Source organism: Cannabis sativa, chromosome 1, assembly GCF_029168945.1.
Source record: "Cannabis sativa cultivar Pink pepper isolate KNU-18-1 chromosome 1, ASM2916894v1, whole genome shotgun sequence".
Lineage (NCBI taxonomy): Eukaryota > Viridiplantae > Streptophyta > Magnoliopsida > Rosales > Cannabaceae > Cannabis > Cannabis sativa.
This window is the reverse complement of record NC_083601.1, coordinates 75,501,892-75,573,980: the sequence shown is the minus strand read 5'-3', so window position 1 is coordinate 75,573,980 and position 72,089 is coordinate 75,501,892. Positions and strand designations below refer to the sequence as shown.

At 35.4% G+C, this 72,089-nt stretch overlaps 4 protein-coding genes and 2 pseudogenes across 6 annotated transcripts; 3 read left to right on the top strand and 3 right to left on the bottom strand.

Moving 5' to 3' along the window:
* Positions 1 to 24,168: 24,168 nt before the first annotated feature.
* On the bottom strand, positions 24,169 to 27,005 carry LOC133028926 (scarecrow-like protein 14). 3 transcript variants are annotated; one of them, XM_061108801.1, is made up of 2 exons: positions 26,742 to 27,005; positions 24,169 to 26,070 (listed from the first exon to the last, which is right to left on the bottom strand). In XM_061108801.1, the coding sequence occupies exons 1-2, from the start codon at positions 26,771 to 26,773 to the stop codon at positions 24,585 to 24,587; spliced, it is 1,518 nt and encodes a 505-aa protein (XP_060964784.1). In that variant the 5' UTR covers positions 26,774 to 27,005; the 3' UTR covers positions 24,169 to 24,584. The 3 variants fall into 3 exon arrangements, with proteins under 3 accessions (XP_060964784.1, XP_060964783.1, XP_060964782.1); XM_061108800.1 differs by having other exon boundaries at positions 24,169 to 26,386; positions 26,742 to 27,004; XM_061108799.1 differs by having other exon boundaries at positions 24,169 to 27,005.
* A 13,094-nt stretch (positions 27,006 to 40,099) lies between these two features.
* LOC115720384 (protein neprosin-like) lies at positions 40,100 to 42,197 on the top strand. The gene is made up of 8 exons (XM_061101910.1): positions 40,100 to 40,245; positions 40,353 to 40,532; positions 40,608 to 40,700; positions 40,799 to 41,008; positions 41,103 to 41,258; positions 41,381 to 41,434; positions 41,520 to 41,657; positions 41,800 to 42,197. The coding sequence occupies exons 2-8, from the start codon at positions 40,374 to 40,376 to the stop codon at positions 42,163 to 42,165; spliced, it is 1,176 nt and encodes a 391-aa protein (XP_060957893.1). The 5' UTR covers positions 40,100 to 40,245; positions 40,353 to 40,373; the 3' UTR covers positions 42,166 to 42,197.
* Positions 42,198 to 45,370: 3,173 nt separating this feature from the next.
* LOC133035846 (TATA box-binding protein-associated factor RNA polymerase I subunit B-like) lies at positions 45,371 to 55,037 on the bottom strand (annotated as a pseudogene).
* Positions 49,798 to 53,181, top strand: LOC133035842 (TATA box-binding protein-associated factor RNA polymerase I subunit B-like; annotated as a pseudogene).
* LOC133035840 (zinc finger BED domain-containing protein DAYSLEEPER-like) lies at positions 52,536 to 53,191 on the bottom strand. The gene is made up of 2 exons (XM_061112228.1): positions 52,595 to 53,191; positions 52,536 to 52,553 (listed from the first exon to the last, which is right to left on the bottom strand). The coding sequence occupies exons 1-2, from the start codon at positions 53,189 to 53,191 to the stop codon at positions 52,536 to 52,538; spliced, it is 615 nt and encodes a 204-aa protein (XP_060968211.1).
* Positions 55,038 to 69,160: 14,123 nt separating the features above from the next.
* LOC133033730 (germin-like protein subfamily 1 member 17) lies at positions 69,161 to 70,155 on the top strand. Its single transcript, XM_061108797.1, has 2 exons — positions 69,161 to 69,378; positions 69,500 to 70,155. The coding sequence occupies exons 1-2, from the start codon at positions 69,255 to 69,257 to the stop codon at positions 70,054 to 70,056; spliced, it is 681 nt and encodes a 226-aa protein (XP_060964780.1). The 5' UTR covers positions 69,161 to 69,254; the 3' UTR covers positions 70,057 to 70,155.
* Positions 70,156 to 72,089: the final 1,934 nt, after the last annotated feature.

Here is a 72,089-nt window from a genome sequence, read left to right as displayed (position 1 = left end):
TAATTAATAAATATTATAAATGACAATTTTATTTGATAATAATTAAATAAATATTCTTGGCATTTATAGGGTTGAAAGTGCAAAAAGTGGTATTTGTGAAAAATAGATAAAATAGCTGAGAAAGATAGCGAAAACCAAACTATGTGGCCGACCACTAGGTGCAAATTTTACTCTATTTTTATCAATTTTTTATTCCAAATAATTCAACCCTAACACTAGTAAAAATTAGTATAAAAGGAAGGCTATGGTCTCATTATCTAACTAATGCCTCTTAAGCCAAAAACCTAGTTTCTCTCTAGGTTCATGAGACCTCTTCCTTCTTCTTCTTCTTCTCATATTTTCGAAATACTATAGCCTCTCTTCACAAACAATTTCAAGCCTTAGTGATTGAGTGCATGCCCACACGTATGAAGTAATTCCTTAATCATAGTGTGTAAGACTGTGAAGAATCCAAACACAAAGAAGGAGTTTCAGGCTCAGATCTTGGTGATACTCTGTAACAGAAAGGATACAAGGGTTAGAAATCTGAGCAGAATGAGTCATTTAATTCTGCTGCAACCAATGTAAGGTTTCTCATACCTTTTATGTATTTATTTTATATCGTTTTAGAAGTTCATGTTTAGGATACTAAAAAGATACTTGTTAGTAAATCTTGATCTTGGTAAAATATATTCCAACATATATATATTCAACTTGTAAAATCTTTTATTGGTATATCAGATAAAATTGACAAAAATAATACTTGTGGTATTTTCAAATTTGTGTCTAATAGTTTATTCATTAAATTTGAAAATATAGTTTCCTTTTCTTGTGTGAAAAGGCTTTTCAAAATCAAATCCTATTCCTATTTGACTTATTGTGAATTAAATATGAGTTTTTCTTTTATAGAATATTTGATTTTATCCTTTGCTTTTTAAGGAAATTCTTATTCATATTTTATTTCTTTTGATCTGATTTCTTGACCAAGAAACCGTGTATAACTATGGGTATTAATGTTGTCAAAGTTGCCTTATTTGTTTATGGAAACATTGTTGAAAAACTGTCCAGGTTTACTGTACCTGTTTAAACGGATTGACTGTCTATTTAAGCAAATTTTGACTTTTCTTTTCGTGAAGATTTTCATTTACTGACCTGATCATTTCTTGGTTGCTTGACCACGATCTAGAGGGTTTCTAACATGTATAAATACACCATTAAGTCGTTGGTATTGGTTGGCTCTCTTGGTGTATCAATTCTAAATTACTTTTAAAAGTTAGAGAGTGTTTTCTTTTTTGTTGAAGAATTTGAGTCCAACAAGTTCTTACTATTCTATTATTGTGTTACTCTATATTGTTTCTTGTTAAAATTGTGCAGATTGAACACTTTGGATATTGTTAATTAAGCTTCGGGAGAAGTCTTTTTCGTGAGTCACCTTTTGGGAGGAAAAGTGCATGTGAGTCACTCTTCGGGAGGAAGATTGCAAGTTAGTCACTCTTCGGGAGGAAGATTGCAAGTTAGTCACTATTCGGGAGGAAGATTGCAAGTGAGTCACTCTTTGAGAGGAAGATTTCAAGTTAGACACTCTTCGGGAAGAAAATTGCATGTGAGACAGTCTTCGGGATGAAGTGTGAAAGTGCTACGAATTGAAGGGAGTTCAAGGTCTCGACACTTCAAAAATTTAATTAAAAGAATAAATTACAACAGTTGCTGCAAATTCAAAGAGGGAGTCTTTATTTGTATAAGTCAATTTGGTTTTGTAAACAGTTGAGATTCATCTAATAAATTTTATTCTCTAGGTGTGGCCCTGTGGACTAGGAGCAATTCGAAAGAGTTGTTGATACCACGTATAAAATGTTGTGTATCATTTTAATTTTCTGCATTTTTACGTTCTACAGTATATTTTTATTCTGTCAGATTCTGTGTATGATAGTACAGAGATAAATTCTATTTAAACAATTTTACTACATTTCTACATTATTTAAATTATTTGATAATTTCACTTGGTAATTATTAAAAATGAAATTTTAATTGGTATCTGAGCGGTTCACTAAACTCTTAGTGAAATCTTATACTTAATTTCCGTTTAATTTCTTTGCAGAAGGAAGTTCAGTATCTCGTCCTCTGCTACTCAATGACACAAACTATCCATACTAGAAAGTGAGGATGAGAGCTTTCATTAAAGCTCAAGATGCAAAAGCATGGAAAGAAATTTTGTCTGGATGGTCTCCTCCCTCAAAGAACAACAATGATGGTAGCACAAAGATAAAATCTTAACTTTTATGGAATACTAAAGAAGAGAAGTTATCTAGTTATAACAATAAAGCTCTTCATGCTATCTTGAATGGTGTTGGTAAATATTTCATCAAACTTGTTTCTACTTGTATATCTGCTAAAGATGCATGGACTATTCTTCAAACTCAGTTTGAAGGAACTGAAGATGTTAAAAGATTTAGATTTATCATGTTACAAACTAGGTTTGATGATCTAAGAATGACTGAGTCTAAAACACTATTTGAATTATATGAAAGGTTATCTGACATTTCTAATGAATATTTAGCCCTTGGTGAGAAACTTGATGATTCTGTTTTAGTGAGAAAGATAGTTCGAGTACTTTCTGACCGGTTCAATGTTAAACTCACGGCTATGGAAGAGGTAAAGGATTTCAGTACTATAAAAGTTGAAGAATTGATGGGGTCTCTTCGTACTTTTGATTTAAACCTTTGAATTAAATCAAAAGATTCATTCAAAGGAGAAACCGATTACATCCAAGGAAAAAAAAAAGACTATTGCTTTTAAAAGTACTGAAAAGGAAGCATCAGATGATGAAGATGGTGATAATGACATGGCTTTACTTGCCAAGAATTTTCAAAAATACTTGAAGAAAATTCGAAATAAGAAGTCTAATGTTAAGACTTTAAGAGGTATTTCTTCTTCTCTTAAACTTTTTCAATCTAACAGAAAAAATATTCAGTGTAGGGAGTGTGAGGGATTTGGTCATATTCAGTTATAATGTGAAAATACCTTGAAGAAGAATAAAAAATATATGATAGCTTCTTGGAGTGATAATGACTCGGAGAGTAGTGAAGATGAGGAAGGTAATGTTGCTTTAACTTCTATTATGCAAAATTCTATATCTAAAGGTAAAAAATGTTTGTGTTTGGATAATACTTCCAAAGATGAAGAAAATTCACATAGTGATGAATCTAAATTGATTGATGAATCTTTAAGGGAGTCTTACAAGGAGATGTATGATTCGTGGTTGAAACTTTATTCTAAAAACCGATCCTTGGTAAGCAAAAATAAAAAATTGTCATTTGAAATCAAACAACTTTCTGAGTTAAATGAAAATTTGGAGAAGAAATAATTTCAAAAAATGATGAAATTAGTAAGCTGTCAAAAGATTTAAATGCACTCGAGAAAAATGTAAGAATGCTTAGTCCTGGTTCGTCTGTTTTTGAGGAGATACAAAATTCAGGTTAAGGAAATCATGTAGGACTTGGAGCGTCAAAGTCTCAAATCTCAAAGAAAACCGTTTTTGTTTATGGTGGTATTTCGCCTGCAGAAATTTCTATTCCAACTTCTCACAAAGCTGTTGCATCAACTGGCTCTGTTGTGTTAACAGATCAGTTACAGCCAGCAGGAAAAATTAATGGTAAGCTTGAAAAGTTCATTCCAACTTGTCATTTTTGTGGCAGAAAAGGTCATATTCGACCTAAGTTTTTTACTCTAAAGAACTTTGCCAAAAAAAGAATTTTTTGAAAGATTCAAATATTTTGAAAAATCAAAGAGAGTATGAAAGGGAAAATATTCAAAAATCATGGGTTAAAAAAATAAATGCTTTGCTGATTTTAGTTTAGAATATGATAGAAGAGGTGCTTCACGTTTTTGGTATTTTGACAGTGAGTGGTTGAGACATATGACACGTAATAGGTTTATTCTTACATACATACGACCTATGCATTGTAGATCTGTAACCTTTAGAAATGGAGTTGAATTTAATGTTCTCGAAATAAGTACTTTTAACTTTGAAGGATTACCTAAGATCAAAAGGGTGCTTCTCGTGGAAGGACTTAAAGCTAATTTGATTAGCATAAGTCAAATATGTGATCAAGGTTACACCATTAACTTTGATAAAGACAATTAATTTGTTTTGAACAAAAATGGTGAGAATGTGCTTGAAGGTTTTAGATCTAATGATAATTGCTATACCATGTTGCCTTCAATTATGTATTAATCTGTTATGAATAACAATACTGATGAGTGGCATGCTAAACTTGGTCATATAAATTTCAAAATTTTGAAAAAATTATCGCATGCAGGTATTGTTGTGGTTTACCTAAACTAGGTAAAGAATCTGATGGTAAGTGCAAGTCTTGTCAACTTAGAAAGTAATTAAAAACCACACACAAAAGTATTTTTGACATAAACGCTTCAAAAGTTTTAGAATAGCTTCATATGGATCTTATGGGTCCAATTCAAATTGAAAGTTTAAATGGAAAAAAGGTATATCTTTGTATGTGTGGATAATTTTTCTAGATTTACCTGGGTAGATTTCTTGAGAGAAAAATTGGATACCTTTAATGCTTTTAAAACTCTTTGTTTAAAATTGAAAGTTGAAAAGGAGTGACATATTAGAAAAATTGTGCGCATAAGAAGTGATCATGGTAAAAAATTTGAAAACTCTGTGATGATGATTTTTGTAAGTCTGTAGGTATTTCTCATGAGTTTTCAGCACCCAAAACTTCTTAGTAGAATGGAGTAATTGAAAGAAAAAATCGCACCCTTTAAGAAATGGCTAGAGTGATGCTAAATAGGAAGAAAGTTACCAAAAAATTATTGGCTGAGGCAATTAACACTACTTGCTATATCATTAATCGTGTTTTTCTTCATCCAGGTACTTCAAAAACATCTTATGAAATTTAGAAAGGTAAAAACAAAGTGTGGCTTATTTTCATATTTTTGGTTGTGCTTGTTTCATTTTGAGAGATAGAGAACATCTTGGTAAGTTTGATGCCAAAAGTGATGAGGGTATTTTATTGGATACTTCACTAACAGTAGGGCTTATCATGTGTACAACATGAGAACTCAAACTGTGATGGAGTCTGCTAATGCTATCATTGATGATTCTAAGGATTTTTCTGAGTTTTCTTCTGAAGAAAAAATTGATAGGTTCATTGATGAACCTGCTGAAAATTAAGAAAACAACACTTTCATCGACTCTTCTGTTACAACAACTGAGGTGTCTGTTCCAACATATCAGGAATATGATGAAATAGATACTGAGAAGACAAAAAAGAAGTTTCCAAATATCATCTCAGATGAAGTCCAAAAAGAGCCCTCAAGTAAAGTTAATTTGAATCATCCAACAAATTAAATTCTTGGAAATCCAAAAGATGGCTTGGTAACAAGAAGAAGGTTTAGTAGTGTTGCTCAATTTGTTTGTTTTTTTCATCTTTGATTGAACCTAAAAATGTGAAAGAAGCCTTAACTGATAAATTTTGGATTAAAGCTATGCAGGAAGAATTAGAGCAATTTTTTAGAAACAAAGTGTGGATTCTTGTTCCTAGACCATTGTATATCCTTATTATTGGTACAAAATGGATTTAGAAGAACAAAACTGATGAGTTTTGCACAGTTGTTTGGAATAAAGCAAGACTTGTGGCACAAGGGTATACACAAGTGAAAGGAATAGACTTTGATGAAACCTTTGCTCCTGTTGCTAGACTTGAATCAATTAGATTATTATTGTCTATTGCGTGTTTGATTGGTTTCATGTTATTCCAAATGGATGTCAAATTAACATTTCTCAATGGAATCTTGAATGAGGACGTCTATGTTGAACAATCGAAGGGATTTGAGGATCCTCATGCACCTGATCATGTTTACAAATTGGAGAAAGCTCTTTGTGGTTTGAAACAAGCCCCAAGGGCTTGGTATAAGAGACTAACTCAGTTTCTAGTTTCTCATGGTTACAAGAGGGGAGGAGTAGATAAAACTTTATTTATCAAAAATAATAAATCTAACATAATCAATTCTCAGATCTATGTAGATGATATTGTTTTTGGTTCTACTTCTAACAATGAGGTGCAGGTTTTTGTGAAACAAATGAGAGAGGAATTTGAGATGAGTATGATATTGAACTATTTTTTGGGGTTACAAGTCAAGCAGTTAGATGATGGCATATTTGTTTCTCAAAGCAAATATGCTATGAATTTGGTGAAAAATTTTGGACTTGAAAGTTCAAAGATTGCCAAAACTCTAATGGGAACAACTATAAAGTTGTCCAAAGATGAGAACGGTGTTAAAGTTGATCCTACACTGTATAGAAGCATGCTTGGTAGTCTTCTTTATATTACTGCTAGTAGGCGTGACATGAGTTATAGTGTTGGTGGGTGTGCCAGGTACCAAGGAAATCCCATAGTCTCACGCAACAACTGTTAAAAGAATTATTCGTTATGTTCATGGGACTGTTGATTATGGTCTTTAGTATTTAAAGAAAACTAATGTTAATCTTGTGTGTTTTAGTGATGCTGATTGGGCAGGTAATACTGACGACAGGAAAAGCACCAGTGGAGGTTGTTTCTACTTAGAAACAATTTAGTTTCATGGCACAGCAAAAACAAAATTCAATCTCTTTCTCTCAACTGCTAAGGCCGAAGACATTGTTGCTGGAAGTTGTTGTGCTCAGCTTTTGTGGATGAAGCAAATGATGATGGATTATGAGTTTGATCTTGACACTTTAACTATCTTTTGTGATAATACCAGTGAAATCAATATTTCAATAAACCTTGTGCAACATTCACGAACTAAACATATTGACTTTCGTCATCATTTCATAAGAGAATTAGTTGAAAATAAAGTTCTTGTTCTGGAATACATTGAAACACATGAACAAATTGCTGACATTTTCACTAAGGCTCTTGATTCAGTTCGCTTTGATTTCCTCCGAAAATCTTTGGGGGTTTGTTCTATTTAATTATCATAAGTTTATTTGTTGCTTGATCAAACGTGTTTATTTCTAGTTTAAGAAATCTGGAAATCTTTTAAAAATTGTGTTTTGTGTTTCGAAAGATAAATTAACTTGTGTTTTTGTGACTGTAGAAGTATTTTCTTGAGAGAAAAATAATCAATTCCTCCTAGACATATTCGAGTCAATCAATCAATGGTTAATGTTTGAACATCATTACTGTAGCATTGTTTCAAGCTCCGATGTAAGAATAGAGCTAGCTCCATCAGTGTTTGAAAGCCGTCTGTTGAGTAAGTTGGTACTGTAATTCACTGTTATGAAGAGAATATACTACCATAGAAAAGGGCTACCACTGGTGTTGTGTGACAACACCTTCATAGGTTACAATTTTTACATTTAGAAAAAGACTTTCTTGTCAAATGTGCAATGTTCCCTTGCATACACTATCACACACATATGCTTGAAACTTTGCAAGAAAAATACTACACAGTTTATTAAAAAAAAAATGTGTGTGAGACTCTTACATATTGATCGATTTTCTTAAAGAATATGAGTTTGTGATTGAATTGTGCTTGTTTCTCTCAAAAATTCTTTCTATTGTTTTTTTAAAAAAGCACAAGTTTTTTTATCTCTATCATACACTAACATATATTTTCATTTGACTTGTTTTATGTCATTTTCAGGATAATGCACATTGATCATATGTATTTTTTTTTGGATTTTGTCATTCTTGTCTATTTTTTTAAAAATAAAATAATAATAAAAATATATGGTTTTTAAAGTGGGCCAAATTAATTGAAGCATTTGGTGAAAATTGATATTTTATTTATTTGTTCTAAAATATACTTGGTCATCAAATTTTTATTTTTGTCAACTTATCCTTGTATAGTATGTTTGATATTTGTCATCATTTAGTTGTCCTTGTTGCCATTTTTATCTTGTCTTTCTTTTTTTTTTTTTAAAAAAAAAAAAAGAAAAAAGAGAAAGTGTCTTAGGCTGATCGTGTAGGGTTTAAATGGATCCTATTTTTGTGGTTTCTTTATTACACTTTTTCGAAAAGAATAATTTTTTTAAAAAAATTGTTTTCCTTTTTAGTTGCAAATCTTTTTTAAAATAAATAAAAGGGTAATTTCTTGGCTGAACGTGTGTATTGGTGGTGTTGTTTTTGGTTTCCTTTTTGGTTCATTTAAAAAAAAGAAACTACTTTATGATGATTTTATGTCAAAAATGGTAAGTCTTGTCTCTTAAATATATCACACACACTCTCTTTTGTCCACACGATTTCAACTTCTTCTTCACTATTTTTTCTCTCTAAAAATCGCGTGTGAGTGTTTTGAGTTTCAATTTTGTAAAGAGAAAAAATGGTGAAGACCCGAAGAGGATCATCGTCCAAGGCCCTTGTTGCATCTAAAGTCTGACCACCACAATCACCTCTGGCTTTAGCGATCTCACTGCCACCCGCGTCAGCTCCGATGGCCTCTGTTGGTCGAGCCACCAAGACCAAGGCTCGAAAAAGAGTGATTCCTCTCTCCAATGATCATACGATGGTGTTTCTAGACATCACCTCTGACCTTGGAGTCGATGCACCACTATCTGAAGTGGTGGTGCCATCTTGAGTCAAAAATGTTGACTCTTTTTCTATTGAACCCTCGGTGGTGGCTAGGGCAAAGGCTAAATTGGGTTCATCTTCATCAAAGACTGCTAATGCTGCTACTAGGCTTCTCAAATTGCCTATGAAGCCAAGTCGATCAAAGAAAAATGAGTTAGCCCCAATCATAACATCAAGGCTAATCCCCAATATCTGAGCTTTAATTTTTAAAGGAAAAGGTTTAGCAACAAAAGACGAGTAGAGAGAAGGCATACATTTGAATACCTCTTCAGTAAGGATGTCACCAATAGAGTATGCATAATCTTTTTCATTATGAATTATCCCCAATTTCTGCAGTGTGTCCTATGAACTGTAAGAGAATCTCATGAGGGCCAAGAGATGGATTCAATAATACGATTGGCGGCAGAGACAACCTTGTGATTAATAACTATTGGAAACCTTTTACCACCAATCACAAAAAAAAAAAAAAAAGAATCTCAACTCTTGTTTGAAGAAGGAAGACCTTGAAGAAAATAATTGGAACATTTTGTAATAACATACCAAGCCAGAAAACGATTAGGGCAAGACGTTTCGTTGAAGTAATAGAAAAATTCTTATTTAAGGAATGAAGTATCTTTGAAAGCACAAATAACAGGCAAACTCAAAATTATCTAAACAACATTGGAAAGAAGTTGAATCAAGAAAACCCCAGCAAGGGAAAGGAAATAAACTAGCAGAGGAGGGACAAGAAACCTTAATAGTTCCATATGTAAACCTATTGACCAGAGTTTCACCTTCAGCCAGTACAAGTTCTTTAAAATTCTTATCCAACTCTTCTTTTATTACATGCAAAAAGTAGCCCATTTGAAACATGATATTTGGAGTAGATATCCTTAAGATGGATTTGTATTCAGTCATGAAATTAGTTTTGTAATAGGAGAAACCTTCTCAGAAGTAGATTTGGTCTTGACCTCGGAGGACTTGGAAGTAAGGGTGTTCACAAAGTATCCGATCCAATCCAATCTGCACGATCCAATCCAATCCAATCCAATCCGCAAAATGCGGATATCCGCACATGTGCGGATTGGATTGGATTGAAAAATCTAAAATCCGCACTTGTGCGGATTGGATGTTGTTTGACCTCAAAAAGTAACCGATCCAATCCAATCCGCACTTAATTATATATGTTTTTAAAAAATTATAATATGTAATATATATTAATTAAAAAAAGACACAAACTTCTAATTTCTTAATCTTTTTTTGTAATATATTGAGTTGGTGCATTTTATTTATTTTGTAATAAAAAACACAAGAAAAATAATTTTATTCACATAGACACATATACATAAAGTTTAAATATATATATATATATACTAGCTTATTTATTTTAGTAATTAGATACATATATATATTTTAGTGTAAATCTAAAGATAAGTATATATATATATTGATATATATGTATTATATATGTATATTGGTTTAATTTGTATATAAATAGAGATGGAAATAGATTATTATTGGAGATTAAGAAACAATAGTCTTTTTTTTAATTTTTTTTCTATGAAAAATTAAATAATTTATTATTAAAAAAATAACCGATCCAATCCGCACTATTGCGGATTGGATTGGATTTAAATTCCTATGCGGATCGGATTGGATCCAAAATATGAAATCCGCACTAAGTGCGGATTGGATGTTGTTTGACCAAAAAAATGCGGATTGGATCGGATGAACACCCCTACCTAGAAGTCATTGTTGCAATGAGAGAAATCAAGATAACAAAAGAAGTTTCGAAGCAATAAAGGAGCAAAAAGTAAAGGGAAAAAAATTCAAATTAGCGATTTAGATGAGAGCAGAAAATCTTATAAATATATCACTATATTTTTTAAATTAAAAAGGGCAGGGACAGTTTCTTAAAAAAAATTGAAATGATTACCCATTAAATAAAGGACAATTTTTATTTAAATACAAGTAAATGTACATGTTGCTCCAGAATTCGCCCAAAATACGTGGACCAGTCGAGAGGGGACACGTGGATCAGATAACTTGTAAACATTTATTAAGTCTTTGTGCGCCACAAGGAAGCGCTGTTAGCATGGGTCCCGGAGGAGGCACCCGGAGTACAAGGTACTCCAGGAAGCTAGTATAGCGTGAAGGCTCTCCGGGATATGTCAGGTCTCTCCCGAGCAATCAAGTCGCATTTAATGCTGCATGGGAGGAAGCGTGTTGAGACTGTAACACGCAATAAAGTCTGACGACACAACTCCCGAACAGCAGCGCTACAGTAATGATCATTTAAGTCTAGCGACGGCTACTCTGCGAAGAGTCACGTCAATCACAAGGCAGAAAGGACATTCTTCATAAAAGCCCTACAACACCTAGGGATTTGACCATGCATCACCCATGGTATATTCATTGGAAATGCCCAACTTTATGGATACTTACAGATACATGTGTAAGAACAATTCTAGGGATTACCCCACCAAAACACTATAAATACCCCCTCAAAGCTCATTTAATGAGGTCGAGAATCTTGGTTTGCAAAAGAGCAAGAAGAGAAAATACTCACCAAGAACATTCTCTGTATTTAAGAGAAAGACATTCTCTCAAGTGTAGAATCTGTATTAAATACATCCATTAATAACAGAGGCTCGTGGACTAAGGCTCATTAACGCCCCAACCACGTAAAAAATCTTCATCTCACTTTCTTACAGCTCTTCATTATAATCATATTTTAATAGTTGCCGAAAATCTCGGTCAACATTTTGGTGCTTTCATTGAGAGCTGAGGAAAGCTGCTACATAACAAGCATTTGACTTCACAACAATGGTGGAGACAAGAGCTACACGTCATCCTCGCCCTCTAGAAGACGCTCAAGATCCCAATGAGGAAGATGTAGCCTCAAGGGCAGCAGAGGAGTCCGAGGAAGAAGAAGAAGAGATAATTCCCGACGAGAACTACGAGGAACACCTCGACGAGTATGCCTACGGCGGAGGAAGCTACTCGGAGTTGGTGCTCCTTAGACAAAAAGCTATCGATCATGAAACTGAGATCGAAGCTCAGAAAGTGCAAAATCAAAAAATGCAGGAAGTGATGCTAGCCATGCAGAAAGCCATGGAGGCAGCTGGTATTCACGTGCATCCCAAGGCGATGGCAGCTGGGCTCGACGGGGAGCCAGCGACGTCTTCGCCTAACTCCCAGCAGCAAAGACCTAGGGAACCTAGCCCTATAAGGCACCCTGCTGAGGAAAACCAAACAAAAAACCCTACTTCTACCCCTGGACGAAAGAAAAAGGTGCAGGATCCGCGAAGGGTCCGCTCAGATTTCCTTAAAGGGAAAGGTCCGCAGAGGGGCAAGCCCCAAAGAAGGAGTCTTGGCCCTCAGGATCGAGGGGACCGGAAAAGCGTTTCCGTGCACCAGGAACCAGGGGGTAGAGGAAGAAGAGGACAGAGGTGTCCTCCCATTGATCTGAGAAATCAAATCAATGGGAATCAAGGTGACCTCCGGGATCACCTTGACCAAAAAAGATACAGGCCCGTGGTCTCCTCGGGTACTGTAAACGAAGGGATTATGGCGGAACTTGCCATACTCCGAAAAGATATTGCTCGAGTCTCCCGGAGGCAGAAGGGAGACGACTCCGACTCGGACAGTGAGGATCGGGAACCTTGTGCCAAACATATCCTGGAGGCGGAGCTCCCTAAAAATTTCAAGATGCCCGAAATGGCGGCATATACTGGGAACTCCGACCCCAGTGATCACTTGTCACGGTTCAACCGTGTCATGACAGTCATGCGCGTCAGCAATGACGCCAAATGCTTGTGCTTCCCCCTCACTCTGAGCGGATCAGCAGAGGAATGGTTCAAAAAATTGGAACCAGGATCGGTGGGTTGCTGGAACAAACTCCAAACCAACTTCCGGAGACAATTTGTCGCTGCCAGGAAGGTCAACTTGGAGGTTAGTGCCTTGACCAACATCAAGCAACTGCCCACCGAGACCTTGAAGAATTACATCAAGAGGTTCCGAGAGGAAGCCTCGAAGACCAAGAAGGTCGACGACGGACAACAGCTTGCGCTTCTCCAAGCAGGAATCCGCACTGGGACTCCCTTCTGGAACGAGTTGCAGCAAGAAGGCGCTGCTAGCCTTCAGCACTTCCAGAAGCGAGTCCAAAAATATATTAACCTCAAAGAGGCCCAGATCGTGGCTTACGGAGGCTACTATCCCACCGGGATAGCGGGATACATGCCAGGAGTGTCGCCCTCGGGTACTGTCCCGACCGCAACTCCACCAGTAAGTGGCATACAGTTCTCCGCTACACCCGGATACGCCTGTGGTCAAGCTTTGGCACCGCATCTTCCCATTACGGCAACCCGTCCGGGGTGAATGGACGAACTCCTTCACAGGCTGCCCCGACTGCTAGCTTAACAGGCCCTACCCAGGGGTCGAGGAGCAAAAGGTCCTCCAAGGGCAGCACCCGAACGGGAGAGAAGCGCCAAAAGAAGGGGTACACACCCCAATAGAAGGGGTACACACCCCAATATACTCAGTACACGGAGCTCACGGACTCCCAGGAACGTGTATATTTTGCCACTAGGCAAAATACGCACTACCGGAGGCCCCAGCCGTTGTACAAAGATAGCTCCCGGAGAGATCCGAGTAAAAGATGCGAGTACCACAACGACATTGGTCATAGCACCAATGAGTGTAAAAATCTCAAAGACGAGATTGAAAATTTGATCCGTTTGGGCCACCTCTATGAGTGGATCAAAAATAGGTTGCCCCACCTTAATCCGGGGCAGGTGGCCGGGGGTATGCCTCCGGGAACGCCAGGGGGTACAGCAGAGTATTGCCTCCACTGCTCCGCAGTGACACCCAACATATCCCCGGATTACCGCCCCGGCCTAATGGACGGGTAGCCATGATCTCCGGAGGTCCCCATATCGGAGGAAACACTCGCAAGGAGCGAAAAAGATATGCCGAGGCCGCAAGACACAGTGAGGTGTGGGAGGTTACTCAACTCCCGGCTCAAAGGCCTCGGCTAATGGACCAGCCCATAACGTTCACAGAGGAAGACGCCAAGACGGTGAGTTTTCCTCACCACGACCCACTGGTCATAGAGACCCCCATCGCAAATAAGGTGGTGGCTAGGGTCCTGATTGACAATGGGAGTTCCGTGAACTTGCTCTTCAAAGAAGCCTTCACTGCGATAGGGTTGACCGACCGGGACCTCTCGCCTAGTGGATCACAGCTCACAGGGTTTAACGGGACGACGCTAATCCCGATGGGAAAAGTCGAGCTCCGGTTACCCCGTGCCCGGATACCCCCAGAGCACATTCAAGTATTGCACCTTCGTGGTGGTAGGCGTCCAACAGCCTCCAACGCGATCCTAGGCCGACCGGCCCTCGTCGACTTTGGTGCAATTACTTCAATCCGACATCTATGCATAAAATTCCATACCCTGTGAAGCCGGCTTGAATCCGGTAAGGGGAAATCGTGGGAGAGGCCGTGCAATGTTACAATGTTGCCACCCACTTACCGCACTCATGGTCCGGGGCCCCCGAGATAGAGAAGGCCGAAGAGGATGAGTTGGATCCTCGCATAGGGTCCGAAAGGGTCGTACAACCAATGGAGGACGTCGAAGAAATACCAAAGTGTGCGACGACGACTCCACCAAAGTACTCCGGATAGGGAAGAGCCTGGATCCGGAGGAAAAAGATAAAATAATAAAAACACTGAAGGGCGCCATCGACATCTTTGCATGGCGCCAAGAAGACATGACCGGCATCAGCCCTCATGTCATCACCCATGTACTCAATGTCAACCAGGACATGCCCCCTATACAGCAAAAGAGACGCCCGCTCGACTCGGTGAAAGCCGAGGCCTTAGAGAAAGAGGTGGACAAACTTTTGTCCAATGGCATGATCCGCGACGTGTATTATCCGGAATGGCTGGCCAATCCGGTCCTGGTGCCCAAGTCGAACGGGACTTGGCGGGTTTGTATAGATTTCACAGATCTAAACAAAGCCTGCCCAAAGGACTGCTTTCCGCCGCCCAGATCGACCGGATGGTAGACGCCACGTCCGGATTTAAGTCTTGTCTTTCATGGATGCCTATGCCGGGTACAACCAAATAAAAATGCATACGGCAGACCAGGAGTGCACTAGCTTCAGGACCGATAAGGGGGTATACTGTTACCTAGTCATGCCTTTCGGACTGAAAAATGCCGGAGCAACCTATCAAAGAATGGTTAACCGGATGTTTAAAAGCCTCCTGGGGCGAAACATGGAGGTATATGTAGACGACATGCTCGTCAAATCCAAAGCATGCAACAGCCATGCAAGCGACTTAGAAGAATGTTTCGAAGTCGTCCGGAGATACGGCATGAAGCTCAATCCAAAAAAATGCACCTTCGGGGTCAAGTCGGGAAAATTCCTGGGCTTCATAGTTAGTCAAAGGGGGATCGAAGCGAACCCGGAGAAAATCCAAGCTCTCCTGGACATGCCATCCCCCAAGAAACATAAGGACGTGCAGAGCTTGACCGGAAAGGTAGCCGCACTGAGCCGCTTTATCTCACGATCCACGGACAAGTGCATACCCTTCTTCAACATACTGAAGAAATGCCAAAAGTTCGAATGGTCAGATGAATGCGAGGAGGCATTCAAAAGGTTAAAAGACCACATGGCCAAACCTCCTATCCTATCAAAACCCGTCCTTGGAGAAGGTACCCGTGTACTATGTTAGTAAGCGCATGGTAGGGGCCGAGACAAGGTACCCGGTCATTGAAAAATTAGTATTCTGCCTCCTGATGGCATCAAGGAAGTTGAGACCATACTTCCAAGCCCATCCGATCAGAATCTTGACCAATCATCCGCTCCGGCAAGTTCTCCGAAGCACGAAGCATCCGAAGACTCCTCAAGTGGGCGATGGAGCCGAGTCGCCCGACTTACATTACGTGCCCCGGATTTCCATAAAAGGCCAAGCCTTGGCAGACTTCATCACCGAATGCAATGAAGCCGAGGCAACAGCCAATACACCGGAACCACCAATCCCCACTTGGAGAGTATTTGTGGACGGAGCTTCTAATGAGAACGGTTCCGGAGCCGGAGTGGCTATGATATCACCTACTAGATTGCGGCTCCAGGCGGCACTCCGATTCAACTTCACAGCTTCGAATAATGAAGCCGAATATGAGGCCCTGATAGCAGGGCTAAAATTGGCTAAAGCTGTAGGAGCCAAGAGAGTGGAAGTCTACAGTGATTCTCAGCTGGTCGTAAACCAAGTTTCCGGAGAATACCAAACTCGCGGTGAACGGATGGCCGCGTACGTAGCAATAGTCCGAGAACTGCTCCACGAGTTCACGGACTACAAAGTAGAAAGAATCCCCCGAGAGAAGAATTCTCATGCGGACTGTCTGGCTAAGTTAGCCTCGGACAGTGAAATCGAAGAACTGGGGGTAGTACCGGTGGAACGCTTGGCGCAGCCAAGCATCAAAATAAAAGAGACCACACAAACAAGTTGGGCAAGAACCCGCTGGATGGTCCCCATCATAAAGTACATAACCACGGAGTGAGTTGCCCCAAGAGAGGGCACTGTCTCGAAAGATCTCGCATCAAGCTCATCGTTATGTAATGATGGACCACATTCTCTACCAGAGAGGACTCAGCATGCCTTATTTAAGGTGTGTATCGGACCCTGAAGCTAGACAAATCATGCTAGAGGTCCATGAAGGGTTCTGTGGAGATCATACGGGAGGACCCAGCCTCTCAAAGAAAATATTGAGGCAAGGGTACTTCTGGCCAACAATGAAAAAAGATTGTATAGACTATGTCCAAAAGTGTGACTCGTGCCAAAGGTACGCGAACATACCGAGAGCTCCTCCAAACGAGATCACCTTGATGACCAGCCCCTGGCCCTTCGCGGTCTGGGGAATAGATCTCATCGGGTCTCTACCTACGGGAAAAGGAGGGGTAAAGTATGCAATAGTAGCAGTGGACTACTTCACCAAGTGGACAGAGGCTGAGCCTATGAAGACAATAACTGCTAAGAAGGCATTGGACTTTGTTATCAAAAACATAGTGTGTCGGTACGGCTTGCCTCACAAAATAGTCTCAGACAATGGAAAGCAATTTGATTGCGAGGAATTTACTGACTTTTGCAACCGACACGGAGTGGTAAAAAGCTTCTCCGCGGTAGCCCGGCCTCAAACAAACGGCCAGGCGGAAGCAGTCAATAAAATCCTAAAGGTCACCTTGAAAAAGAAGCTACCGGCTCCGTAAAAATAACTGGCTCGAAGAATTGCCAAGGGTATTGTGGGCCTACCGACGACCCCCCAGTAACCACAACCGGTCACTCGTCGTTCTCAATGGCGTACGGTTGTGAAGCAATGGTCCCGGTGGAAATATTATTCCCATCCCACAGAGGACGACTTATGATCCGCCACCAATCGAGCCTTTGCTCCAAGAGGCTTTGGATCAAGTCGAAGAACTCCGGGATGAGTCTCAAATACGGATGGCTGCTTATCAAAAGAAGGTGACCAAGTATTTTAACTCCAAGGTTAAAAACAGAAAATTCGCTATTGGGGATATGGTCCTAAGAAGGGTTTTCCCAGCCACCCAAGAACCCGGAGTGGGGGTACTTGGACCAAATTGGGAAGGACCATATGAGATCGAGGACGAAATCGGTTCCGGCACTTACAAACTAAAAAGAATGGACGGAACCACCGTCCCAAGAGCCTGGATCGCCGATCACCTCAAAAAATATTACCAGTAGCGAATTAAACTTAGGTTTTGTTCAAAGGGTTTGTACCGTCCAAATGTATACCTCCTCTATATTAAATAAAACTGAGTGCCTTAAAAACAAAGTTTCTATGCCACTCAGGGGGGTACTAGGGTATACCGCACGGACAAACAAAAACAAACTAAGTAAAATATCCTGACCCAAAGGGCAGGTCAAAAAGTATGCGCAAAAATAAAAAGCATAAGTATAAAAACCCTGAGCCAAAGGACAGGTTAAAATATATAAGTGTGACGAAAAAAGATCGCATTAAAAAATATCCTCGCCCAAAGGGCAAGTCATATACATATAAATGGCCCGGGGACAGGCCTTAAAATATAATTGTCTCCCCTTCAAATGAAAGCTGCCACCTATATGTATATTGTTCTAAGGTAGCAGCAAATATGTACAAAAAAAAAAAGAGTTATAAAAGAAACGGGTAGAATCTGGGTCAATAGTACGGCAGCTCAATCAGCCCGCGGAGGAAGACGAGGTCCAATCCGTGCCTCAAGCGCAGCATCAAGCTTCTTCTTCTTTTCCCGAAATCTGGCAATCATCTCCTCGGGTTTGGGATAAAAAGTAAGCTTGATACTTTGATCATTGGTGGCCCAAGCCATATAGACACCATCATCAAAGCGCTTCGGACACCGGGCGCAGGAAACAGGAGAAAGGAGCTCGGCCCTCTTGGCCTTCCTGGTGGACTGTTCTTTGAAATCCCTAAGCTCCTTCAACTCCGCAGCTAGAGCGGCCTTGGATTCAATGTCCGACTGGTGAGTCTCCTCTAGAGATCTCACCTTGGCGACCATTTCATCCAAAGCCTCCCTGGCCTCCCGGAGATCTCGCCTGGCTTTCTCAGCAGCCTCGGTTTGAGCCCTTAGTTCCGCCTGGTGCTGGGCCTCCATCCTGTCTCTCCGCTGAGCCTCGTCCCGGATCATGGCCTCCGCCTGAGCCTCCCTCCGTTTGGCCTCCTCTTCCTTGGCCTTGGCCGCTGCCTCCTGGCGCTCAGCAGCCTCCTGGTAGATCTGCCTCTCCGCTGTGAGGTCTTGGAGGACCTTCCTGACGTCATTCATGTCCCCAAAGTCGGACAGAGTGAAGCCATGGTTTATGATGTTCCTGGAGAGGCGGCCAGCCTCAGCAGCAAGCTGAGCCATAACAAAGTATAAGAAAAAATTTCTCAAAGGAGGAAAACAAAATACAAACAACAAAAGGAAACGCAAAAATTGCAAAGTACTTACCACCGTGAGAGAATGGCTGAGGTCCTGGACCTGGAAGATGGAGTTCAGGGAAGCGCAAGTGGCAAACCGCTTGGGCGCGCAACGTGTGAGCTGAGAAGCGAACTCGCCTGGCCATCTCCGGCAAAGGGAGCCAAGGTAGGACCTAGGAAGGGACGGAACCAGTCCGATAAGGGGTCCAGATTAAGGTTCCACGGATCCTGGTATTCCGGGTGGTTGATGCTCGCCTCAACCTCAGCTCGCAGAATCCTCCTAAGGGCCTCCACTTCGGCATACCCCCGAGAGTACTCATCCATAGCATAGTTGTGTTTGGCTATGCGAAGCTCCTGCCTCACCTCGTCCCCCGGAATCGGGGTAAGCTCGATATGGGGGGGAGCAGGATTTTCCTCCATCGGAGAGACCCCGCCGTCTAGGCCATGGGCAGGAGTGTCGGCTCTCCGAGGCCTCTTCGGCTCATCCTGGGCAACCATCTTGCCCTTACGCTTGCGAATCAGAGTCACTTCAGGCTCCTCCTCGTCCTCCTCTGCTACCTCCGGAAGGGCTTGAGGCTCTCCTGCACCCTCAACGGCTTCCTCCGAGAAGTCCCACCCTTTCCCTTGGCCTTCTCCCGGAAGCACCTCCTCGTCATCCACTAAGTCAATAGTGTCGGGGAGCGCCGGAAGAAACCTTCAAGGAAGAGGCCGGGGGAGAAGAGGTGAAGGCCGAGGAGCCACGGAGTATGAACCCCGCAAGTCGTTCCAGGATGGCATCCATGGAGATACCTGTTTCAAAAAAATAAGCAAGTGTTAGAAGTCCGCAAGGAACCGCTTATACAAGATACAGCAAATAAGCTACTCCTACCCGAACTTCCTAACTCGGCCCTAGCAAAGTCCTGTACTTTAATGCTGGCGGCGTCATCTCCGAGATAACTGTCCGAGGGCCGAAACCAGCTGGACGTTATGTAAGCTGATGGACCTAAGGGAATAGGTTCGGAGGCCGGAGCCCATCCGGGACCGACCTAGGTAATCTCCTAAGTTCGAAAAGTAAAACTCCTTCAAATGATCCCCCCACCGGGTCAACGACATCTTAAATCTACGAAGACGCTCGTCGAACCCTACAGGCCTACGACTGGTGTATTCATCAACGGAAGGAACATAGCGAATTATCAAGGGAGACTTACCGCCGGCACCGGAGGTGCTAGCACCGGGAGCACCCGAGTTTGGTTCGGGGGCCGAAGGCTGTGGCCGGGAAGTTTGCTTCTCGGAAGAATCTTCAATACGAAGGGGCCGCCTGGCAGAACGATCCCCAATCTCTTCTTGAAGTATCTTGTCAAAAAATTTAGCTTCGGACTTCCCAGCAATGGCTTGGCTCCTTCGCTCCACCGGACTCCCCACGCGAAGTCCTCTCCCCGAGGCAGCCTGGGCCTTAGAGTACGCTTTCTCCTGGGCCTTCCGGTAGAGATAATCTTGGTACTTCTTCTCTGCCGTGGCAATGAGCTCGTCCCGAAGGCCTTCTCCGCAACCGGCGCCCTCACATTGGGGCAAATGACCCGTGAGAGGTTGGAGTCATCCACGGATTGATGAGAAAGGATAAGTTTGGCCTTTCTGCAATTCTCCGTGGTGACCAGGCCCCCGACATCAAGATCGGCGTGGTCATAGGAGGCGAAGGCTTGGGCCCTTCGAAGGAAAGCCTGAGTGGGAAGCGTCCGTTGGTAAGGTGGGATCCGCACCCACTCCGTGAGAAGCTCCGGGTGGTCCACGGCCCTGAACCTGGAAGAAAAGAAAAAGCGGTGGCGGTACTCCTTAACGTGAGTCTGCCTATTATACGGAACCACCCCCTCGTTAGCAGGGTGGATCCGGAACCCATAAAAACTATCCTTAAGTTTGTCCCCTTTCTTGGGGACGGATACAAGTTCATAAAAATATAAAATTTCCGCCGGGCTGGGAGACCCCCAGCCACGGGCGGTGTAAAAAATAAATAAGCCTGAGAGCAGGCGGTAAGCTTGAGGAATAAGTTGGTATGGCGCAAGGCCGACAAATACAAGAAAATTAACAAAGTAATCTTGGAGCGGGAGCATGGCACCGGTCATCAAATGGGTCTGACTCCAAGCCCCGAAGCCGTCATAGTTATGATTAGGCGTCTCCGAGTCACGAGGAGGCCGGTGGAAGGTCCCTGAGGTGGAGGGTTTGATCCCAGCCACATTAATAATGTTCTCCAGCTGGTGAGGACAAGTCAGGGTTGATCGAAGCTCGGCCGCTTCCCAACCGGTTGCGCGGGATTTATACCCCTCCTGGGCAACGGGTCCAAGAGAAACTTCCTCCAGCGTGGCCATACCTTTCCCTTTCTTCTTCGAAGATTTTGAGCCAGAAGCAGACATTTTGTGTTCTGAGAAAAACAAAAAGGGAAAAAGAAAAGTCCAGCAGTTAGGCCCCATACCAAACCCTAAATCAAGAAAAAGGGAGTGGGGGTCCCCTAACCGCTGGAAAGAGGCCCCCTCCGGACACATGTCACATGAGAAACTCTGGAGAGAATCCCTGAACAAGTGTCGGGTGCAGTGAAATCGCAGAAAGTGGTTTTGCAACAAGAAAAAGAAAAGAGAAAAGCCTTCCTATGCCCTAAGCAGCTGTTAAACGAAGAACACATGGCCCTCTTCCAACAAAGCTGTATGACTACAACAGGGGCATGATAATGGCGATTCTACAACTAACGCAGTAAACATAAAGCAGATCTCGAAGAACTTAAACACTCACACACCCAGAAGCCTCTAAGTACGAACCCAGAAAACGAACGAAGTAAATATAAGCATGTTATTATCTAAGGATGCAAGAAACTTACAGTAGATCGTTGAACTGGGGGTACTGAATGTGGTTGAGTGAAAGTTGAGGAGAACTGGCGAAGTCAAACACTGAAAAACTGAATGAAGTGTCTAAGTATTAAGACAGTTCGTGCTACTTTGAGGAATTTTCTCTCTGGGAAATTCGAGCAGAAATGGCAAGGAATGGAAAGTAACCGAAATGAAGGAAAGGTGGTGGCTTTTATAGGCAAAAACGCATGAGGAACAGGTGTCATCACCTACCAATCGCACGGTGGGGGAGACGCACGGTTCGAATTCCCAAAAATCAACGGATCAGATCAATCTACCATTAAGGCGGTGGAAACGTTTGAGTATCCGTCTGACACCATTAATGCGCCGCATCAATCATGGGGCGCGAAACGAATCGACCTCTGCAAAAGCGAATCGCTGCATTTAATGCCATTATGAGACGCACCTCCACGCGCCCCAAGTTCGTATCAGAAGACCGAGGAGGCGGCTGGAGACATTCCTGCAAAAAGCAAATCGCTGCATTAAATGACATCATTAAATTTGCCCCCACGCGCTCGAGGCTTGAGCTAGGGAAACGAGGAGTCGACCGGAGACACTTGAACAAGCCTTGGTTTATTTTTTCTAAGTAAACAAGGCTTGGGGGGTAAATGTTGCTCCAGAATTCGCCCAAAATACGTGGACCAGTCGAGAGGGGACACGTGGATCAGATAACTTGTAAACATTTATTAAGTCTTTGTGCGCCACAAGGAAGCGCTGTTAGCATGGGTCCCGGAGGAGGCACCCGGAGTACAAGGTACTCCAGGAAGCTAGTATAGCGTGAAGGCTCTCCGGGATATGTCAGGTCTCTCCCGAGCAATCAAGTCGCATTTAATGCTGCATGGGAGGAAGCGTGTTGAGACTGTAACACGCAATAAAGTCTGACGGCACAACCCCCGAACAGCAGCGCTACAGTAATGATCATTTAAGTCTAGCGACGGCTACTCTGCGAAGAGTCACGTCAATCACAAGGCAGAAAGGACATTCTTCATAAAAGCCCTACAGCACCTAGGGATTTGACCATGCATCACCCATGGTATATTCATTGGAAATGCCCAACTTTATGGATACTTACAGATACATGTGTAAGAACAATTCTAGGGATTACCCCACCAAAACACTATAAATACCCCCTCAAAGCTCATTTAATGAGGTCGAGAATCTTGGTTTGCAAAAGAGCAAGAAGAGAAAATACTCACCAAGAACATTCTCTGTATTTAAGAGAAAGACATTCTCTCAAGTGTAGAATCTGTATTAAATACATCCATTAATAACAGAGGCTCGTGGACTAAGGCTCATTAACGCCCCAACCACGTAAAAAATCTTCATCTCACTTTCTTACAGCTCTTCATTATAATCATATTTTAATAGTTGCCGAAAATCTCGGTCAACAGTACAGTATTACAAATAGCGTGCAAAAATTTATAATTACATAATTCTATACAATTTTATAAATATTTACAAATAAACATATATGTTTATGATTTTAATTTGTTGATTATTTTCAATTAATTTTCTAAAAAAAAATAAATGCATAAAACTAAATATGTAAACATAAAAATTAATATTTATATTTTGATATATTATTAAAATAATATGTTTACTAAAATTTAATACGAAATTAAAAAAAAAATATAAACACATTTACAAATTTTATTTTTATTTTATAAACAATGTATATATATATATTTATTATATATTTGATTAGTATTATTAATGTTTATAATGCTATTATTAATCTAGTATGTTTATTATGATAATAAATATAATTTGTTTATTAAAAAGTTATAATAATTTTAAAAATAAAATACTTAAATTTATTTATTTATTTGAATAAATACTTTTTTTTTTATTAAAAGATTATAAACAATTTAAAATGTAACACTTATGCTTACTAATTATTGAAAAATGTGTTTAAAAAATAAAAGATATTGTAATTAAATGTGATCTTATTATTATTGATAATGTTTATTAATTATTAATTTAATATATTTGTTATGATAATATTTGTAATAATATATTTTTTTGACCAAGTTTGTAATAATATGTTGATATAATGTGTTTATTACAATTTAAATACAAATTTATAAATAAAATATGTATGTTTATTATTTATTTTTTTTTATGTATGTTTATATATTTATTATTTATTTTTGCCATATATAGTTTGTATATAAAATTAATAATATGTCTCTCAAGTTAATAAAATGTATAATAAACTATAAATTTTTTTTTATAGGTTTATGAATGAATGAATTTGATTAAAAAAACAAATAAATTTTTATAGTTAATAAAATGTATAATAAACTATAAATAAATTGAGAAGTGCTAGTGTCAACCTCTTATTATAACCTCCACGCTTGAAATACATGTCGGAATATTTTTTTTCAATTTTTTTTTTTCACGAGGGTGTTTGTTATGCTTACAACATCATCCTTATAAATTTTTGAAAAATTTCGAATAGTTTACAGTGCCGAAAATATGTTTGAAGGTTTTTGAACACGCGTGGTAAACTGATATATTAAGAACTCTGTTTTCGGTACTGTAAACTATTCGAAATTTTTCAAAAATTTATAAGAATGATACTGTAACTATAATGAATATCGCTGTGATTTTTTTTTTTTAAAAAAATATTTTGACATGTGATTTTAAACGTGGAGGTTGACTACGAGGTTGTAATAAAAGATTGTAATTAACACTCCTCAAAAAATTTGTATGCACATAATAATAATAATAATGTAATTTTTTTTTTTTTGAGTAAATAATAATAATGTAATTTAAGTACTATAAAATATATAAAATTGTAAATTTCCTTTAAATAAATCAACATACATTAAAGACTCGTGAAAATATTCCTAGTAATCGTTTCCATAGCATCGAAGCTAATGATGATTCATATACATATGAGCATCTAAAAAAAAATCTACTGACAAAAGCATAGCAACTAAGTCTAAAACTTTTTTTTTTTTTTTTGTTATGAGACTAAAACGATCTTAATTCAACACCAAACTCATAATAAAATTGCCAAGGTCAGGTGAGGTCAGGACATAGCGACATGAGTCAAAATCAACAATGTCCATGTTAGATATGGTATATGTGGGAGGAGACTACTAAGTGTACTGTTTATGTTTTACAAAGGAAAAAGCACTACACAGCCCAAGACAACAGTATAAGCATTAAAGCTAGCTAGTCATGTCTTTAACTTAACTCTCAAGTAGGTTTCCAAAAAGAGAGACAATATATACGTCGTCCTTTCCAACCTTGTAACAACCACTCACCATGTTGTTCAACAACAAAATTGTTGTCGTAACTTGAGTCCACAGTGTTCTTCACAGCTTCAAAGATTTCTTGGTCAAGTGGGATCTGCTTGAACCCTACTCTTGTGTTCCTTACCTGCCACTGCCTGTAACTCTCTGGCCTCTCAACTCTCTCCAACCCCTCACACGCCATCACATTCTCTATATCCCTTCCATAAACTGCTTTCTCAAACTTTAATCTGTACTCTTCTTGCCGAGGTACGGTAGTGTCAAACATGTCAAACAATGGTGAGTAGTGAAAGAGTGTCTCTTTGAACCTTGTCATGAAGAAAGGTGCACTGTATGCACCATTAACAACACCATGTATGAAAAGGTCAGGATTTATTCTCCTTATCAGCTTTAACACAGTGTCTCTTGGGTTGTTCATCACCACTGTTTCATCTGGTATGTGCTTTAACCGATACAAACAATTAACCACAACAAGCTCGTCTCTGTCTGGATCGATATTGAGATCCTCATAACGGATTGTTTCCCACTTCTGAGCAATTACATTGTACTCAGATGGAACATTGAATCTCTCACAAAAGTTTTCTAAACGACGCTTAGTCTCTTCCACCTTCTCCGAGGGTCGAAAACCTGGTTGGGGTATCTCAATTCCTGTGATTCGAAGCTTTGGAGGGCCTCCTGGTGTTTTTGAGAGACGTTGGATAAGCTCGGGCCATTGGAAACCGTAGAGAATACCAAAGTCAATAATGTGAACACTTCTTACGTTCTTTGCTAGTTTCTTAATTGTTTGGTTAGCAAATGAATAGGACATCCTCATGAAAGGGCAGGCAGTAATGTATACTTGGTAGGCTTTCAAGATATCAGCAAAGGACATCTCACTACTTACAAGAGCTGAATATGAAGCTGTCTTTTTCCCAGTCAAGCGTGCTTCAAAGCCATTAGCAAAGTAGTGAGCTAATCTTTGAGTTGCATCTCCACAAGGAGAAGAATGCTGCCTTATCCGTCTCAATTGTTCAGTTGCAGTTCTTTGGTCATAGTCAGCCACTGCTTCAGCACAATGAGTCAAAAGGGTCCATAAATCCACCATTTCTTTCTTGTCATTACCTTCTTTCTTTGGAAACCGCACCTTTCTACCAGACCCTTTTGCTTGGTGGTTCTGTGAAGACTTCTGACGAACAGTTGACACAGTAGATTGAGTGGTATCACCTTCATAGAGTAATACTCTGTCAAACATGATCTCTGTTGCCTCAGAATCATCACTATAAATTGCTGATTGCTTGCTTTTCCTACTTTCTTCTTGACTCTCACCGTATTCTCTTTCAAGGCTCCTCTTTCCCTTCTGTTCATCAAGTAAATTACATTCCAAACTCTCCAAATCCAAGATCTGGGTTTTGCCCATATGACAAAATGAACTTGCTTCCCCTGTCCTTCTCCTAAAATGGTCAACAGATTGTACATGATCAGAAGATGAATTTTCACCTTTATTAGAAGAAAGGGGATAATTCTGGCCAAGGAGATCATAGAATGGCTTTTCAGCAGCTTGGAGTGCCAAAGGGTCCTCTAAAATCAGGAACTTTCTCTCCAAGTCTTCCTCTTCCATGAGTATCTCACTTAGGTACTTAAGTGTAGCATTAAAGGAATCGGCAGAGGAAGAGCCAGGAGAATCTCCCACCGAAACCAAATTTGAATCACTCAATTGAGGATGATTTGTTTCATGTGAAGAAGCTTCCACAATATTTTGATTTGTACCTTGGTTGAAGTTAAAATCATTCATGGAAGAAACAAGTAATTCTTCAAAAAGGGTATCCATAAAAAACAATCAAAGTTTTCTTTTATTATTAATATTATTATTACACAAACAGAGAAAAATCGAAAACTATAACATCAGACTTTCACAAGTCAGAATTTGAGGCTATGTAGAACATGAAAATTACAATTTTACTTTTACACACAAACAAAAAAAAAAAGAAGTCAACGAACAATAATAAGAGATTTAGACTGGCAAATCAGAGTCGCCATCTTCATGTTAAGGCATAATAAATACTTCTTATTGAAAGAAATAGAAAAGGAAAGAAAAGAAAAGTAATTGGAAAGAAACCTTCACCTCAAAATGGTCGATCGCAGGTTAAAAAGCATGGAGTCACTTTCAAAACGGCATAGGGAAAGGGTATGAGTATGGGATCATGATATGGTGTGTACAGTGAACTAGTAAAGTAAACATTTTGAAAAGTTTAATGTTCCAAGAAAGAAACAAAAGAGAAACATCATTAGAAAAAACAAAACAGGCATTTCATTTGTTGTTTTCGTTAGGTTTCTTTGTTTGCAAGCTGGGACGTTCTACAGGGAGCTGAAGCCCCTATTAATTTTTACAATTAATAATTATTTTACATGATATTAAAAAACAATCGAGCATCGCAAAACTGCAGGAGAAAACTTCATATAAAAAAAAATTAAAAAAAATTTATAAAAATACTGAAATTTTAAATAGTTTTTTTATGTTATATTTTTATTAATTTATTTTTGATTTTTTGTTATTCGTATGTTATTTTTATTATTGTTTTGATGTTATTTAGATGTTATTTTCATGTTACTTTTATGTAATTTTCTTATTTTTTGTGTTATTTTTATGGAAAACCGCAAAAATATAAAAATAAAAATTTAAACGTCCACAGATCCATGGAAGATCAAATAAATCCTTAAGTCTACATAACAATCTCCATGATTCAGATCGGCAACTCGCCTTTGGGTTACCATAGAACCCAGTGAATCGCCATAAATCCCTACCAGGGCATTTAACCAGAGCATCAATATGACCAGAAGTGAACGACTTAACACTCACCTCCCAATCATAATTCCATAATAATAACAGGTCACCACTCTTCCCAACACAATCAACATGAAAACTATTTGACAAATTAACTTGTCGCCTAATACCTTCCGCCCAACCACCATAAAGTTTAGTTTCCGACAAAAAAACTAAACTTGGGGAGAACTTACGAACCACTGCTCGCAAGGCTGTCAACGCACTAGGGTTCCCCAAGCCCCGGGCGTTCCAACATAACAAACTCATGGCTCCTGGCGAGCCTGCTCTGCAGACTTCGCCAATACTGAATTCATAACCTCGGGATTCAATTCCGAAATTCCATCTTTTCTTCCCTTCTTGACACATTCATTATTATACTCAATATCCATCTTCCTTTTACCTCCTCCACCCGAACGCGGACTAAGCTTATTTAGATCTTCCTTTGGAGAATGTATCATCGGGCTCTTCCTACTAATTCTCAGCTTATTAGGCGCAAGGTTCTTGTCCAACCGATGTGTAGTAGGTGTGGGGAGGAAGTGGAATCTTCGGAGCATGCTTTAGTGTTTTGCTCATCTTTACTTCCTCTTTGGACTAATATGCGGGTTTGGCATCATTTATACCGGGGTCGGATGTTGGAAATTATTTTACCAGGATCTTAGATCTACTCACAAGTATGTTTATTAACATCCTAAATATGAACTTTCTAAAACGATAAAATAAACACATATAAAGTTTAAGAAACCTTACATTGGGTGCAGCGGAATAATATGACTCCTTCCGTTCAGATATCTAGCCCTTGATTCCTTTCTGTAGCAGAGCATTATCAATATCTGAACCTGGATCTCTTTCTCTGAATCTTTGATGCTGAATCTCCTTTGCTGATGATCTTTCTTCACGATCTTCCTCACTATGATTGAGGTATCACTTGATGTGTGTGGGCACTACTCATACACTAAGGATTTCGAAATTCTCAAGAGGGAAGAGAAGAAGTGACAGCTAAAGATAGGGAGAGAGAAGGCTCAGGTTTTTCTCTGAAGGAAAAATAGAAAATTTAAGTGTAAATTTCCTGAAGCCTTCACTATCTATTTATAGCATTCCACTAGGGTTAGATTTGAATTATATGGCATTAAAATAATGAAAAAATCAGTTTAAATTTCCTACAAAAGTGGCTGGCCCTACACTTAGTGGATTGGGCCTTGCTTTTTGCAATTTTGCAATTTTAACACCTTTTGTATCTGATTTTCTCAAAAATACCAATTTCCTAATTCAACCATTTAAATGCCAATTCTAACTATTTAATAACTATAAATAATTATTAAATAATATTGTCATTTATCATATTTATTAATTGAACCATACAAAGTATCATAATTAACAAATATGCCCCTATAAACTCTTTCTTTACAATTTCGCCCTTACTTAGTGAAAAATTCACAAATAGACATAGTCTAATTTGAGAATTATAATTGATTAATCAAAACCAATTACATGAGTCTTACAAGCAATATTATCTCAACTAGTGGGGGGACCATGGGTCTATATAACCGAGCTTCCAATAAGTAGATCAAGAATTTAGCACTAAAATTCACTAACTTATTAATTCTTCGTTGAATCCACGCATAGAACTTAGAATTGCACTCCCAGTATATAGAATGCTCTATATGTTCCACCATATAGACACATCATTAGTTATCCATTGTTATAATCCTAATGTGATCAATGACCCTCTATATGAATGATCTACACTGTAAAGGGATTAAATTACCGTTACACCCTACAATGTATTTATTCCTTAAAACACTTGACCCCGTATAAATGATATTTCAGCTTATGTGAAATGAGTACTCCACCATTTATGTTCGTTTGGTCAAGCTCGAAGGAGATCATCCTTTGCTTACTATTCGCCAGATAGAAGCTATAGATTCCATGTTTATGCTAGCGCTCCCACTCAATTGCACTACCGTGTTCCCAAAATGTACGTATCACCCTGACCTAAAAGTAGGCTTAACTAACAAATCAAAGAACACGAATAGCCTCTCGAGATTGAGCCTAATCATATCAGGATTAAGATCATTTGATCTAGGATCAACTAGGCGATATTGACTTGAATAGATATTACGGTAGTTTAATAAATCTAAGTCAAAGTTCAATATCGGTCCCTTCCGATGCATACTCCATGCATCCAACCTGAGCTTTACTTTAACCAATGTTCTGGAAAGAACATAGTATTTCTCCAAATACAAGTAAACTCTTGTTGTAGATTATCATATCAGTAAAACCCTATGTCTGATAAATCTAGGAAACTTTATTCACATAGTCATGTTTACTTTCCAATGTGTTGACGGCACAATAAACAGGATCAAGTATGTGAAAAGGGTTTCAGATGAATTTATACATTATGTACATATAATCATGAAATAAATCATGTGAACCATGCAACATTAAATGTTATTTCTGATCTATATTAATAAGTAAATCTGATTATATTGAAATGAGTTTTATTTAGGGCATAAAACCCAACATCGGATGGGTTCTTTGGCGGAGTTGCTGGTTTATTTGTTTGATGTGCTTAGTAAGGAGGAGTTTGAGTTGATTTCCATGGTGTGGTGGTGGGTGTGGTATGATAGGAATTCTGTCTTGTTCGGGCATAAACAATCGCGGTTGTGTGGAATTGTCGAGCTTGCGCATGCGACATTAGTTGAATTTCATGGGGCGGGTGTGGGGGTTGAGGGGGCGGCTTTGAGGAGTGGGGTTGTTGGTGGTTCGGTCGTCTCTCGTAGATGGTGTCCTCCAATGCGGGGTGAGTTTGTGTTGTCTATTGATGCGGCAGTTACTCTGGGTAGGGGGTTTGCTGGGTTTGGGGGGGTTGTTCAGGGGGGGGGCATGGTGAAGTGTGGGCGGCCTGGGCGGTGGGTGGGGTTGGGGAGCTTCAGGTTGCGGTTACTGAGCTTTTGGCTGTGCGTGTTGGGTTGCGGTGGGCATCTATGCTGGGCTACAGGTTGGTGAGAGTGGAGACGGATTCTTCTGTTGTTAATTCTTGGATTACTTTTCCGAATTCTAATTTTATGTATAAACCGATTGTTGAGGAGATTATTTCTCTCTTAGCTGCTGTTGGTGGTGGTTCTTGTTGTGCTATTTCGCATGTTGCGAATGGTGTGGCCCACGCACTAGCAAAGTCTGTTACTTGTTCCTTAGGGGTTGATTTGTGGATAGATGCTTGTCCTAAATTTATTAGTGCTCCTGTAACAGCTGATTTGATTTAATGTGATACATCCTTTTTTCAAAAAAAAAAGAATATACTTTATGTAGTTATTTTTTCTAATAGACAAGAGATTCAAATTTCGAACTACCTTAATTTAATTAAGAGTAGTGATAAATATTAATGTATATTTTTGTGTAATCAATAAAAATATTATGTCCCTTTAAAAAATAAAATAATTTACAGCTAAACCCTCTGAATTCTTAATTCACTTATAATTAACTCTCTAAAATTAAATTTTAGTGGTTTAATCCTCCAAAAGGCTAAATTGTTAGCAAATCTAAGGTGACATCCATTTGCCACAATTAAGTACCAACATAAATTACTTATATATACACTATTATACACATGACACATTTATATTAGTACACATAATATTATTATTTAAAAATTATCAAAAAAATATTGCAAAATTTATTTTAAAATTAAAAAAATAATTTAAAACTATAAAATAAATAAATAAATAAATTATTTTTATTTTCTTTTCTTTTATTCTTTATTTGCTAATGATTCTCTCTCTTTCCACGCTCTCTTCCTTCACCATCACCATCACCATTGCCACCACTCCACCACCATTACCACTAGGAATGTCAGTCGGGCCGGGCCCGGCCCGGCCCGCCACAAACCCGGCCCGGCCCGACATTACTTTGGCCCGGCCCGGCCCGGCCCGGCTCCTTCTTTTGGCCTAGCGGGTCAAGCCCGGCCCGAGATAATTGGGCCGGGTTAGGCCCGACCCGGTTTTTTTTTTTTTTTTTTTTCCTAAAAAAACTTGTATTAGTATATGAATAGATTTTGCATATAGAAACCGTGTGCTTTTTGTATTAGTATATGAATAGATTGTGCATATAGAAACCGTGTGCTTTTTGTTTTGGACCCCTGTTTAGGATCGCTCGTATAATCATTAATACATACTATTTCTTACTACTACATACCATTTTCTTTTATTTTCTCTTAGAAAAGAAACATTTTTTATTTTACATTATTTTTTCCTCATCTGTCGACAATTTAATATTTAATAATAAATCATTTTTTTTAAAAAAAAAAACCCAATGGGTCCCCTCATAATGGCTGGAAGAAGCGGTTATATAAATCCCCATTGCCCATTTTCTCTTCCCCTCTCCACTACATACTACAGTCACTTCTTTGGCTATACAAAACCAAAGTGTTCAAAATCTCTCTCAGGCAATAAATCAAACACCTTCATTTCAATCACTCCGATCTAACCAAAAAACGTTTCGACATTATTAAACCTCCATGGCTAGACCTCAACAGCGGTATAGAGGCGTTCGTCAAAGACATTGGGGCTCTTGGGTCTCCGAAATTCGTCACCCTTTACTGTAATATTTGGGATTTTTTTTTAGGGATTTAGTTTTTTTTTAATATTTAAAACCGGACCGGGCCGGGCCCGACCCGAAATAATATATACCGGGCCGGGCCGGGCCAAGCCCGAAGCCCGATAAAAGCCCGAATAATGCGGGCCACAGTCGGCCCGTCGGGCCGGGGGCCCGGCCCGGCCCGCGAAAATGGCCCAGATTGACATTCCTAGTAACAATATGAATCTATTTGACCCATAAATTATATTATTTTGTAGCAACCGCATACATCAATGAAAATTATAATTATACTACTTATCTTGTACAAAAGGTTTGAAGTGTGTTATTTTACAGGGTTCTACATATGAAATCATTGCTATTATTTTTTATATTGTAGAATTTAGAAAATGAATTCTATAACTACAAAAAATAGTTAATTTTAGTGACAACTTCTTAGTTACAACATAAATTTTTTGTGATTAAATGTGACTTTTAGTCACAACAAAATATTACTTGTGACTAAAATATAGCATTTAGCTACAAGTTGTCAATAATTTAGTTTTAGTCATAACAAGTATTGTGACTAAAAATATATGGGTCCCAAACATATTTAGTCACAACAGATTGTAATTTTTGTGATTAATACTTTTAACCACGGACTTTTTAGTCACAACATAAGAATGTTGTTTTTTATAATTAGTCAAAACTTTTTTACTTTTAGTCACAAGTTTTGTTGTGACTAAAAGTAAGATTTTTGTAGTGAATTGCTCAATATTTTAACTAATTGTCATTATTTTCATTTACAGATAATTAAAAAGAAGTTTAGTAGAAGATGAAAGCTGGTGGGCTCATGATCTTTAGTATTTAATCATTTTAAGTTGGCAATAAGATGATTTAAATTTTTAAATGTTGTTAATTCCATTTTTGGCATATTTAATTGACAAAAATATTTTATTATTTCCTATTAATTTCGGCTGAAGTGTTTAATATGGTTTTCATATTTGTGTATATCTAAACTTGGAAGGAAAGTTGTCTAGCTTTCCTATTTATGGAAATTAAGGTAAATATGGTAAGTTTTGATTACACATTTATTCTTTTCTAACCAAATTTGTTAATCCGATCTTGTGTTGAGTTTCCCATTTTCTTAGATCAGTTTCTTGAAGAGAAAACCGGAGCTAAACTTTTATTTTCTATAAAAGGAAAGTTGTAGTTATCGCCCACGATTACGTAGGTACAGAAACGGAAATTCCTGGACTGATTGAAGAATTATTTTAGGGAAGTTTCTAGTGGGTTGAGGTCTTGTTCAGACCGAATGTAAGCTGTCAATAAGATGTATATTCATTATAAATACATCTTATAGCAGCTAGGTTTGATATCTCTTTCACACACTTAGAATTGTATTCATATCTTAAGGAAAGAGTGTCTTTGTTTTGTTAAAATCTTTTATTCACTTTCATATCTTAAGAAAAGAGTGTCTTTGTTTTGTAGAGAAGAGTTGCTCTACTCTTACTCTGTTTATTTGTTGTTTGTATTGTCTTGAGTCTGTATTCAAGTCTACAACGAAGAAGAACATCGGTGCACCTTCGGGAGAAGGGTATTTACAAGCTTTCGGGAGATTGCTTTTGAAGTCTTGCATCGGGAGGATACAAGCACACCTTCGGGAGAAGGGTTTTACAAGCTTTCGGGAGATTGCTTTTGAAGTCTTGCATCGGGATGATACAAGAACACAACCTTCGGGAGATGGTTGTATAGGCTTTCGGGAGATAGCCTTTAAGCCTTGAATCGGGAGGATTCAAGCACTCTTCAAGGTGATCGAAGGGAGTTCGAGCTCTTGGAGTTTTATCAAGATTCGGTTAGTAGGTTGAATACATCAAGCTTGCGGCATACAATAAGAGGGAGTCTATTTATGCATAAGTCAATTACTTTGTATTTTTGATAACGATCTAATGAATGCAGGTTGCCGATAGTTGTGGCTCTCCCATAGTGAATGGAAGTTTGATCATGCCTAAATTTGCAACACTATCACCCATGAATCCACATAGTTTCACCATGTATGGTTTCAAACCCATATTTTTTAATGTTTCTTTGTAGAGAATATTAACAGAACTCTCGTTATCAACAAGGACACTTTTTACTCTCTTATTTATGAGCTGAATCGTAATCACTAGGGGAACCATATGTGGAAACCAGACATGTGAAGCATCTTCATCAGTAAAGATAATAGGTGGTTCTTCAGGCTTGGCTCCCTTCAAGGGTTTGGGTGCAAAGGCAGATTCTTGATTCTTAACTTCATTTATATATCTCTTTTGAGCACTATTGTTGTTTCCTATGAGGTGTGGCCCTCTAGAAATAACCAAGATGTCCTTGCCCTCAACCGGGGGAGGTTATATTCCATAGTTATTATTTTGGTTATTGGGTAAAGTTTGTTCATTTCCTTGATTTCTCACATACTGCCTCAAATATCCACGAGAAATAAGCCCTTCAATTTCATCTTTTAATTGGTGGCATTCCTCAGTGGTATGTCCAATATCTTGATGAAAACTAAAATACTTGTTGGGATATCGCTTATTCCTAGCAAGTCTCATAGGTCCAGGTCTTCAAAATGCGACCCAGTTTTCATTTACGAGATAGATATTTTCACGAGTTTTACTGAATTTTGTACATACTGAGTATTTCAGAATATACTTCTCGTACTTATTTTACTTTTTCTTGTCTTATGATGAATCTCTTGACTCATCTTTCCATTTTCCATTCGACCCATTATGGTTTGAATTTCCTGCTTTGGTTGTTACAGTACTCGTTGTTGCAGTTAGGGGTGGGCATCCGATCCAATCCAACCTTTTTTTCCTCATCCGATCCAATCCAATTAGTAATTGGATTTGGAAAATCATCATCCGATCCAATCCAATTAGACCTCAAAATCCAATCCAATCCAATCCAATTACTAATTGGATTGGATCGGTTTTTTAATTGGATATCCAATTACACACCTAAATTTCAATATTAGCTTAAAAATATAAAGAAAAATACGTAAAAAACTAAGTATCACTTTTTATTTAAGTTTAATACTTCATAAATATACTATTCTTACAAGTATATTGTAGCTAAAAGTTTTAAATAATTAAAACAATAACATTTCTAAGTAATAAAATAGAACAAAACAAAATGAAAATAAATATACTAAACAATCAAGTGTTACAAATTCAACATACAAAAAAATCTAATAAAAATATAATATATATTTATTATATTTTTCAATATTAATTTTTATTATATAAATAATTTTTTAATATATATAAATGTAATTGGATTGGATCGGTTTTTAATTGGATTTTGAGATTGACATCCAATAACCGATCCAATCCAATTAGAATCCAACTTTTAACATCCAATCCAATCCAATTGTAATTGGATATCCAACTTTTTGTAATTGGATTGGATTGGATCGGTTCGGTTCAATTGGATTGGATTGGATGATGCCCACCCCTAGTTGCAGTACTTGTGCTGGGTTTGTGTCCCAAGCCAGATTTGAGTATTTTCTTCTCGCTTCGTGCTTCTTCCTTCTACACGAAAATTTGTGCTCTTTCATTAAATTCATTAATGTTTCTAATAGGGTGAACCTGCAGATCATCACATAATTCTCCTCCCGCGGTTAATAAACAGTTGTTATTCTAGCTTGAAAAGCTATCAACTGAATGCTATCATTTAGATTTCTTACTTTGGTTACTATTGCACTAAAGAGACTCATGTAAGCCTTTAGAGATTCTCCTGGTTGTTGCTTGATATTAGTCAGCGGCCTCAGGCCTCCTATCCCTCGCGACCTGAAACTGTTTCTTGAAATTCTTGGATAGTTATTCCCTGGAGGTTATGGAATAATTGATGAATTCATCGAACCAACTGCTTGCTGCTCCCATTAGAGAAGTTGGAAATAAAATGCAACACAAGTTGTTTGAAACATTACTTGCTCGCATTATTGTGTTAAAATGGTTCAGATATGCCACAGGATCGGTTGTGTCGTCATACTATGCAACGTGCGGGTTGTTGAATCCCTAAGATAATTGAAAATTCAATATATCAGGATGAAAAGGCTCTCTCTCTCTCTCTCTCCCTCTTCATTTAAATCATATCTTGATAATTTCCCATATTCCTTGTATTGGTATTGCCTGAACTTATCCTCTAACTGTATTACCCTTAACTAAATCAGATTCATGGGCTGTTGCTCGCCTTATTGTTGGTGACCTACATTCTGGTTTAATCAATCACAAAGATCTAGAACATTTTGATTCAAGTGATCATGCAGGTCTGGTTGTCTACGGTTTAGATGCTCCCGTAGATCAGGGTCGCGTCGCCTCTTGTTTCTTTGTTCGTAATTTCTTACTAACCTTGTTATAGAATAACTCTTAGATTGATAACTTTGACTCTTGATCATCTCGATAATAGTAGGGTGAACCATCCCCATCTCATGCTTACCTGTCACGTGTATAGGTTTTAGTTGATCTGCTCTGCCCATGGGTCCTTGATCTTGACCCACTAGGATCTGTACTCAACCCTATTCTTGAGGTTCTTCTTGCATTGGCCTCCATCTTCGGAACAAATTTGACACACGTACCTTACTTAAATAGGTGTACTCACTGTCTCTGTCATTGTGGTTTGGCCTTTGCAGGAGTCTCGGTGGTCGGCATAATCCAGGCCGATTGCCTACTCCTCTCGCATCGTGTTAAAAGAATCTTTCATTCCCATGTTGTGCTTACTTGGCATTCACATTCATGCAAGATGATTCTATATTTTTTAGGTTGTTCATTCTCACAGTTTGTATATCCATAGGAAGAACCTAGATTGTTGGGTCGAGTTTCTTCATTTCTAGTGTTTCTTGGATTTTTGGGGATCTCTTTATCCATTAAGATGTCCCTTGTGTTCTCAGGTTGATCCTCCTGAGTATTCGTGGGATTTCTAGGGTTATTCTCCCTAGGGGCATCCTCATGTCTTCTGGTCCTAGAGCTTTTAGGTCTTCCCTGAGGTCATCTAGTCGATGTTTCAGGTTGGTTTGGAGGGGCATCATCTCGCACAGCCCTTGCGGTTGCTGCCTCGCACTCTAATTCTACAATTCTTTGATTTGACTAAGCCAGTTACTGTCAAAATTTCTTATTTTCCAGTTCTACTAATGAAACATATCATAGGCATCCTTGCTTCGTCTCTCTTGGATTTCATCCCCAATTTGTTCAAATTCTCCACCATTTCTTCTAGAATGGGGAGTTTCAGTGGCATTTGTCCAGTGAGAAGTCTGATGCTCTTTTCTAGGGTGTTGAGTTGTCTCTCCTGGCTGATTTTCTTCATTTTGAGGAGTATCGTCTGCCATGAATGAACAATTTGAATTTATCTTCAACGAGGGTGTTCTTCTGAGTTTTTATTACAAGGATCTCAATGAAAGCACCAAACTATTAAATAGTAATTTTTGTTAACTAATAAACAAGCTTTTTCGTGTAATTAATATACTTAGGAATCAATTTGACTATAATTAAAAATAATAAGGGTAAATAGCGGCATAAGTACCCAAAGTTTTAAGTTTGTTATAAGCGGCATAAATCTAATGTTTATTTTTAGCGGTGCAAGTACCCAATGTTTATAAAACTCTAATTTTCCTCCAATTTTGTTAGTATAGACTCCATTTTAAATTTATTAAAGGAACATTTTAGAAGTAATTGATACTATATATTTTTGTCTAAACCCAATGACCTAGAGTCTGGACCTTATATGTGGCCTATTTAAGAAAATAACACAGTTTGTATTGACGAAATTAGAGAAAAATTAAAGTTATACAAACATTGGGTACTTATGCCGCTAAAAATAAACATTGGGATTATGCCACTTACAAACTTGAAACTTTAAAGACTTATACCACTATTTACCCTAATAATAATGATAATAGAAATAAATGGTAAGAAGATTTTCAACGTAGTTTTGAAGTTAATTCTTCATAGTCCGCGAGTCTATCTTATTCTGAGGTTGATAAATTGTATACAAAATACAATAAATTGTTTTACAGATAGAATTCTTTTCTTTCTCAAATTGGTCGTCCTTTGTTCCCTAAGTTTTGTCTTTATTTATAGAAGTCTAGGATGATAGTTATTCTCTTGGGATTTTTATCACTTGTAACCATAAGTGAAACATAAAGAATCCCCACATTTTATATGCACATGAGATAATTACACAAGTAACTTTCCAAATTTTAACCGTACTTTTAACTTTATTTACATAACTCCCCTTTCGATTATGCTTTATCCTTCTCGCAGTACAACAATACTCTTCTAGACACTTTATTGTAAGCCGGATCTAAGTATGTGCTGTAGTATTCATTGCATTCCTCCATTAATGTTGAGTGAAGTATACACGAGATGCTTATCGCAAGATGACAATTGCGAGATGAATCATGTTGAAGGTGTTGTATTTAGTCTTTCAACCATGTATGTGGGTCAATGAGCTGCAAGCTCTTTGGATAATTCATTATCTACCCTTTTCAAACAATTCTGCTATGTATTTTGTGTATCCTGAGATGGATTTTCTTTGTTCGTCTCGCTGGTCTCATCAATCGGTAGTTATTATTCGTGTCTCGCCATTGTCTCCAAGAAGGTGAGTTCGAATATTTCTACTAACCGTACTTCCCGAGGCGAATTGTCCGAATGTCTTTATTATTCCATGATTCGAGATGGTTCATATTCCTCGCTATATTACATAGCACTATATTGCTACTCAAAATATGGGCATAACACTATAATATATGATATTTATTTTGTAAGGCATATATTAAATGATAAAATTGTCATTATATATTTTATTTTTAATAAATAAATAAAGGTAAATAGAAGACATTATCTTTAACGACATTCCTTAGAAAATTGGTTGGAGAAGTATTCCCTTTTTTTTAATCAAGTTCTCTCTTACCTAATTTTAATAAATTAAAGCAAAAAATGTAAGGGAATTAATGATTATCTTACCATTGATTTACATTGCTTATTAGTAAATGGGTAAATAGCGACATAAGTACCCAAAGTTTTGAGTTTGTAAGTGGCATAAACCAAATGATTTTTTTAGTGGCATAAGTACCTAATGTTTGTAAAACTGTAATTTTTCTCTATTTTCGTCAATACAGCTCCGTTTTAAATTTATTAAAAAAAAAGATTTGGAAGTAACTGATACCATATATTTTTCGTCCCACCAAATAATCTAGAATTTGAGTCTTACATGTGTCATGTTTAAGACAATAACGTACTCTATACTAATAAAACTGAAGAAAATTACGGTTAAACATTGGGTACTTATGCGGCTAAAAATTATTGAGTTTATGCCACTTACAAACTTAAAACATTAGATACTTATGCCACTATATACCCTTACTAAATATAGTGAACATAATTTCTAATATTTTAATGGCAATACTGATTTATTTCGTTACAATTTTTTTTATTAATTTATTTTGATTCTAAATAATGAAACGTGTCATTAATTCAATAAAAAAAGTTATCAGAAAGCAGAAAAGGAGAAAAAAAAAGGCAATTCATTCTTAGGAAAAAAATACAAGTGTCAACACATGCATATGTTAATTGCCAATAAGTACTAGTCAAATGTATTAATATTGTGAAGCTATAATAATATTTAATTCACTTGTAATGTCCAAAAGAACAAAAATACAGAAAAAATGAGTTGTAAGTTCATTTCTAGTTTTGTAAATTAAAATTGTATTTAATTATACAGCTAATAATATTTATTTATTTAAATATTTCATTCTTAATTGAAAATATCAAAATCATAGTCAACATTGCAATATTGAAACTCTCTCACAACATACCATTTTATGCATTGTTTTACCTTTTCTATTTCACCATTTTTAATGTAATAAATTGGTGATTATCAAAAGCAAAAAAGAAGGAAATATTTGTATTTCCTAAGACTAAATATAAGTAAATTACTAGTATTGAATATTTACCTTTTAATTAATTTTCATTTCATCTACATAATAATTCATTCTCCAATTCATGTATTGAAAAGTCTCTCATAATATATTAAGCTACCTCTTAGCTGGTATATAATTTCTTTTTAGTATAAGAAAAAGGTACATATATATATATATTTGTGGATTTTTGTGTAAAAGTTTTTAGTATACTTTGTGTAGAGAGAGAATTAAAATAGTTATTGTTGATAGGATTCATACAAGATTCAACATTGGAGAAGCTATTATGTATTGTTTTGTATATGAGATACAAATTAATATCATTTATTTTATTGAATGTAGATTTATTACTTTGATTTTTTTTTGGCTAATTTGAATGTATATTTGCATTGCAGATAAAATCTTTCAACATAAATATGAGAATGAAGGGATTTTTTATGGTTGCTATTGTATTGTGTAAACTTTTATGTTATTGCAAATCTCAAGAACAATCAGTAAAATTATCAAGAGATGAACTTCTTGAAATAGAGAATCAACTTGAGCGACTGAACAAATCATCAATCAAAACTATAAAAGTATTTTTTTTCTTTCATTATTATTAATTTAATCTTCATCTCCTACTTATCTAACTTGTTTTGTGTCATGTACAGACACAACATGGAGATATTTATGATTGTATTGATTTTTACGAACAACCAGCATTTGATCATCCTTTGTTGAAGAATCACAAATATGATTTTCAAGTATGTTTTTAATTTCTCAAATAATTACTTCTCTAATAGCTCATTATTTTTTATTTTTCTAAAACCATAGTGAATAAACATGAGTATTTGTGGTATAGATGGGACCTTCTTCTCATCCCAATCCGATGGTTAGGGAAAACAAACCTCCAAAAAATGTGAAACAAGTATCGATAAATAATGGGTTAAAAGGTGAAAAATGTCCAGCTGGGTTCATTCCAATAAGAAGAATTACCAAGGAAGATCTTATCAGAGCCAAATTATTTACAAAGTCATATACTTCAAGAATTAATTCTCCTCCTACTTTTCATGTAAGCATATTTTAGATTTACATAGTGTTTTAACAAATTAAATGGCATACTCTATAATTGAAATATAATTATATTTTGAATTTGAATATAATAGCATGCACTTGTTTACACATCCGATCCAACCAAGAAATACAATGGAGGTGGAACATTTGCAAGTTTTTACACACTATATAATGTCACTGGCTCACAATATACTTTTGGTCGAATAAAATTGCAAAATGGACTTGATATCATTCAAGCTGGTTGGGGAGTAAGTTTTTTTTCTCTTCAATATTCTTTAGAGCTAAAAATAATAACGCTTTTTTGATATACTATAATTTTTTAGAATATTTGTTCACTTATTAATTTGTTGTACTATATATTATTCATTAGGTAAATCCTAGTGTATACGGGGATAATAAGACTCGGATCTTCATATATTTTCAGGTTACCCTAATTTTATATTATTATTTAAGGGTTTTTCATATTCGTTGTGTAATTATGTGTAACTCATGTATCAATATTTTTGTAGGCTGGTGAATTATCTTGTTTCAATACAGTGTGTCCAGGGTTCATTTTGGTTGACCCTCAACCTATGATCGAAATGACTCTAAGAGAAACTCACCCTGGTAATTTACCTACATGGGAACTTCCAATCAATATTTATCGGGTAAAAAAAAATTAAATATTTCTTTTAAATCTGTTTTTCCTACCATGTTTGTTGAATATTTTTTTAATAAATAAAAAAAAGTGCCTTATATTTGAAATTTTGGGTTGTATTTATTTTCTACTTGTTTGACATGATATAATAGGATCCAACTACTGGAAATTGGTGGTTTCAACTTGGAGAGAATTATGATAATATTGGATATTGGCCATCAAGCATATTTAGTGGTGGCTTGAAAGACTTGGCTACATATATTGATTGGGGAGGAGAAACTTACAGTCCACTTGGTCAAATTGGTCCTCCAATGGGATCTGGTTTACTTTTAAAACAAAATACTCGTTATGATGCATATTGTAGAGCATTAACAATTATAAATGAGGCGCACATACGAGAAGATGCTAAAAACACAAAAATTTCTTCCATTGATATTGACTTTTATTTAGTTAAAGATTTGGGATTTCATCGTCACTTTGGACATCTCATGGTATATGGTGGTCCTGGTCCTAGATGATTTATTTACATTGTATTGCCACCAAAACTACCTTCTTCATCAGAAAAAAAAAATAAATGTGATATTGTTTGTGCTTTTGATAGACTTAATTATAAATATGATGTTGAACCCAAAAATGAGTACATTTTTAATATTATACTTGCAAGATGACGAATAGCACTTTTTATTTTTTGCAAAACTAAAAACTTCATTAAACATACACAAAAAAGAACTACAAGGTTAGAGTTGCAATAGGGGTGCAATCCAATAGAAAGAAAGCGGGAAACATGGCCATCAGCTGCCCAAGAGGCAATCCGATGAGCCACCTAATTATGGGAACAAGGAATCCAAACAACATTCCAAAACTCAAACGAATTGAGAGAACAAAATAAGTTTAAAAAAAGAAATCAACTTTCGATCCGAAGCTTTCGAACAAACATAGCAGCAACAAGCACTTGACAGTCGGTAAAGAAACGCACAAATTTCCATTCTCCGCGAATGCAAAAAATGACAGCATGATAGAGAGCCAAAGAGTTATTTTTGTGGAATATTTTATAACATGTTTACACACGGTATTGAGAATCACAATAAATTGATGGAGAAATATAATATAATAAATGAAGAATAAATGGAATTAATATTTGTAATATGTTGTTTACTAAATAGAATGATAATGATTTATCTTGTTTACTTTATTAGAAAACGTAATTAGAGTGCTTAAATTAGCTAAATTATCATTTTGAGTTATACTATTATATATGATAGTTATTTTGTAAGACATATATTAAAGGAAAAAATTATCATTATAGAATTAATTTTTAATAAATAAATAAAAATAAATAGAAACTATTATTTTTAATGATATTTCTTAAAAAACTAGAGGGGAAAGTATTCCCTTTCTTTTAATCAAGTTCTCTTTTTTTAATTTTAATAAATTAAAATAAAAAGAAAACTGTAAGGGCAGAGGTACATTAATTAATTATTATTGATTCACATTGCTTATTAGTAAATATAATGAATTTCTAATATTTCAGTTTTATTTTGTTACATTTTTTATTAATTTTTTTTTTTAAATAATGTGTAGTAAACGTGTCATTAGTTCAATTGAAAACAAAGATTATAATCAAAAAAGAAAAAAGAAGGTGACTCAACTTAGGAAAAAAAAATACAAATGTCATACATGCACAAGTTAATTGCTAAGTACTAGTCAAATGTTCAAAAAGAAGTTTCACTTAAAGATTACTTTATAACTTAAATAATAATTAATTGTAAAGATATATATTCTTAGAAAATAGTATATTACTATAATTAATTAATTCTTAAAAATTACATTGAATTATTTTTTGTGCAGAACCGCTTGATCTACCTTCCTTCATTATTAAAAAAAAAAAATTCCCGTTTTTTAAAATTAGGATTTTAATCTGTTCCAACCTAACATCAAGTGAATTTTCCACTTTGATACAATCTCTTACGTCTTTGCCACAAACACATTTATCCAATCTACTAGCTATATATCACGTTCTTTTCCTTTCTCTCTCGTTCTCAGCTGTCCTTTTGCACGTTCAGGCCCAATAATGTTGCACGTCTTTCATAAATTAATTGACAATAACAACAAAATGTTATTTTACCTTGTCTACTTTCTTCAAATTCTTTTTCACATACCTTTTTTTTCATTCACATGATATCGTTTTTAGGTCTACTCCTTTGTAAATGATATTTCTAGCATGATCATTATATTATATACTTTAAAACGACAAATTATCACTGGCAGAATGTAGTAAAAGACATACAATATAATAAACAACTTAAAATAAATTAATTGCCTAACTTAATTGAACTTACATAAAAAAAAATACTATTAATATTATTTTTTTTTTGTAATAATTTATTGTTGATTGTAAATATCAAAATCACAATCATACCATTTTAAGTATAGTTTTACCTTTTTGATTTCTCCATTATTAATGTAAATAAATTTGTAGTTATCTACATTATATATTAAACTGAAAAAAAAGGAAATATTTGTTTTACCAAAGACTAAATAACGTAAACTAGTATTAATTATTAAATATTTATTCATTTTAATTAATTTTCAATGGACCTACATAATAATTCATTCTCTATATAAACTCAATTATCCAATTCATCCATTGAAAACTCTCTCATAGTATATTATTAAGCTACGTATTAACATCATATAAGTATTTATCTCAAAAAAAAAAAAAACATCATATAAGTATTTCATATATAATTAATTTAAACATTAACTCATGAAAAATACAAAAACAATCAAAAATAAAATCATCAGTTTATTAGAACAGTTTAGAATCTATTATAAGCCACATAAAATTAGTTTCAAATTTTCTGACCAACCTAAGTATCTTTTATAATTAATTTAAAAAATAATACAGATAATTTAAATAATTGCTAGAAAAATCGCAAACTTCATCACAGGCCTAATGACATCTAAAATAGATCAAACACGCAAAGAAAATAGAAACCAAATGGTGGTGCCTCGTTAGAGTTTTGACACATTACACCGACAAAATAAAAAACTCTTTTTCGATTGCTTTCAAAGGCATCTTTTAGATTGGGAAAGCTCTCCGCGGTGTCCAGTACCTCAACACGATCCAAAACAACCCAAAAAATCCCAAAGTGTCAAATTACTACTATCTTCTCCAACTCTGGTGTACCATAATAATGGTATCAAATGTGCACTCATCAATAACTATACTCATAAATATTATTGAACTTACATTTTATTGATTATAATATTCTAATAATCTTTCCTTACACATTTTTTAAGCAAATTATTTTTAGTTTACCCACTTTTTGAAGCAAATATCTTTAATGTGTTTTCTTTTATATTTCTAAAAACAAATATCATCAAATCCTTGGAGTTAGGTTAAAATTTTAATACTTTGGTTTATTAAAATAGTTTCTTTTTTATGTTACTAAGCTCTCTTTCGGGTTTGACCTCATACTTAGATGAACATTGTATTTTCAAAAGTATCACTCCTACACTTGGAAGTATAATACTTAAAACGTAACTTTTGGTCCAACATTATATTTACAAAACACCCTAAAATGAACAAATAAACTAAATATTCAAATTTGAAAGTCCAAGAGACTCTTCTAAGCCATCTCCACTTATGGAATTAGTACAAAATTCACAAGAGAGATTTGGAGGAGTCATATGCAAACGAGTGGTTGATTTTGTGCTCGGTCAAACCGGTCGTTTCTCGAAACTCAACACCCCGAAATGCATATACCGAGTTTCAATTTGGACAACTTTAGCACAAGCACGAAGCAAGATGTAGTAATCTGCATGAACAGAATAAGTCAACGAGCCTTCGTCCCTCTTTCTCGCGTAATGTAGATACCCAAATTTTTTCAATTGTTTCCTCGGCGGCATGTAATAGAACCTGTTTTCCTCCATGTTCGTTTCATTTCTTTAATGGATTCTTCGTTAAGAGTAGAAGTAGTTGAAGTTGTTTCATCTTTCGGGTTTTGGTCATTTTGTGTTGTACTCTTGGACCGGTCATGGTTTTCACTTCGAGTTTCACTCTGTCGGATGAATTACTAACACCCTCGTTTTCCTTGAACTTCTTCTCTCTATGTGGGAATGTTCTACTACGCTCTTCATCTTTTCGTAATCTTTTTTGCTTATCGGCTCTACTATAATTATCACGGTCTACTTCGGTTGTTTTCGAATCCTAGATTGCAAGACAAAAATAAATAAGTTCCGAGAAGTTAAGAGAAAAAACACCAAAAGACTCGAAATCTTACCGTTTTGTTCGATAAAAACCCCATAACTCTTCTATCGTTTGCTCCTCGTGATTCTCAAATGACGGTTCTAACCCCGCAAAAACTACATCTTTACGTTGCCGGAGATATGTTGGCAAGTCTTTAGAATACTCGTCAATGTAAGTTAAATCATTACTATCATTATCCTTTTCGAGGAAAAAAAGAAAGATCTCAAGAAATAACTTTTACCATAGTTTTCATGTATTCCATGATACAATGCTTCAAGATTGCTCGAAGCTCGGCGGCATCCATCTCGCATTCCTGAAGATGTAATGTGTTTATAACAGGGATCTTATAAGGATCATCAACGAAACGAGGAAAACCAGAATCCTTGTCTTTGAAATCTTTCAAACTAGGAGAATCAGAATCTTCTTCTACCCCATTAGATGTGGAAGAAACATTGTGTTTAGACAAACTTCTCTCCCATATTCCGAAGCCGTTAATATTATAAAGAATTCTTATTGCAACAATCAGTATCGACATCACACAAACACGAGTAGGAAGCCTTAGTTCACTAGCTGATAACCATAAATTTGGAGGCATTGACCACTCGTATATACGACAAGCGTGAGGAAGAATCTTATCCGAAGGAAGTGATAGCTTTTGAAGATAGCGTGAAGCGATGGCGTAGAAATTCACAGGAGGTAAACATAAGCCTATGGATTTAGCAATGGAAGCTGAAAGTGGTTCCATCTTCTCGTGCCGTTACGTATTCAAGAGGCCTGAACATGGAACTTGAACTTATTGGGCAAGCTTTTGTTGGTGGTCCAATGAGTTTTTCGATTTCAACAAAAGCGGCAAAGTAGGGAAGTTTCCCTTCTAATGACCACTTTACTATATCGGTTGTCAAGACTGCTTCCCTGGCGAGATGACAAACTAGAAAAGAAATGGCTAAAGTACAAGACAACGGTATCTTCCTTTTCAATGATCTGATCCATATCGTTACAGCACGCTGACCATACATATTTTGGGGTTCTGAATTATATTTAGGCCGCGGCTCATCATTAGGCAGCTCTCCTGAAAGAAACACTCATTCAAATGCTAAAATATTCATTAAGACAACTAAAATATGCTTAGTTGTTGTAACTTGTAAGGCAAGGCATCTAAGAGGCAAAATAAGCTAAAAGTTAATATGTATATATATATATACTCTAATCTAATTCAACTTTTATGCTAAAATATGCTTAATAGCCTTAATGATTCCAACCAAGACTTGCGTTATCTGTATCAAACGCGAGCTACGAGCAAATAGAACAACTTTCTGAAGTATCAATACTGTCACGTGAATCGTAAATTTAAGACAGTTAAAAATAAAATGATACATTAAGGTGTTTTGAGTTTAGTTTGAGCAAACCTTGATTCTGATTCTCAGACTCGTTAATGGCTTCATCAACCCAACCATCATCAAACACTCGAGTGGCAGCCACGAACCGCAACCAAATGGTCCCAGCCAACCCACAAATCAAAGGGCTCACTTTAAACTCCCTAACCAAAGCCTCACACTGAAACTCAATCATCAACTGCAAACCCATAATGTATCGAATCCTTATCTCATTATAGTAGTCCTCGAAGCTCGGAATGAGCTCCCCGACAGACCCAAAATCCTCTGGGCCAGTGGGTCCAATGTTGTCACTAAAAAGATCCCAACTATAATTGTGATCCACTTCCTGACTATTGATCTTGACTTGAATGGGAGTCTCTTCTTTGTCTTCTAAAGTTAGGGAAGTCCAAAATTGAGAGTGCATTGAGGCGTTGAATTGGGACTGTGATTGAGATATAGTGGAGACGTGTTGGCGTTGGCGGCGGTGACTAGCAACATAGACAGCACCACCACCACCACCACCACCAGGGCCCTTATCGACATAGTCCTCATCACCAACACCGGTGTCAATGATGTCCTCTGCCTGAGAACCACACCGAAGACAGTAGAAGAAGCCATCTGCATCATCAGCCATCCCAACATTGCCGCAAGTTTGACATGTCAAGGCCATGGGGTCTGCCATTTTTTAGGGGTTTCGAATTCAGATGACTCGTCCTTATCTGAAAAGAAAATGCACCAAACCTTCATTAAGATATTATCATATATTGAGCCAGAATCCAAGTAAATTGCAGATTTTATACAAATATATTTATGTTCTAAGAAAGAATAATAACTAAATTATTAATTCATATAAAGAAAAAAAAGTTGAACACTTGGGTGGTGTACTGTTTGGCATTGTTTTCTTTTTTTCCTTTTTTTTTAAAAAAATGTGTTCTCAACAATGAGAACAAAAAACATGTTTGGATGATAAAAACTGATCTCAGAAAACAGTAATTTTTTTTAAAAGAAATACATATATTCCACTCACAATCATGTTGCATGTAAACAAAGATACAAATGTATTTCAACCCTAACAAACCAACCTAAATTAATCAAGAGTACACAATTTTATGCCCCAAATTTACATAAAACCTACCAATCTCAAAAATCGCACATTAATATGATCTAAAATATAAACACTAATTACATATAAAAAGAGATTTCAAGTACCTGAATTTACATAAAACTAACAAATCTCACATAAATATGATTTAAAATGTAGACACTAACTACATATAAAAAGAGATTTCAAGTAAGAATTCTGGGACAACAGAATGTTTATTTCATGCAATACCAAACAAGGTTATAGTAAGAAGAAAAGAGAAGAACATAGTATGACAGTGAGAGGAGAGAGGAACAACACTGCAGACATCGATACACAACTTAGAAGAAAAATAAAAGAGAGCAAAGCAACGGGTAATAGCAGAAACAATCTTAAAGATCAATCATCATAGTAAAAGATTAATCAGCATTGATTTTGCTTCAATGCACAGTCACACTAAGTAAAAATACAGAGAAAATTACAGTGGTAATATATCTTTGCATGTCTCCTCTATAAATCATAGCTAAATAAGTACATAGGATCAACTAGCAAAGTAAAATCAGAAAAGTAGTAGTTTTACTATGTTGGGACTAAATAATGAAGCCCTATGTCCATAAGCATAGACAAGTACTGATTTGACAAATTTTACATTATAGAATGTTCGCATTCTTCTGTTATTTTCTTCTTTCACCCTTCTCCATGTGCCTTCTATCATAGACCATAAAATATTACTACTGAGTACACGAAGATCAAATATTTCAACATTATATGCATTTTTCAAGTGTAATATCTTTAGCAATAGCAGATATGCATAATGTATAATTCCACAACAGCAACATTGTGCTAATATATAGCATATCTTTTGGATAACCATCGAAATCTTTTCATAAAAGAATTCATAATACACACTACAATATAGAAGCAAGGCTTACGTAGCTAGCTTCCTAAATTCATCATTTTTCTCAAATAGTCATTATGTGAGCTTGTGTGTAAGATGTGGTATGGATATATGAATGTATTGGTTTGTGAAGCCAATACATCATTATGTTTTCGTTTGAACATTATTACAAACATCCGGTGGCCACTATACTAAAATTCAACAAATATATTTAAAATCGCTATTAAGTAATCAAAAAAATCATTCATTCATTCATTCATTACTAATATCACTTCTTTTATTTTCTTTAATTGAAAATGATCCTAATATCAAAAAACCAGATAAAGTTTCAATCATTTCTCTACATTTAGAACTCAATTTGGATTATCATATTTCAAAACCATTAACTAATTATCCTCTTCTTCTAAGCAATTTTTCAGAACAAAACACAGGTTGATTCAATTACTTTAACATTGATCACACAAATGCAGAGAGAAATCAAAAAAAAAAACAACTGTAAAAATAGATGAAAGAGCGTACCTTTGAGTGAAGCTTTGGCAGGTGGTAATGAAGCCAACAGCCTATGAATTCCTCCTCTCCGATGAACGAGGTTTAAGGCTTCTGATAACGCTGATGATCAAAAAAAGAGACAGAGGAGAGAAAGTGATTAACGTAGACACAGGCTGGGCTTCTCATATAATTAAGACACAATTTCATATTGTGTTTTTGGAGATAAATGTATAAATTTCTAGAAAAATTAAGGTAAAATTTTAATTAGAGAAGAATATAAATGATCGTAAAATAATAGAAGTAAATATTATTATTGGTGTCATATAGGAATGTCGGGCCGGGCTTGACCCGCTAATCCAAAAGAAGGAGTCGGGCCGGGCCGGGCCGGGCTAAAGTGATGTCGGGCCGGGCCGGGTTTGTGGCGGGCCGGGCCGGGCCCGGCCCGACTGACATTCCTATATGACACCAATAATAATATTATACTTTATAAGGTGTTAGACAACATGAGACCCCTTAGCATTTCTCTTTTCTATTTTTTTCTTATAAATAATTACAAACACATTTTGTATTTCGGGAACATTTGCAGCACGTGTTTTCGACCACAAAAGTTGACTAAAATATTGTAATATAAAATTTACAGCATCACATCTTTTTACATGAAAGAAATTACACTACATACATCTTTTAAATTGATACTTTTAAATCAAAATTAATTATATTTATTTTTTTTTCAATTATTCTACTACTTATACTTCTATTATTTTACGATAATTTATATTCTTCTCTAATTAAAATTTTACCTTAATTTTTCTAGAAATTTATACATTTATCTCCAAAAACACAATATGAAATTGTGTCTTAATTATATGAGAAGCCCAGCCTGTGTCTACGTTAATCACTTTCTCTCCTCTGTCTCTTTTTTTGATCATCAGCGTTATCAGAAGCCTTAAACCTCGTTCATCGGAGAGGAGGAATTCATAGGCTGTTGGCTTCATTACCACCTGCCAAAGCTTCACTCAAAGGTACGCTCTTAGATGCCTTGCCTTACAAGTTACAACAACTAAGCATATTTTAGTTGTCTTAATGAATATTTTAGCATTTGAATGAGTGTTTCTTTCAGGAGAGCTGCCTAATGATGAGCCGCGGTCTAAATATAATTCAGAACCCCAAAATATGTATGGTCAGCGTGCTGTAACGATATGGATCAGATCATTGAAAAGGAAGATACCGTTGTCTTGTACTTTAGCCATTTCTTTTCTAGTTTGTCATCTCGCCAGGGAAGCAGTCTTGACAACCGATATAGTAAAGTGGTCATTAGAAGGGAAACTTCCCTACTTTGCCGCTTTTGTTGAAATCGAAAAACTCATTGGACCACCAACAAAAGCTTGCCCAATAAGTTCAAGTTCCATGTTCAGGCCTCTTGAATGCCGTAACGGCACGGTAAGATGGAACCACTTTCAGCTTCCATTGCTAAATCCATAGGCTTATGTTTACCTCCTGTGAATTTCTACGCCATCGCTTCACGCTATCTTCAAAAGCTATCACTTCCTTCGGATAAGATTCTTCCTCACGCTTGTCGTATATACGAGTGGTCAATGCCTCCAAATTTATGGTTATCAGCTAGTGAACTAAGGCTTCCTACTCGTGTTTGTGTGATGTCGATACTGATTGTTGCAATAAGAATTCTTTATAATATTAACGGCTTCGGAATATGGGAGAGAAGTTTGTCTCAACACAATGTTTCTTCCACATCTAATGGGGTAGAAGAAGATTCTGATTCTCCTAGTTTGAAAGATTTCAAAGACAAGGATTCTGGTTGTCCTCGTTTCGTTGATGATCCTTATAAGATCCCCGTTATAAACACATTACATCTTCGGGAATCCGAGATGGATGCCGCCGAGCTTCGAGCAATCTTGAAGCATTGTATCATGGAATACATGAAAACTATGGTAAAAGTTATTTCTTGAGATCTTTCTTTTTTTCCTCGAAAAGGATAATGATAGTAATGATTTAACTTACATTGACAGAGTATTCTAAAGACTTGCCAACATATCTCCAAGATCGTAAAGATGTAGTTTTTGCGGGGTTAGAACCGTCATTTGAGAATCACGAGGAGCAAAAACTGATAGAAGAGTTATGGGGTTTTTATCAGAACAAAACGGTAAGATTTCGAGTCTTTTGGTGTTTTTTCTCTTAACTTCTGGAACTTATTTATTTTTGTCTTGCAATCTAGGATTCGAAAACAACTGAAGTAGACTGTGATAATTATAGTAGAGCCGATAAGCAAAAAAGATTACGAAAAGATGAAGAGCGTAGTAGAACATTCCCACATAGAGAGAAGAAGTTCAAGGAAAACGAGGGTGTTAGTAATTCATCCGACAGTGAAACTCGAAGTGAAAACCATGACCGGTCCAAGAGTACAACACAAAATGACCAAAACCCGAAAGATGAAACAACTTCAACTACTTCTACTCTTAAAGAAGAATCCATTAAAGAAATGAAACAGAACATGGAGGAAAACAGGTTCTATTACATGCCGCCGAGGAAACAATTGAAAAAATTTGGGTATCTACATTACGCGAGAAAGAGGGACGAAGGCTCGTTGACTTATTCTGTTCATGCAGATTACTACATCTTGCTTCGTGCTTGTGCTAAAGTTGTCCAAATTGAAACTCGGTATATGCATTTCGGGGTGTTGAGTCACTGTACTGATCTTGTCTTCTATTTTCCAATCATTAAGACAAGATCTTAAGGCCTCAAGTAGTGCTGGAGCATCGTGAGGACACGGAACATACTTAAAACTCAATATCTGACTGTGTAAGTTCCAAGAATCATCAATAAAATGAGCTGTTACAGCCATATATCCCCTCTTCTGATGATTTGCAGTCCACATGTCACTGGTTATGGCTATTCTGCTCCTACTTTTTTCCAAATTTTGCCTGCACTTTTCTTTCTCAGTTTTATACATTTTCATAATGTCTGACCTAATTGTATTCCTTGACACCATTTGAAACATGGGACATAAAGTGCTTGAATATTCTATAAACCCGCTATGCTCAACCATAGACAAGGGATATTCGTGCTTAACGATCATTTGAGCCAATTTGGTCCTTGCTAAATCAGGATCAAAATTAAAAGAAACCGAAGGGCTTGCAGTTGCACTAGGATTGGCGGCAAGTTGGGCCTTTCTTACAGGACACGTTTTCACGTGAGAATTTAAATGCCTAGTCCCACTAGAACTTTCTCCCACCAGCTTACGCTCGCAATACTTGCAAACTGCTTTAATTTTTCCATCAATTTTTTCCCGTGTGAAATGATCCCATGCACGAGAAGTTCTTTTTCTCTGATTCTGAGTTTCATCTACTGTATTGCTAACAGACTGTACTTCATTTGTAGTTGATGGCACAAAATCGACATCATCCTCAAAATTAGAATCAATTTGACCAGACATTCTATTTTAACCTACATTAACACCATATTCTCATATCTATCAATTAATCCATGCAATTGTTTTAAAACCATGATAAACATATCTACGAAAAATCGGGCAGCATTTTCCCTATTTTATTAACCTAACCATCTGTCAATTTTAACTATAAATAATCAGATAACACACAATTTATCATCCTTATATCACCGCAGCACACAAATTTCGCAGAACCTACTTCACTATGGATGAATATATAAGATATTCAAACTCTTCTATAAAATTATATGTAATATAATAAAGCAATTATAAAAAAAAATATATACCTCCGATGAATCGAGATTGAAATTTTCACTTGACTCAAATTCTTTTCAAACACTTGCAAAACGCCAAAGCCTATAAAAAGATATAAAACAGAGTAAATCAAATGGAGCCAATAATTCATGTTTGAACACAAATGACAAAAATTTGAACAAAAGAGTGATTGGAGAGATTTTCAATACTAATTAATTATTTAAGCTCTAACATGGGTGATTGATTTCACATGGACAATATATCAAACAAAATCACCATTAAATCCCATTTCAAAGTTAAGTAACCTATTTGGATTAATTTGTTTATTAATCATCAGAACTAAGAAACCAGATTAATACAATAGAAACCATTTAGAAGGACCACATTTCTAAACAAAAAAAAATGTATATATTTGAAGATATTTTGAATCAAAATTTTCAATGGCTAGTTGTTGAAGCTCCTCCTCAAAAGTCCACAAAACAACAAAAATGATTTACTAGACTGAATATTTTGTCATCCATCTTAAAACAACCCACTAAGCTATTAAAAAATGGCTTTTTTTTTTGTCTTATCATTATTTTTATACCAATATGAAAAGAAACATTGATGAAGATAGCCAGGTTCACATCAGTGGCAAATAAGAATATGATAAAATATTTCAAAATGGAACAGCAAAATTCAGCAGAAAAAAGCTATAAAAAAAAAGTCCAAGAATATGGCATAATTAAAAAATTTGATTACCTATTTGTGGGACCTTATAGAAGAAACAAACTAAGTTTGGTCACTATTGAAAGGTTAGTTCGATCTCTTATTATAGCAAAGAAATATATAACTCTATATTTATCTGTGCTTCAATGATTTTTCAAGTATTATCTAATTGGATATATTTCTAGCATATCATATATATAACTCTATCAAAAATAAACCCAACAATGCCCAACTCAAACACAAAATAAACCCAGATGTTAAATGACACCCAATTTCAAAATTTCACTAAGACCAAGCAGTGATGTATATAAAAATAAAGGAATTCACACGATTGTTAAATAACTCTATCAAAAAAAGAAGAAAAGCTATCTATCTACTCGAAGGCAAAATTCAACACTGAAAATTCTTCACATATATAGCTAAATAGATTACTGAACATTGACTTAATACAAGAAAGACGATTACCTTGTAAGAGCAGAATCCAAATCAGAGGAAAGTTGGATTTCTAGAATAGCAGACTTTCTGGGTGAGTAAGATTTTGAAGGAACCTGAAGCTTGTTATGTTTGAGTTTGAGTTGGGCATTGTTGGGTTTTTCTATGTTTGGTCCTTTAACAAAAGTTGTTGTTGGTGAAGCTTTAGCATAAATGAAACTGAGAACCCAACACAACACTCCTCCCTTCCACCGAGTAGAGCACGAACCAGAAGCGTGGGAGGCGAAGAAAGAGAGAGCGATGACTGGGTTGGGTTGGGCAGCTTGGGCTTTGTCGTCGGAGAGAGAGAAGTCGAAACTGAGATTTAGGTTTAGAATTTGTGATTTTTTTTTAGGGATTTAGGTTTTTCTTTAATATTTAAAATCGGGCCGGGCCGGGCCGGGCCAGAAGCCCGATAAGAGCCCGAATAATTCGGGCCACAGTCGGCCCGTCGGGCCGGGGGCCCGGCCCGGCCCGCGAAAATAGCCCAAATTGACATTCCTAATTACCACTACCATCCACAACTAACGCAACTATAATATTTGCAATAATAATCACTTCAAATCAACACTAAAATATGACACAAATCCAAACTTAGATTTGAAAAAAAAAAGGGGTCGAACAATATTTGAAAAATAATAATTGAACTTAGATCTAAGAGAACCCAATATATATCATCTTGTTTAATCTCTCGCAAATTAGTATACTTAATCTTATTGAAAACTTAAAATTTAATTTTCTCTATTGTACACTTAGGGCTCATTTGGAACGCCGTATTAGATCGTATTGTATTATATTGAATTTTATTTTATGCAATATTTTTATGTAAAACTATATGTGGTATTAACTTTTATAAACACACCTAAATATATAATATTTTAGTATAAATTAAAATTTAATATAGTATTATATAAAAATATGATATATAATCCAATTCAATATAATACAATACAATACAATACAACCTAATACAGCGCTCCAAATGAACCCTTATTGTACACTGTATCGATCAAGCCCTATTTTCCTAATAAGCAACATTTCGACCCTCTAACTGCAGTAAATCACTGCAGAAACAGTGCACAATAGACCTTTCTTCTAAACTTCCCAAGTGAGAGAGGCACAAAACTAGAATGAGAATAGGACCACAACGATACCGAGAGTTGGGCTCCGGTGATGCTCATCATGCGTGTGCCTTGTCTGTTGGCATCAGGAGAAAATAGAGAGAGGGTGCAGATCACAGGATCATGCTCGTAGCTTTGTTTGTCGATGAGATGTGAGTCCCCGATCCGCCATTAATCATCGGTGCCAGAAGAGATGGAAGCTCAGATCTAAGCTTAGTTTTGAGAAAGGAAGAGAAAGAGTTAAGTATAGGGAGAGGAAAAGTCATCAGGAAGAAATAATAAAAGAAAAGAAAAGGAAAATAATTTATTTATTTATTATATAATTTTAAATTATTTTATAATTTTAAAATAATTTTTGTAATTTTTAATATTATGTGTACCAATATAAACGTACCACGTGTATAAGAGTGTACACATAAACAGTCTATGTTGTCACTTAACTGTGATTAATAGATGTCACTTTAAATTTACTTACAGTTCAATAGTTTGGAGGATTTTACCACAAAAATTTGAGTTTAAAGGGTTAATTGCAAGTGAATTGAAAGTTCGGAGAGTTTAGCCGCAAATTACTCAAAAAAAATAATATCATGAGTTCGTTATTACGTAAGCTTCATGTATATGAGTGTACAATTTTATTGTCTCATTGAAAATTATTTGATTGATTTAATTAAGGATTAATATTATTTTGGTTTTTATGCTTTATAAAAGTAATTAATTAGCTTTTTTATTTTGTTAAATTATAAAATGGGCGTTGTATTTTGTAAAATAGTATTATAGATGACCTTGCATTATTTTTTCTTGTACAATAAAACTTAATAATAACTCGATATAGAGGTATTATAACATAACTAGTTACATTTTATATATCTATTCGTGCTAGAAATTATCTTCAAGTTGGTTATATTTTAATAAAAAAATTATCGAAAATTGAGGTCAAGTACAGGATCCATTTTGTCATTTAATAAAACATAAGATCCAATCGGTAACTTTTGCAAAATAAAAAGTCTAAAATGGTATTAACTCTTCAATTAACAACTTTTATTTCACTTGGTTTATCTTTTGACCATAATGGCTTTATACTTAGATAAATATAAGAAGATATGATTAATACCAAAACTAAAATATCTTTATAATTATTGAAGAAGTAAGAAAGGCCTCGGTCTTATCTTTTAATAGAGAAATAATAAAAGGCACTAGTAGTGTCTAGCACCCTCCTACGCATCAATATTGCTATTAGTGTAATTAAGTATCAAGTCTTGTAATAACTTTTAAGGAGTATCTCTTGTTAGAATTTTTTTTCACTCATAAAATATGCAATAAGAAAATTTAAATCATAGATAAATATATTACATATTATTATAAGCGTATAAAATTAGATTTGAAGAATACATTTGTTGATTCAAAGAGAATAACTCAAATAGCAAAACCGTACCTTAATCCATAGATAGTGATGATCTTAAATACAAACTCCCACTAAGCTAGCATGATCTTAAATAATACCGCAATCATGTATGAGCAACAAGCTCCTAAAAATCCTTAATCCTTAATGATTTAGATAACACAAATTATGGAGTTTGTCCTTATTATATTTTTTAGACACCTTATTACTCTTAAATTTATTTTACTAACAATTAACTCAAAGTCAATGTGCATTTGACCTTGTAGAGCTCATGTTATTGCTAAAATACAGCCTCGTTAATTTATTGCCATGACATATATCTTTAATAGTTTTCAATACCATTCTTAATTTCGTAATCATATGTGACAAAACTCTCACAGCAAAAATCTTTATAAGATTTTATTGTATACCATAATTATATCTAGGGATGCCCCGATCGTGTCCTTAAAGAAAGCTAAAACTGCTAATTGAGATTTGCATGCTTCTTGGCTAATCTCAAGTAATTAGAGGTGGACTACACTATAACCAAAGTAGCAAAGAAGTGGAGATTTTACTCTAAAAGTGTTACGCCAACTTCTACAATTGTAAAGATGATCCCCCGCCTCTGTTGAACCAATGCAAGTTGTGACAACTGAAGAGGATAATACCACTTATGTTTCTTAATAGAAAGTCACATTACCTTATCGTAGTGGGAGGGCTTCAAGGAGCTCTCCTAAGTATGGCTTGTAAGACACTAGTACTTGTGATATGTTTGAAAATTTACATAGATGGTATCTTAGTCATTGGAAACAATGTTTGAGAAATTGTCAAGACATGTAAAACAAATGATTTGCTCTAATGCAAGTAGCTTACACTAGTAAGGTGCTACAACGCTTTTTAAAGGCTAACTCTAATAGAGGTCACATGACTTCCATATATGGAGTTTATTTATCTTATGAGGAGTTTCTAACTACTCTAGAAAAGATAAAGGCAAAGAAAAGAATTTCCTAAGCATCAATAGTAAGAGGTCTTATGAATACTCTTGTATGAAATTAGACCAGATATTTACTGTTGAATGGGAGCTTTGAGTAGTATTAAGTCCTTTCAGAAAGGAACATTTGAAATACAAGAAGAGAAACCATATGTTAGTTTGTAAGGGTGGTACAATAAAACCCTAAGGCTATACTAACTCATATTTCTAGACTTGCGTCAATGCTAGAAGTCATATATATGAGATGGTGATTACTCTGGGGGTGGAGCAGTACTTCTGGAGAAGTGTAAAAGCCTATGTGGAATCACTATTTTTACCAGCAAGGTTGAATAATAAGGATGCCCTAAAAGCAATTACGAAATTATTCATACTCGAGAATGTTTGATACAGACTTTGGCACAATTCCAAGCATGGAATAATTGCTTAGTGTGACTTCGTTATGACACAGATGCAATTTCCAACCAGTAAAGAATCCTGCACCCTAAGAAGAGTAAAACATATAGATGAGGAATACATAAATTCATGCACTACGGGACTAAAGAAAATATGATGGTCAAAGCGATTGATACTGAATAAAACCTATCAGATCCTATTACATAGTTTATGCCAAATACTACATTTGATCAAGGCATCAAGTATACGAGATTAAACTAAAATTCACTTTTAGTTTTATATTAGTGCAAGTGAGAGTTTGTTGGGGTTTTATGCCCTAAATAAAACTCAATTTCATTGTAATCTTATTTACTTTCAATAAAGATCATAAATCATACCATGACCTAATCATATGCTTTATTCACATGTTTGTTAGATGATTATATTTTTAATATATAAGTTTTATTAAATTGTGAACATATAGTTACTCACAATTATAGTGATATCATCGCAGTTGAAAGTAATTGTGATTAGATGCTTCAAATTATTAATCCTCACGATTTATCAGTGCACTAGATTTATACTAACGTGATAATCCACGATAAGGTTTACTTACACTTGGGTGAGTGAAATGTCTTCTCTAAGGAATTAGTAAAGTAAACCAGAATCAGATGTATCAACTATATATCAGACTGGACCGATATTAACAATGGAAAAAATATCATAAACTTACCATTATATCTTTTCTAAGTCAATATCACTTAATTGATGATATATTATTTGAACTTAATATTGAGATAGTTAAACTTTAGCTTAAATGTATTGCACGAGTTTTTTGACTTGTTCGTTACCAGCTTACCTGTAATATCCCGAAAAATAAATGATATTTAAATAGACATATTTTATTAAAGCTGTAATTATTTTGATAATGAAGTAAGATTATGATCTTACTTAAGGTAATTAATAAGGGTTCATTGAATGATCATAAAGCGTAATTTATTAATTACGGAGATTATATTGAGATATGTGGGTATCGACAAACAACAGTTATCACAGTTCTTGAAAAGGAAACCCAAGTACATCGTCATAGTAGGAGGATTGTGAGATAACTTGTCTGCTATAAACATGAAGCACATGTTCTTGTCTCTGACACAGACAAGGATGATCCATTGACATACAAAGAAGCAATGGAAGACCCTGATTCAGATAAGTGGAACAATGCCATGGATTCAAAAATAGATTCCATGCGCACCAAAAAAGTGTGGGAGTGTGAAACTCCACCTAAGGATATTACATCTATAAGGGGTAAGTGGATTTTCAAGAAGAAGAAAAATACTGAAGGGAAGGTAGAGACCTTTAAAGCTAGGCTTGTGGCCAAAGGCTACACACAGTGAGAAGGCATAAACTATGAGAAAATTTCTCTCTTATGGCAATTCTTAAATACATTCACATTCTTCTTCCATAGCTGTCACATATGATTATGAGATATGGCAAATGGACGTCAATACTGCTTTACTAAATGGAAATATGAAGTCATTTATATGTAACAACCAAAAGGATATGTGTTACCAGGGAAAGATCAAAAGGTGTGCAAGTTTCTTAAATCTATTTATGTATTGAAGCAAGCCTCTAGATCTTGGAATATCACCTTTAATATGACTATTAAAGAGTATGGCTTTAAGAAAAATGAAGACAAAGCCTGTGTATACAAATACTTTCAAGGTAATGTAGTGGTATTCCTAGTTCTTTGTATTGATGACATTCTACTTATTGGAAACAATGTAGAAAGGTTATCAGATGTAAAGAAGTGGCTAGCCGATAAATTCCAAATCAAGAATTTGAGAGAAGCAAGCTATGTTCTCAAGATCAAAATATGTAGAGATAGGAAGTGGAGAACATTAGCACTTTCTCAAGCAACTTATATTAATAAGGTGCTAGAAAGATTCTCAATGGATAATTCTAAGAAAGGACAATTACCATCCAGATATGGAGTTATTCAATGTAAGGATCAATGTCCAAAGTTTCCTTAAGTCGAAGAGAACATGAGAAAGTACCCTTATGCATCAGCATTTGGGAGCTTAATGTATGTAATGTTGTGTACAAGGCCTGACATATGCTACACTGTAGGGATTCTTAGCCGTTATCAATCTAAACCAGATTTGTAACACTGGATTGCTGTAAAGCATATTCTCAAGAATCCTCGGAGAACGAGAGATCTCATGCTTATATATTCTTGTGGAGAGTTAAATCCTATTAGATATACTGATTCTAATTTTGAATCAGATAAAGATAGTCAAAAGTCGACATCTGGGTCAGTATTTACTCTTGGTGGAGTTGTAGCCTGGATAAGCATCAAGCAAACTAGTATTACAGATTCAACCATGGAAGCCAAATATGTAGCAGCTTGTGAAGCAATTCTACACTGCTCTGGAAGCAGTTTAGCTGAAGACATTCTACTCTATTCTGGAAGTAGTTCTAGAAGTAATAGTGGAGCAGTGACCAACTCCATGGAACTAAGGAGCCACAAGATAGGAAAGCATATTGAGAGGAAGTACCATCGACTAAGGAATATAGTAGAGAGAGGTGATGTGATGGTCTTAAAGATAGCATCGAAACATAGCCTAGCGGATCCATTCATAAAGACGCTACCAACAAAATCTTTTATGGGTCATATTATTAATATGGAACTAAGGGAGATGCCATGTTTACTTTTAGGGAAAGTGGGAGATTGTTAGGGTTTATGCCCTTAAAAGTCTGTAAAGACATTTTTTGATTATTAAATAATGAATTAAATATTTGATATATGTTTAATAGTTAAGTTATTAATATTATTATTGAATAATTTATATTAAGTATCTGAAAATTTCTTATTCATATATGAGACCGCGGCTTGTAGCTGTACAAAGAACTAAGACCACTTACCTATGAATAAAATAGTTAGTAAAATATTAAAGTTATGGAATCTTTAATCAACGGTTGCTAGTATGGTTCACTAATGCTTGTTCTTCGATGCAAGTAATCTTGGTTCGAATTATGGATGTAGTATGACATCAAAGTGAATGTGCTATATATAATAGATTATATATGACAAGGACCAATATAAATAAAGTTGTCTTCATTAACATGCCATTTATCATAAAGATCTAATTCATTCATATCATAATGATGATCAATAGTAGATCAGCTTGAATCTTGAGTTATCATAAACTCCTGTTCATGTTATTAGTTTTTTTGATTCACTCATTAAAGTTTCTCAGAGAATATGGTCCTTACAACTTTTATTTTAAGAATCTAATAATGTAGATGGCTAGAAACATGATTTACAATTATGGAATCCTAACATCCCTAATAGATCGATTGGTGTTCCCTTTAAGTGTTAATTCTAGAATTAAAATGCTGTGCACAAATTTAGATGAGATCTAAATTATACTTCCACTAGTGAATTAATGGTACTAAATGATAAATAAGTAACTAGATGGGTAAAACGGTAATTTGACCAAAACTACTTACGAACTAATACATGGAGGGCTAATCACTAGAATTGATTATATCAATGACACTACAATGAAACTCAGTAAATATAATTCTATAATTACTAAGAGTTCAATTCCATATTTATAGTGGAGTAATCATAGAATTAATAAATAATGATTATTTAGTTGATGAGATTCAATAAATAATCTAGCTTATTGGAGCTTAGAATTATAGGTCCATGATTCCCAAATCACCACCTTGAAACACTATCAAGGGTAGTGCTATACCCGAAATTTGGCTATCGGTTCAAAGGAGGACACGTGTTGAACTGGGCAGAATATGAATTAACAAATGTAATGATAATTATATTTGAAAATTGAATAACTCATTAATGCTGAATTGATAGAGTATATTTACAATTTACTGACTATAAGGTCTTATGTGAGATAAAGATACACCAACTATTGCCTCATTCATTAACGAGAAACCATATGACTTCGGATGTACAAGGCGAGGTATCAACCTCGCTACGCGTTAGGAGACGAGACCTGGTGACTGGTAAAACACTTAATGTATAATACACCTTATACAGGCCAAGTATAATAGTCGGGTAAATCCAAACAGCTAATAGCGAGGCACCCATCTCGTTATAGGAAGGCACGCTCATGATATCTTCACTAATCAGCTCCAGATACCTTTCACTGGGGTTCATGGCCTCGTCGAGTCAACTTTCTTAGACAAAAGCTGACATACAAATGATGTTGACTACTGAGGTCCACCCTGTCAACTAGAACTGTGATTTTCAGATGAAGCATTATGTCTTCAAGCGCAGGAACGACGAGACTTACATCATCCACCTCGGAAAGATATGGGAAAAGCTCCAGCTCGCTACCAAGGTTATTATTGCTGTGTTCCCAGCGAGACATCCCAGAATATTACGATTTATAACGTATTTAATACATGTTTATATTGACCCGGTAATAGCGGACCCATCACAACTGTGCGATTTTTAAATATTAACCACATTTATTTTACGTGGTATGTAATCGAACTCCACGATTTCAAGGAATAATTGTTGTAGGATATCAATCAACTATGTAATTAACTACCCTATTATGTAATTATAAATAGGAGCAAGTTACACTGAAAAGGGGACAAAAAAAATATTAGAGAAAAATGGCCTGAGAGCTGTATCAGAAATCTAATAAGATTGACTCGTGAACTACGCAAAATTTTAACTGCAAAATCACGTAAAAACCTTCGTGTTCATATCTTTCTTTTGCTACTTTTGTTTTCTGTGCAAATCTATCACTACTTGGGCTCAAATATAGTTAACGAAAATCTACATTAATAACTAGGAATAAAGAGTAGTATAATGATGTTCGAAAAAATCTATTTTGAATTGGAAAAATAGTAATTATTTATTTTTCTAACAAATAAATAAATTTTCAAATTAATTAAATAGAGAAAAGACAAAAATTTTTAAGATAAGATTTGTTGAGACAAAAATTGTCAAGACAAAAGACGCCATCCTTGTCCTAAATAGACAAGGGTAGGCACCTACCATGTAGCATATCCTTATGAAGTTTGTCTTTTTAGGTTAATTAATTATTTAATTAATTCAATTAGGTAAATATCAATTTTAAAAGTGGTTAGAGATTTTTGAAGGTTGTTGAGATATTCTTTCAAGTAGTTGAGAGATCCCCTCATAAACATCAGTAACTGAATTCGGTTATAGATATATATTTATTCAAACAATTAAATATGATTTAATTAAAGAATTATTAATTACTATATATAGAAGTCTAATTTGAGAAATCAGAACTCTCTTTTTGAACTATAATTTTCAAAATTAGAGAAAGAAAAAAGAAATTATTTTTTTCTCTCATCTATTCTTGCTCATGTGTTCAGAACTCAACAAGAACAAGCCTATACACTTTATCCTTATAGGCCACATTATTCCTTATGAATGGTGGGATGATTTGGAAGACATTGGTGTGAGTCCAATTACAATTTTTATTGAGATTTTATGCCCTAAATAAAACTTATTTCAATATAATCAGATTTACTAATTAATAAAATATCGAAAAATTATTTCAATATAATCAGATTTACTAATTAATAAAATATCGAAAATCATTTCAATATAATCAGATTTACTAATTAATAAAATATCGAAAATCTTTTTAAGTTGCATGGCTCACATGATTATTTTTATGATTATATGTTTAATGTATAAATTCTATTAAATCAAGAACATTTAGTTATTCATGATTATAGTGGTGTCGACATAGCAGAATATAATCATGATTATATGTTTCAAAGTTTTTATCCCGTGATTTGTCAGTACACTGGATTTATACTGACATGATAATCAGCGATAAAGTTTACTTACACCTTGAATAAGTGTTATGTCCTTTCTAGGGCATTGGTAAAGTATGCTAGTATTGAATGTATGGAGTATACATCATATTGGACCGGTATTGAACTTGGTAAAGATATCATAAACTTACCGTTGTATCTTTTTAAGTCAATATCACTTGGTTGATCTTAGATCAAAAGATCTTAATCCTGATATGGTTAGGTTCGATCTCAAGTGTGTTATTTATGTTCTTAGATTTGTTTGTTAAAACTGACCAATTGGATCAACCCAATACTTACATCTTGGGAACATGGTAGTACAATTGAGTGGGAGTGCTAATCATAGATACGAAATCTATAGCTTTTATCTAGACATAGAAATAAAATGATGATTTCCTTCGAGCTTGGTATCATTGAGATAAATGGAAGAACTCTTATTTTAGTAGTTATATTAGTTTACTGAAATATTATTTATAAGAAGCTAAGTGTTTTAAGGATAAAATATATCGAGGGGTAGAACGGTAAATGTGTCCCTACTCGATGTGAATCATCTATAGAGGATCTTTAATTATTTGGATTATAATAATGGATAATTAATAGCGTATTTATATCTTGGAACATATACAACGTTCTATATAATTCAGAGTTTAATTCCAAATCAATAGTGGAGTCAGGAGAAATTAATAAGTTAGAAATTTTACTTAGTAAATTTTTGATCTACTTATTGGAAGCTTGATTATATAGGCTCATGGTCCCCACATTAGTTGAGATAACACTGCTTGTAGACTCAGTTAATTAATTTTAATTAATCTATTATAATTCCAAATTAGACTATGTCTTATTTATGAATTTTCATTAAGGAAGGACTTAATTGTGAAGAAAAGAGATTTTAGGGTTTATTTGTTAATTAAGAGACTTTGTAAGGTCTTATTAATAAATAAGATAAATGATAATTTTATTCGATAATTAATTTTAATTATTAAATAAATAGATTTGACATTTAATTGGTTTAAAGTTAAAATATGGTATTTATGAATGAAAAGATAAGTTATTGAAATAAAATGGTAAAATTATGACTAGTCGGATCCACAATAATGGCTGGCCACTTAATTATTTTTTTAGCCATTTATTTATCTTTTTCTTAATCCATATATTTAAACCTAGCCCTAGATGAAAGCCTATAAATAGAACATGACAGTCTCATAACTTGATAACTCAATATTAGTCTATTTTGTCAAAAAAATTGAAAAGAGAGGCTCCTCTCTCATGGATGCCCCAAAGTGTGATCATGCGGGAGCTATCTTTGATTATATCCTGGGGTAGCGGAGAATTGTATTCCGCTCATTTGAGGAGTGGTAAGAGATGGGGCTCCCAGAAGCTGTGCTCCAAGTACATATCCTGATTCTCCGGTCGAGTAGTATCCTCCGTAAGCCACTATTTGGGCTTCTTCCAAGTTAATATATTTTTGGACCCTTTTCTGAAAGTCCTAGAGGTTAGCTACTCCCTCTTGCGGATTCCAGCTTGAAGAAGGGCCAGCTGTTGTCCGTCATCCACCTTCTTGGTCTTTGAGGCCTCCTCTTTGAATCTTTTTATGAAGTTCTTTAAGGTTTTCGTGGGCAGTTATTTTATGTTAGTCAAGGCGCTGACCTCGAGGTTTATCTTCCTTGCCGCAACAAACTGTCTCCGGAAACTGAATTGTAATTTGTTCTAACAGTCCACTGATCCTAGCTCAAACTTTTTAAACCATTCCTCAGCTGAACCGTCCAACGTTAGTGGAAAGCATAAACACTTTACGTCATTGCTGACCCTCATGACGGTTATCACCTTGTTAAACCGAGATAGATGGTCACTGGGGTCCGAATCTCCCGTGTAAGTTACCATTTCGGGCATCTTAAAATTTTTGGGGAGTTCTGCATCTAGTATGTGTCGGGTGCATGGTTCCCGATCCTCACAATCAGTCTGAATCATCTGTTTTTTCCCCTGGGAGACTCTACCAATGTCTTTGCGTAGTATTGCCAATTCAGCCAAGATTCCTTCGTTTAAGGTGCCTCTAAGGACTGGCAATGCGCGTTTTTTCTTTTCAAGATGGTTTCTTAAGTCACCATGCTTCTCATTGATTTTTTGTCTTAGATGAGCCGGGGGATACCTCTGACTTTTCCTCCCCCTTTCCCTGGGTTCTTGGTGCACGAATACGCTATTTCGGTCCTCTCGATCCTGAGAGCCAAGACTCGCTCGAGGGAGCTTGCCCCTCTACGGACCTTTCCGTTTTGGGAAATTAGGGTGGACTTTTTGCGGATTCTGTGCCTTCCTATTTCTCCTAGGGATCGAAGTAGGGTTTTTTTTCAGGGTTCTCCTCGAAAGGGTACCGTATAGGGCTTGGTTCCCTGGTCTTGGGCCTCTGAGTGCTTGGCGAGGATTCTTCTTGTATTTCCTCTGGTCCCACGGGGATGACATTGGAATGTACATGTATTCCAGCCATTTCTATAGCTTTTTGCATGGCGACCATTATCTCTTGCATCCTCTTATTCTGTTCTTTTTGGGCAGCTAGTTCGGCTTCATGATCAGTCGCCTTTTGCCTTAGGACCAGCAGTTCAGTATAGCTATTTCTGTCGTAAGTGTCGTACCCTTCAAAGTTTTCTTCATATTCCTCATCGTTTGTCTCATCTCGTTCCTCAGAGCCCACATTTACTCATGAGGCTACTTCTTCGCCTTCCGAGTTCCGAGTTCTGAGTATCCTGGCGAGGATGAGGTTGGTGTGTGTTGTTTGAGTTTCCACCATTGTTGTTCTGATTCTTTGACTGTTGTCTTCTCAACAACGCTTCCGACATCTCTCAATGAAAGCACCAAAATGTTGACCGAGGTTTTCGGCAACCGATTAAATGAGATAATGATGAGAGCTCTGGAATAACCAAAATGTTGACCAAGGTTTTCTGTAACCGATTAAATGAGATAATGATGAGAGCTCTGGAATAATTAATGCAGGTGATTTTTACATGATTCGGGCATTAATCAGTCGTAGTCCACGAGTCTTTTGTATTAATGAGAGTTCTTATACAGAGAATGTTCTTGTGAGTTTCTCTCTCTCTCTCTCTCTCTCTCTCTCTCTCTCTCTCTCTCTCTCTCTCTCTCTCTCTCTCTCTGATCCATCTTCCCATTTTGTTTAGGGGTATTTATAGAGTTTGGTAAGCATAGCTAAAAAAGGGATCACTTATCTTTGAGTGTCAGTAATGTATGTGCACAAGTTCCCAAGAGATACAAAATAGGGCATAACCTATGTCGTAGGTATCATAGGGATTAGGCGAGATTAATCTTTATCCTTCTTTGATTGATGTGATTCTTCATAATGGAGCCGTCACTAACCCCTTTGATTATCGTGTAATCACCGTAAATGAGGCTTACGTTGTCTGACATGTTCTCTTATGGGTGTTCCAAGATGTTTTTCCCATATTGCATTAAATGTGAGGTGACTGATCGAATAGGTTCTCCTTCTCCCGGAGATGCTTTGTTATATTTCTATCTCTCGGAGAGGAAGGACATGCTTTATGTGCCTCTCTGGGGGCTCACTCCCTGAAGTACACTTGCCCGTCTATATATGACACAGCTAATTCTTGGGTAAGGTGTCCTTTTAATCCACGTGTCATACACAGCCGCGGCCACGTATTTTGGAAAAAATTCAAGGCAACAATTTATTTTCTTACAAATAGGTCATAATTAAATGATGTACATAATAATCCACTTTATTATAATTCTAATTAGTTACATAATTATCTTAAAAAAATTTAGTTAGCGTAATTTCTATATTTAATTATGCAGTTATTACAATTAAATGCTTGATATATTATTTATTTTTTATCCTGCGTTGTTAAATGAGACTATATTATTATATTTATCTAGTGCAACAGGTGACACTATCAGATTTATATGCAGAAAAAGTTTCTAAGTCTTATCCCTTTTCAAATAAACTTATGTAATCTAAGTGTGTGATCGTGTACAAGACTAAATCACCTCATATATCAGTCAATTTTCATTTTCAAATAAGATGTCAAATTAGTAGAGATTTCTAAGCTAATTAATCTATTTTCCTCTGTTGAATCTTGTGCTCTCTTTCAAATCTGTTTCATAATATATGATATTCCTATGTATTTACTAGCAATACATAGAACTACTAAACCAACTGCAGATTTTTATCAAATTTTCTGACAAGACTATAGTTGCAATTTAATGTTAGAAAAACTAGGACATTTTTAGTAAATCCATATGTTATATTCATTTTGCTTTTAACTAAGAAATGTCAGTTAATTATATGCGGTTTCCTATTTCAAATGTTTGAAAAGTTTTGTGATTACTTGCATATATAATATGTATACATAAATGTGTGTGTGTGTTCACATCATAGACCAAGCTATATATATTTTTTAAAAAAATAAATGGACTGAGTATATATAATAATATAGAAAATTCCTTCTGGTTCAAATAAGCATAGACATCCGCAGCAAAATTAAAGTAGATACAAAACTTAACGAAAAGAATAATGTATTTGCTTGAAAAGGTAAACAAAATAAAATAAAATAAATGATAAGAGTGGGTGAAGAAGCCCAATTCAAATGACTAGTTCAATAACGTTGTCATTAATAAATCTCATTTTGGAAGAAACACTTTGTTTAACACATATAATTACCAAGTCACTACTAAACCAAATTTACCAAGTCTTTTATGGAGAAAACAAGCAAGTCTAGGTAGCTATGATATGCTCCCTGGATTAAGAGAGACTTGTTCAGAAACTTCCATCTATAAATATGAGAAGTAGGAGTCCATCCATAATTATCAAATCTCACTCAAGCAAAAGAAAGCAAAACTTGATATATAGATTTATAACATAGCATTTATAGTTGCAAATTGATCAACAAGTACTCCAACATGAAAGGTATTCATTTTCTTCTTTCACTTACTGTGTTGGCTTTGGCAGCCTTCATAGCCTCTGCCTCTGACCCAAGCCCTCTCCAAGATTTTTGCGTGGCTGTAGATGAACCCCACAAAGCTTGTATGTATACATTTCTTTCATTACTAACTTATCATAACATTTTTCTCTATCGTTATTCTATATATTCTATAACTAGCTACTGATCAGATATACTAACAAAATATTCGTTCTTTCCAAGTAGTATTTGTGAATGGAAAATTCTGCAAGGATCCCAAGCTTGCTAAGGCTGAGGATTTTTTCTTTTCTGGGCTCAATGTTCCAAGAGACACACACAACCCAGTTGGATCTAATGTGACTCAATTGAATGTGGACAAAATTCCAGGACTCAACACACTCGGAATATCATTGGCTCGTATTGATTATGCACCATACGGCCAAAATCCACCTCACACACATCCTCGTGGCTCTGAAATCCTAGTTGTTGCTAAGGGAACCCTCTACGTGGGCTTCGTATCGTCGAACCAAGACGGAAACCGGTTGTTTACCAAGGTTTTGAAAGAGGGAGATGTGTTTGTATTCCCAATTGGTTTAATTCACTTTCAATTCAATCCAACACATGCTCCAGCTGTTGCCTTTGCTGGTCTCAGTAGCCAAAATGCAGGAACTATCACCATTGCAAATTCAGTATTTGGATCAAATCCTGCTATTAATCCTCATGTCCTTGCTAAGGCTTTTCAAGTTGACAAGAATGTCATTGACCAACTCCAGAAGCAGTTCTGGTATGGCAATGACAATTAAACATGGTTAAGAAGAAAGTCTATAAATTGAATAATCTTTTTTTTATATACATTATATGTTCGTTTTCTATTATGCAATAAGTACCAAATAGTTTGGTCATGATTGAATTTGTACCTCATTGATATTTTTAAATAAAATCCATTTAATATAATAATTTTAATTCTTGATAATAAACTATATTACTTATATCTACACACAAATAAATTGATTAACGAAGTGATTCAATCATTTTGCGTCATTTAAATCAATGAGCAAAAGTTATTAGATTCATAGAAATATAAAACAATATATAAATTATCATGCTTACATATTTATTATTTATCTTTTAAGTCTCTAACAATTATTTCAATAATTATATATTCAATTTAATCAATATATTAATTACATCAGTACTACTTAAGCTAATATGTTCTTTGAAATGCTTACTTTGAAAAAAAAATATTTATACTATAACAATTTTAGTAAGTTAGTCACTAAGATTTTTCTTTATCAAATTGATTTTTAAATATATAAATTTTGGTGAGTTAATCCAAGAATTTTATCTTTCTTTTTTGTAAATTGATCTTTAAACTTTTTTTTTACATTAAGTCCTCATTGCTATATAATAGTTATTTTGTTGATTTGCATTTATTTATTTTATTTTTCTTAGTTTATTTTTTTATGTGAATTTCAAATATTTTATGATTTTATGTGAACATAATTTGAAAAATTAATGCATGATTTTTATTTAGTTATCTACTTTAATCATTATTGTCAAATATTTAAAATATTTTATTTATAAATATATATTTAGAATATACAAAAAAAAATAATTTGAATGAGATTGCACAAATGCTTTTGAAAAAGTACATAAATAAATATTTTTTCATTCACACACTAATTAAATAAATGATATTTTTTTAAGATTATTTTTTTTATTTATGCTCACTAGAAAACAACCAGCAGATGTTATCAAATTATAATCTAATTTTTTATAAAATTATATAAAAAATTAGGTGTGTACAAACAGACCGATCCAACTCGTATTAACCAAATCCCGTTATTATAATAGAAGTCAAACACAATTTGTATAACATGATGTGATACTTGACCCCTCGAATTGTTATAAAAATTGATAAATTTATAGAAAACTATCATATGATTTCAAAACCGTTCTCATTACCGTATCTCACTTGTACTCAACATTACATTCAAGGGTACGTGTTGTAATTGTCATATCTCAAGTGTATAACATGATGTTAGGCTTAACCCTAATATGTTTGTTGTATATATAAAACAAATCAATCAATGAGTCAACTACTCACTTTTATAATTAAGTGACACTACAAAATTCTTTACTATTAGTCACAACAAAACTTGTAACTAAAAGTAAAAAAGTTGTGATTACTTTTATATGTTGTGACTAAAAGGTCCGTGGCTAAATTGTTAGTCACAAAAATTACAATTTGTTGTGACTAAATGAATTTTTAATCACAATATTTGTTGTGACTAAAACTAAATTAGTCATAACTTGTATTTCAATATTATTTTTAGTTACAAGTAATATTTTATTGTGACTAAAAGTCACATTCAGTCACAAAAAAATTATATTGTGACTAAAAAATTATCACTAAATATAGCAGTTTTTTGTAGCGTGAATGTGCACAATTTTTTTTTATAAAAGAATTATGTCAAATAAAATTTATTAATTAATAATGAAAAATAGATAGAATTGTATCTAATTCTCATACAAAATAAAAAACTATATAAAAAAAGGTAATTGATAAATCTAAAAAACATATGACTCAAAACCGCTAATAATAATAATAAGGTGTGATAGTATATTTAGTGTGTTTTTTTTAAAGAAAATTATTGAAACAATATAAAATTATTAATTTGTAGGTTTATGTTATAATAAAATATTAAAGATAAGAAAATTAAGCAGAGAAGAGAAAAATAAATTACTAAAATAATAGTAAAATATCAATGTGTAAATTTATGCTCTAATAAAATATTAAAAATGAAAGAATTAAGGTGAGAAGAGAAAAATAATT

Excerpts from the sequence above, each read along its gene's own strand:
- LOC133033730 (XM_061108797.1), top strand. The coding sequence starts at position 69,255 with ATGAAAGGTATTCATTTTCTTCTTTCACTTACTGTGTTGGCTTTGGCA. Across the intron at positions 69,379-69,499 it reads AGATGAACCCCACAAAGCTT|TATTTGTGAATGGAAAATTC; the intron begins GTATGTATACAT and ends CTTTCCAAGTAG.
- LOC133028926 (XM_061108799.1), bottom strand. The coding sequence starts at position 26,447 with ATGGATACCCTTTTTGAAGAATTACTTGTTTCTTCCATGAATGATTTT.
- LOC115720384 (XM_061101910.1), top strand. The coding sequence starts at position 40,374 with ATGAGAATGAAGGGATTTTTTATGGTTGCTATTGTATTGTGTAAACTT. Across the intron at positions 41,259-41,380 it reads TCATTCAAGCTGGTTGGGGA|GTAAATCCTAGTGTATACGG; the intron begins GTAAGTTTTTTT and ends ATTATTCATTAG. Across the intron at positions 41,658-41,799 it reads TTCCAATCAATATTTATCGG|GATCCAACTACTGGAAATTG; the intron begins GTAAAAAAAAAT and ends ATGATATAATAG.
- LOC133035840 (XM_061112228.1), bottom strand. The coding sequence starts at position 53,191 with ATGTCTGGTCAAATTGATTCTAATTTTGAGGATGATGTCGATTTTGTG.